Below are 72,089 nucleotides of genomic sequence, written 5' to 3'. Positions count from 1 at the left end.
GAAAGAGTGCAAAGTTCTATCAGGACTCAGCAGAGGTTAATGAACCCTGCATCATTACCTGGATCTCTTGCAGCCAGTCCAGGAGAGCTTCGTTCGATTCTAGGAGGTCCTTGAACCGGAACGTCTGCAGTCGCTCGGATGTCATCACGTCAGATCCCCACAAGTTCAGTTTGCTATCCGACACAGGGTCCGCCTCCGATTGGTCGAACCGGTTGCAGCGCAGCCAGTTGCTTGGCATATTGGTCACGTGCCCGTCACTCCAAGTGACGGTAACAGTGTGACTGTCCTCGCTGATAGTCGCCTCCCTGGCTGTGACATCAAGGTCCAGGTGCTAAATGAAACAATGAGGAATCTCATTAACCCCATCAAGGCCACTAATCTTAATTACATTAACGTAACTTGCCACTCGTACAGACATTATCAGTTATACCCTCGTTCCACAGAGATTTTTTTTTTTCTCATCGGTCATTTGTCGGAAGAAAAGTTTGTTACTTCCAGCCACCAACCGTTGTGCATAGGATTGTAGTCTGATGAATCCGACTTACATTAAGTCAGTGTCAGACATGTCGCCCGTGATCCTCATCGGACTATCTTGCCCCATCGGATCACTCGATCCCAACATGTATGGTACTGACCTGATAGCCGACCTACATAAGTCGGATCAATCGTACTGCGATTCAACACACTTCAGTCGGTGACCGGAAGCCCCAAACTTTGCTTCCGACGAGTGACCGATGGCAAAGAAAAAAAAATATCTGTGGAATTGGGGTATTACTTGGCTCGGGCTCAATTCTGGCATTGGCATCATCCTTGGTGAGCCTTGGTGCCAATCTATGGAGCCTGTTGGATCAGATTTCATCGAAACCCATCGGAACGCCGAAATTTTACTTTTTAGGGATCAGATGAGCCTCCAATGGTCGGTGGAATGTATAGGTTTAATCAGTTGTTAAAAAAAAAAAAGATAGGGTATAAGGGGAATGGGGATACTTTTCGAATCCCTGTAAAAAAAAAAATGCCAAAAAGCCTTACAACTATACAAAGTCCTTACGATGGGAACTTAATGACATGTTTTCACCATCAAAGGTTCAGGTAAGTAATATGTATCACCTAACATCCACTGCAGGGAAGTTCGGTGACGGTATAAGTAGATTGCATTTCTATACCCTTTCTGACAATATTCTTAAATCGGATCTATGGAATAACTCCGGCAAATCTCCAGAAAAACCCATTACAGATACTCCTCACCTGCATATATTTCAGCTTCCCGTGGGCGTGCGTGCTGTAACAGTCGTCACAGTGGCAATTACACCGCAGCCACACACATGGGTACTGCTGGCTGTCGCCATCTTCCCAGCGGACGATCACCGTCTTGGCATCTCCGTCGATGCCCACCTCGACCACGGGGATGGACCTGACCCAGTCGTACTGTGAGAAAAAGAGGGCGTGGTCTTCGAAGGGGGAGCTCTTCGAAGAGCCCACCTCTGCAGAGCTGGAAAACCTGCGAACTGAAAATGAAGATAGGTACACGGCAAACTGATTACTCACAGTGCGTCAAATCAACATTCAAATTTTCAACATGAATACCTTTGTAGGAAGGTTGTTCCTTGCATTCGATAAGTACCAATTCGATGTACCAATAATAAATTCCTTGGATTCAAGATATTGAAATTCATCTAGTAGATACCGGTAGGTAAAACAGACTTTTGCTCTGAGAAGAGAACATACATTTTGCCACCGCCCAGCTCAAGACAAAAAAAAAAAAAAAAAAAAAAAAAAAAAACCGTCAAAGTGGCAATTTCCACTTTTCAACGTAGTTTAAAAGAGCAAGCTCTAAGCTTAGAAATGATAGATAACTTGTTAAAATTGGACTATGCGCGCCTTACAATTAATTTGCCTTATCCTGCTCAAAAGGTGATTGAATTATGAGAGAGTTAGGAGATGAATTTTCATAGAAAAGAGAGATAAAACTATTAAAGATTGGGGTCACTCTTGATCGTGCTGTGCATAAGCATCAAGAAAAGCATGTATTTCCCAGTGAAAGAAGCGGCCTCAAAAAAAAAAAAAAAAAATGGGTCCAGTAGAACTGCTAAAATTACCAGATTACAATTTCAGTTTTGCTTTAAAACTGTTTACGCCACCAAATTTTGACAGTATAGGTAGAGAAAAGACAACTTCCCAAAGTATTAAGGAAAAAATTACAATGTATGAAAATGTCAGTCCAATGATCATTACTTTGGTCATTTACAGAAAATCCTACTCTCCAACTCTTCATGGGTTTCGACCTTGGCGGTCACAGTTTAAGACACCACAAAGCCGGCCCATCGAAATAAAATGATATTAGAGGATTTGTATTTTGTAATATACAGTGTCATCATTATCTTTATACTCTGACTTCCATTTAGAGACGTTTGTCATCATCTCCATTACTACTCAAACCTTTATCGCCCTCCCCCCCCCCCTCCCCAGTCCAAGCAAATACCCTGTGATGGATAACGCCGAAATACCCTATAAATAGTCCATGGGCCAAGACCCGAAAAATGGGTTATTGGTACCACCTGAGGTGGCAAAACCTTTTTGGTGTCATTTTGTTTGTTGGGCATAGATATGCTTATCAATCTATGATAGCATTTCCAATGAGTAGCTTAGTCATAACAAATGAATTTTTAACCAATTTAGTCTCGTTTTTATATCCCTATACTTCTGAATCGAAACTAACCGCTATACAAAGGAGAGCTCTGTCTTCTGTATGTCCACAGGTGTTCTGTTGTAAACGCGGTGCTCTTGGTCTTAAGTAAGATGTTCTTACTCTTTTTGATGCGTATATATTAATATGTCCACACTGCAGATGGCTGTTTTCTCAGTCACAGAATGATACGGTTTGATACTGGATGTGACTATTAAATACAGATTTAATAATTGATACATCATGAACATGATTTGAAAAGAAAAAAATGGTTATACGTTCTTCTCATGATCTCCCTCCCTCTTCTACCTTTTCCTCTTCTCCCACTTGATGCCATAATTAACAACGATTGTATCTGCTGATACATTAACTTCTAGGCGTTTGTGTGTGTGTGTGTGTGTGTGTGTGTGTGTGTGTGTGTGTGTGTGTGTGTGTCTGTGTGTGTGTCTGTGTCTGTGTGTGTGTATATATATGTGACTTGCAATCATACAAGATTTGTATAATGCATTTCTTGTTTCTTTTTATGTATAAGCTCTTACAGGTGGAGTATGAGTTATATTATATGATCCAATAAATTTAAGGGATATATGTTTGGCAAATCTGTTAATATTTTCTCGTGAAGAAATACCAGTGGGATTGATTGATAATTAAGTTATTCACGTTGGAAAGAGATCATTTGCAGTATTAATTGAAAAATGGATTGTTTGTGCTTTGAATTGTAATACTTGTATTGTTTTTTTGTTCATGTTACACCCAGATTGGGTTAATTCATGAATGATTTGAATGGAATCAATAAATATCAAGAAAAGAAGAATTGTGCCAAAACTAGATCTAAGCTTTGGATTGTCGGGGGAAAAAAAAATCAACTTCATGGCAATTTTACATCACATGGGATGCAATGGGCAAAAATGGGGACAGAATTTGACGTCCAAAGTCGCCTAGATTGAACATAATGCACCTAATTCTACTATATTATTTTCTCTTCTCCATTATTCACCCTTTATTCTTCATCTGCAGTTTTGCATGATACCTAGCTTATTTCACTCCCCCTCCTATTTTCCCCTTTCAGCCTGGTTGTATAACATCCGTGGTCTCATGCAAAAGGGTGTGTACAGTTCTGGTCGGGGTGAGGATTTAGCTTTTAACGTTTTGCGAGATACTCAGAAACCACTCTATGAGATGTCAAAGAGCATGCAATTCTAAGGGGTATCAAAAGTTTATTTGATGAAAATCGGTTTTGAAATGACTGAGATATCCAAAAACAAGGTGAAACAAAGAGATCCTAATAAAAGTGTGGCCTGTCGCCTTTTATCATTATCATTTTGTTTGGACATCTCAGCCATTTGAAAACCAATTTTCATCAAATAAACGTTGAATCCTTCTTAAAATTACATGCGCTTTCATATTTCATAAGAGGTTTCTCATTATCTCACCTAGGAATGTTCAAAACATGAATCCTGACCTCAACCAGTACTGTACAGTCCCTTTAAATCAGCCTGCCATTGGTAGAACCTCCGCTTTCTTGGTAATATCATGGACCTACAACATGGTAATATATAGTTATCGGGTTTTTTGTTCTTGTTTTGTTATGTATTTTCGGTAGTTAAGAACCATTTGCCACAAGGCTGTTCAACGTGCAGAACATGAACATCTCTTTAAAATATTGCGATATGATCATTGATATTGGATTTGGTAAATGCATGCGTCCGCATTAAAGGACCTAGAAATGCTTGTATTACAATAAGCGATCATGGGACAGAGTCATTTTTGTCCCATCTGAAAGGACGTGGGAATAAGGACAAAGTTCCTCGACCAGGGCGGCCGGGGGAGTAGACCCAGGGCAGTCGATCCACTGTGCTGCCTAATCATCCGTGGAGTCGCAACAGATCCCTAAATCCTCGATAACACATTTCTTCTTCTTCTTCTTCTTTTCCTCCAAGTATTCTTGATAGATATCGAGACAGTTTCTCTTGATTTTTTTTTCTCTCTCTTGTTGATAATTTAACCTAAAGTCTTGAGATAATCATCCCCCAAAGGTCACACAATTCAAACATTTTGATAACGTGGCTGCGATGCACTGAATGACGTGATTGTCGACAAATAAAGAATAAAAAAACTGCACCTCTCTTGTAATCAACAATAAGATTACCCCTCATTGAGATGGCTCGTGATGGCCTTTAATGACGAGCATGTTATGTTTAAATGTTTTTACTTCTGAAGTAGATTTAAAAGAAATTCCTACATTATTGCAGAATTAGCTATATTCTGTATGCTCTAAGTTCAAGTTTTTCTTCTTAAAAGAAATGTAATCGTTTATTGTCTTTAAATTCAATCTACTCTCCATACCTTGGTGATACGCATTCTGTGCCTCGCGTGCGTTGGTTTTGACCCTGTGACTCCTCTTCCGTCGCCTTTCCCCCAGTCCACTTCCATACTTCCACATTTATTCATTTTTTTTTTCACAAGAGAGCTGCCTCATGTTTGATTATTTGTGTGAGTGCGTGTGTGCGTTTCTTTTTGCCCTTCTTTTCTTTTTAAGGGTAAATTGCCTAGTTTTGCTTGTTCAGTAACTGATTATTGTCTATGAGGAGACTGAAAACTACAAACTCTACTTTTTTAGCAGATCCCTCCATTTCCAACAATTTTGATTCGGTATTTGCATAATATACATAACATTTATTGCATTTTAGTTCACACTCACAGTATTCTCCTTGATTACATTGTTGTACTGGATTTGTATCAGTATGTGTATTCACATGTTTTATTACAATTGCATATTTTGTTAAAGAAGTAGTAAACGAAATTAAATTAATGAAACGAAACGAGTCCAAAGTTTACCTATAAACCCTCAATACCCTGAGTTTGAAATTCAGGGTATGAATACCCTGAAATTTCCCACACCATGTTCAAGAAGGGTTTGATGAATAGAGCTAAATCAAACGAACAAACGGATAGAAGGCTCTTCAAAATCAGACCCAAGTCAAAGAATACGATTAAGATACCATATTTTTGCGGAGTGGATAGATGAAGAGGTCCTTAGTGCCAGGATATTTAGTTCATCGCTCTGAGTAATATGTCAGTAGCAACGTGCAATAAAAAAGAGATTTGTACCAGCAGTGAAAGCATTAGGTATTTCGTGATATCAGATATTTCAAGCCAAGCTTCAAGCTTAAATCGCGCAGTTGCGCTTTAGATCGTCACTATACATCCATCAGACTGCACTCTAAACAGTTCATGTTGTTATTACGCAATTATGTGAAATGTTCCATTGTTTAATGGTAATGTGCTTTGTCAGCAAAATCCGCTTTGCATGCATTTAATTGTGTGAGCTTATGTATTGAAGAAAATTCGTCTCCCCCATCCCCCCCCCCCAAAGAAAAGGAAAGAAAAACAAAACAGAATCAAACAAAAAGCGCACTGTCCGGGCTCAAAGTCTAGTTTTGATGTTTAGTCATAATGTTAAAGGGCTGGTACAGTTTTGGTTGAGATGGAGTTTGAGGTTTCCAACGTTTTTTAATAATGATTTTTTTTTTTCAGATAATGAGAAACATCTTTTGAAATATGAAAGAACATATATTGTAAGAGGAATTCAAACTTTATTCGATGAAAACTAGTTTTGAAATGACTTAGATATTGAAAACAACTTAGTGATCCTATTAAAGGTGGAACCAACCTTTTATTTGGATCACTTTGTTTTACTTTGTTTTGTTGGGTTTTTTTGATATATCGGCTATTTCAAAACCAATTTTCATCAAATAAACTTTGAATTCCTTTTAAAACAGTAGGCTTCTCAATATTTAATAAAGTGGTTTATAAATTTCGCTAAAAAAGTTAAAAGCTAAATTCTGACCTCAACCAATACTATACCCTCCCTTTAATGTTAGGCTGGTCTTATTTTAGTGCCTCGGAAAATAACACAGATCGTGGATCACGTTTCAAGGTAATAAACTTCCTTATGCTCCGATCAACCATGGCAAATCGATCTGCCAATTCAAACACCAATCATGTGACATGGCAGTTGATGACTCCTGCTCAAACAAATTTTAGACCAATATCAGCCACAGCTTTAAGAGTGTGAGACTGCCTTCACTTTATCGTCTGCCACTTGACAAGCAATATCACAAACGAATAGCCACACGAAAGACAGGCATATTGATTTGCATAAACTGCAAAAATTTTCCACATTCATGCAAATGAACGAAAATAAGCTAAAGATGCGAGTGGAGAGGATGGTATGTCAGATTTTTTTCTTCCCAACTAATGTTGACTAACGCGAAAATTCAATATTGAACAAAATTACCAACAAGTTTGAAATGCACAGGCACTTTGACAGGTAGAATGATTGTCACTTTTTTTTACCTGTCTCTTTGGTTGTTGGTGGCTGTGAACATTGTAAACACACACACAAATACACACAGAACGAAATAAAAGGTGTAGTAACTTTAGTTTAGCTGATCTTCGCGTATCATTAAGAATGATCATAATAAGATATCGATCAAGATAACTAAACTGGTGTCATCCATTTTCATGATAAAACATTAACTATTAAGCTACTTCCAAAATCCACAATGTATGGAGGAAAAGGGGCAATTTCAGCGCTAAACAGTAGAATCTTAGCATCCTAACCTGACCTTTGACCCTATGACCTCAAAATGCCCAAGAAAAGCATTGTCAGGCAGTACATGCATGTACCAAATTTCGTGATAATACCTTGCGCCCTTTCCGAGATATGGAAAAAAGTTAATTGTATCACTTTCACTTGACCTTTGACCTCTAACCCCATGGTCCAAACTTTCCAAATAAAATCTTTAATACATGTATACACAACGTTAAAAAAAAATACCTGCAGCCATTTCATGGATATGAGAGAAATAGTGAAATTTTGAGCATTTGACCTTGACCTTTGACCTCCATGACCCAAAAAGACCCCCCAAAATCACTGACATGCAGTACATACATATTTAACAGGTTTCATGAAGATTCCTTGAGCCATTTCCGAGATTTATATGGAGAAAAAAGTAAGATTCTAGCATTTCACTTCACCTTTGACCTTTGACCCCATGGCCCTAAACTTTCCCCCGAGAATTTTATTGGGTAATTTATGTATATACTATACGTTTCAAAAAAATACCTTCAGGCATTGCACAGAATTATATGGGGAATGCCGGAAATAATAATATTTTGAGAATGTGACCTTGACTTTGACCATTGACCTTGACCATATGCACCCAAAGGTTGATAGGCACAACGTTCTCCACTCATACTTGCACATACCAAATTTCATTAGGATACCTTAAACGGTTTGTAATGTTTTCCTTAAAATTGATTACAGACGGAAGGACGCAAGGACGACGGACAACCCGAAGACATTATGCCTCCGGCGACACTTCGTGGCAGAGGCATTAAAAAAAAAAATAATGACACATTTTGAACACTAATGCAAGCAGACATGGTAATAAACAAAACAAAAAATAAATCAATGCAATCCTACTTTGTGCGCTCTCTCTGTGCCCCTTCCTCGCATCGTTTGCCTTTCCTGTGGCCGAAGGGTCCCGCTGCATGTCTCGAGACGACAGATACCGAGCGGAGCTACGCGGCAGGGTCGCGCTCCTCGAGAGGAGAGCCAGTTTTCGCAGGACTTCAACAGACCTCATCATCTTCGCTGGTCAACCAGTCTTCGGAGAAAGCGTCAAAGGCACCACAGATCACTTTAGTCCAGCAAAGGAGGCCGCCGAGAATTGTGGTTGACGATTATCTTCCGCAAGGGAGGCCGACGGATGTTTCCAGGGATGTGCGTGTTGCCTTTCTTTCGCTTGTTCAGAGGTAATGGTCTATTCAGCTCGCCAGTATAGAGACAATTTCGCACAGTAACTTAGCGAATCAGTATTTACATATCAAAGCCTCACGCCCTCACTGTTTATGATTTTAGGGTGTTATGAACCTTGACATGACTTTATTCAGTTTCCGTATCTGCGTGTAAGCACTGTGGTATAACTATATACGGTGCTATCAATCAAAGACAGCAATCAGCATGCCTGCACGTGGTATTCAACTATATAGATGCTCACAATAGGATTGGGTGTGTAAGAGATTAGTCCAATCATAGATGATGCATTGTGAATGCTATTTTTTTTTCAGATGCTGCAGATTTCGACATGCCTTTTACGTCAGAACGTTCATTATTCAATAAAACAATCTTAATCTTGAAGACGAAACAGAGTGACGATTTCAAAATATTACAGATTGAGAATTAGGTATTAAAAAAGTATTGAACAGTGAAATAGTACCATGATCTGAATCGTTTTGTTGATTACTGTTTTTTTTTTTTTACATCTACCACATTTACAAAATCAGATGCAAGTTCAATGTGCGTGGGAAATTACGGAGAGAAGAAATAGAGAAAAAAGAGTGAGAGAGAGAGAGAAGTAGGGGAGAAAGATGTTGTGGAGATGAGGAAGAGAGATATATAGGGAGAGAGATGAAGAACCCAAGTTGTTTGATTTATGAAAATGTAAATGAAACAATTATTAGTAATGACAGGCAACTATAAAGATTTATTGTATCTATTGGACAAACCACGTGACACCCTTTTGGATTATTCCAGTATACTTACGCTCGAACATTTACAATTAAAATGGACCATTCCAGGTCCATTGCTTTCGTAGAAAGAACCCCTTGCAAATTTAAGGACTGATGAAGTAAAATGATGTTTTAAAAAGAAAAAGAAGAGAAAGGAAAATGGGAACCTATAAAGAAAAGGATTGCCCCAGACAAAACTGACATAAAATCAGCCCATGTAATAAATCTTTAACAAATCAAATATTATTATTAGACATGCAATATTTCCACGAGGGATCTCATAAAAAGAAAATGTCTCTACGAGGGAGCTCATAATAAATGCCTCAACGAGGGAACTCATAGTAAATGTCTCCACGAGGGAGCTCATAATGAATATCTCTACAAAAGAATTTTAAGCAAATTTTAAGGAAAATGGATTGCTTGGATAGATAAACCATGAAATTAATGTTTTGATACTGTGCACATTTTATAGAATTTTCAAAAGTTTCTTTTCGTCCTTCTACGTAGAGTTCAGTACCTCAAAAGCACTGTTCCTGGCTTGTGTTGCCATCTACGCAGCCAGGAATCGAGCATCAAATTCCCTGAAAGTAGGTGGCGCTATTCAGATACGCGAAACTGCCATCAAATAGTTTTGAGAGTAGGCTGACGACGGGAGGTTTTTAACAGAAGGTCGCTATGTCTAGTGGACTGAGGCTGAAGTGAATGGCAGCTCAATGGTCAATCCATGTCGAATTCTGTCGCCCAGAAGTGTAGAAATCATATTTTCCTGAAACATTAGATAACAAAAATAATACCTTGTTTTAACTTCTGGAAACTTGTTACTTCAATCGTGGCGCGCAATTCGTTACCAATTCGTGTGGAAGTTTTCAGTCATTTTTACGTCACGAGTCGTGTGCGACTGTATTGTTCTTTTGTGCTGGTTTTTTTTTTTTCTGGGTAAACGTGTACAAAGGTGTGAGTTGACCAATAGCGGGGTCAAAGTAATGAGGCGGTTACACCATCGTCTTATCTACTTTTGAATATCACGGTGACCATGGCTGATATCACTTCAGATAATAGTGAAGTGCAATTTTAGAACTTTATCTCTGATATCACTCTCCACATGCCATACTCCTAAGATAAGATGGTCATAATGGTAGGGTTGTCTACCTTTAGTACCAGTAACGAGCAACCATTTAAACCACACAGACCTGCTAAAATCACAGACCAAGCAAAGCAACACACACACACACACACACACACACACACACACACACACACACACACACACACACACACACACACACACACACACACACAAATGTAGATTTTGAATGCAAAATCAGATAAGCGCTATTTTTATAGTTCAGTAAGTTCCATGATATTGTATTCGGTACATAGCAAAAAATTTTTATGGAGTTATTATTAAAATCATCCCATATTTCAATTATTTCCTTGTTTTTTCAGCAGATTAATTCTCAAATATCTCAGATTGATAAGACCAGTATGGATATATCTAGGTTTTGTTTTGTTTTTCTTTTTTGTTTGTCTAAAAACATTTCTGAAAGTAAGTTTGGTTCGACCAATTGTTGAGTATGCTTCCACAGTTTGGGACCCATCTTCCAAGAACCTGATTCACAAAGTGAAAATGGTCCAGAGAAGAGCTGCGAGATTCACTTTAAATCGCTACCATAACACTTCAAGTGTCACCAAAATGCTGCAAGAACTTGATTGGACCACTCTGGAACAACGCAGAGAAAATGACAGACCAATAATGATGTACAAAATACACAATACTTACTCCTCTTTCAGCACAGGACTATAGTATCAAACAGGTTACTCAGTTGACGAGAGCCTCGCAACCACACTCCTATCAGGTACTATACTCGAGAACTGAATCGCATCGCCATTCGTTCTTTCCAAGAACTGTAAGGAACTGGAATTCCCTGTCGTCAGAAATTGTTTCAGCGCCATCTGTGGGATCATTCCGAAACCGTCTAACGGTTGATCACAGTGGCTGGTTATTTTCGTCAAATTTTCTATGTGCTTGTAAATGTCTGTAAATAAACTGTATTATAATGTAAATAGCACAGTCTGCAAGAATCTTCAGCCTATTGAAGGAGGCAGACTTAATCAGAAGAAGAAGAAGAAGAAGAAGAAGAAGAAGAAGAAGAAGAAGAAGAAGTAACATGATTATCAATAGACAGTGTTCTGTTCACCCTCTATCATCTCGAAGTTCCTATAGCTAAGTGCGAGACGTAGTGATTTCTAATATCCTAGGGTATCTCCCTGTAACCATGGTAATAAATTTGTAACAGCATATCGAATTGTGATTATAAAGTATATTGATTCTTTGTAGGCCATATTGCTTCCTTTGTTGTTGTTTCTCTCTCCCTCTCTCTCTCTCTTTCTGTATCTGTTCATGACGCACAATCATTAGCATCTGGCTGTCGCATACGTTTGATATCAGTAGTAGTAGTTGTATATATGATTGTAATAATGATAATTTATCAGTGTAAAATGTCTCCTTCACTTGGTCAACTTGCAGCTCTACTTGTAGGATGCCAACTGCTTTTATTGGGAGTCGGCCAAAGAGATTTTCCTTCTAGTATAATAGGCCTACTATAAGTGATCATTTGGCATGTTTTGTGGAGAACACAGAGAGAACAATAAGAGGCCCCGCCCTCTACGGTCATTTTTATGAAGACGGCCTGCATCATCGAAAATTAGACGTTGTTTCATCGTTGATCATCTGTGAACGTGCAAAAGAACATGGCGATAATCATAGAAGAGGGATAACCGAGTCACGTCATAGGTATAACGTAAGTAAGCCGTGATCATGTTGATGTTCAAATGATGTTTATATAATCGTGCTAGGTATGACTAGAACACAAGTTTACGGCTCTTGACTCTTCACAGTTAATATTTTTAGTTGGGCCCGTTCCCCTTGCATTGAACACTGAGTTTATACGGTACACGTACAATTGTACGTGTACGTGCGCTAGGAGGCGAGGTAATAGTCTGGCTCTGCGTACCATATAGCAAACCCATTGCATTGGCATGCCATGATGGCAGTATAAACGACCGTGCCAGTATGATTATGTGAAATCTTGTCTTGTCTTGCTGAAGATGCCCACAATTATCATGGCATTAGGGATGCAGACCAAGCCTGATCAGTCCTGCCTTGACCATCGAGGCTGCTATAGTATTTACACTGTACAAATTCTTTTTTCTTTTTCCCTTATTAAAAAAAACAACAAAACAATACTAGCCAGCATGCAGCTAACTATACACAGCCCAGTCGCTGTACATGGTACGTCGCGACAGGGCTGTACGAGTGCGACCACCAACCACTAGGAGAGCGACATAATCGTATCACGATAGCTTTGACTTTTGATACTTACGATCATTTTTGTCACCTCAAACTCATCGAGTATACTCTTCAATATTACTCTAACGTTACATCTGATGCTATCAGTAGTCAAATGTACGTAATGAAACTTACCGAAATTGATCATCATATCCAGCATGTCCACACCGTACACAATCTTTCACGCCAGGCCAAGTTTAGATACCGGGTGGTCACGTGATGTGAATGCCCTTTCAAAAGGTCACGCTGTCGACCGTGCTGCTACACTCAAGCAGCGTACGCGCGGTTACTAGTATAGAGCTATAAACTGTACTGGGCTTGGCGGCGGCTGGCGTCTGGTCGGGCGAGGAACATTGAGCTCCATACCACGGTTATTGTGTAGCAGACGCCAAGGTTTGTTCGACACTTTCAACGCACACGCGCTCGCTCTGGAGCACATCCGGTCACGCATGCGCATAAGTCAAGGCGCCATTTTGAATCCTGCAACGACGAAGCCCGACGGTCAGGAATTGCGCCAGAAAGTGTCATTTATTTGTTCCACGGACTTATCGCAAGTGGTCTCCGTGGACCCAGTGTGGCGAACTATTCTTTTGTAATAGAAACATGCATTTAACGTGAGTAAAGTATTCTGTTTAAAGGAGAAAAGTATACATGTTCCTTAGTTTTGTAGTTGTGTTGAGGTTCCTCACTTCGAGGCTGCATGCCTTGCTCGTCAGACGCTGTTTTCGCATAGCGTAACAGTGTCTGGTCGGGCTAGCATGCAGCATGCAGCAGATGGCATGTGATCAAGATGATGCCTTCATAGTAATATTCATGATGATGCCTGAGTGATGGTTTGTTACTAGACCCTACTTGCTGACCCTTGACATGAATGTGTCAAGGGTTGGAGCAGCCACTACTTCCTCTGGGAGGCTCTTCTAATTCTAGTCCTTTTATATGGTTCTCGGTAGGAAAGATGACCCCCTGTAATGGCTGTATTGTGTTCTGCAGGTGACAAGCTAGCTGGATCTGAACTGTTTGCTGTTAGCCCGACCAGACGCTGTAGTACGCTGTGTGAATACAGCGTCTGACCAACAAGGCATGCACCTTTAAAGTGGGGAACCACAACACGACTACAAAACTTATTAAAATTTATATACGTTACTCACGTTAAAGGTAGGGAATCCCATTTGCATGCCTTAAATCAAGAGTTGTATAAATACAGTGGTATGTTGAAGAGAGTATCATTTTAGAAACTCCCATAAAGTATTGAAAGTGGAAGCTAACATTTAGTACACTTTTATTGACCGTTAGATTTTGAATTGAATTTTTTTCGGAGCTCACCGTAAATTCCAGTACATTACTAGTACTAGGCTACCTTTGCAGACCCATGCACTGCATGTGTGTCCATCATGTATATTTTGTGAAGAAAGTTCATCAAAACTTACAAACATTTCTATATACATTCTTGCCACACACTCTATATGTTATTACATCAGCTCTTATACTTTTAGATAAAATTGTGTTTATAGATAAAATATACAGAAAACTGCAACAAAAATGCTTAAATGTGGCTGACACACAGAACTATTGAGTAGTTGAGTTTTGTGCATTATTCAAATTGTAGATAACTGTTGACTTCCAAATTTCTCAGCAGTGGCCTAAACAAGTCCCCTGAGGTTCATATTTAATGTTTTGCTGCATTTTGGGAGGTCTGTAAAAGGTATCCCCTACCTTTAAAGGGGAAGACTAGTAACTGATCAGTGGGAATCAGTGGAAATGCTGGGAGATGATTGTTCCAATCCTTATGGGATTCATTCAAGAGTTCATTGTATATCTATTGTTGTGTGAAAATGATTTGCTTCAGAATGGTCTCATATTCAAGTAATGTGCAGTTTAATGCTTCCAGGTTAGCGTCCCTGGTCAGTGACGGAGCATTAATCTGCACATTACTTGAATATGAGACCGTTCTGAAGCAAATCATTTTCACACAACAATAGATACTGTCACTGTATACAATGAACTCTTGAATGAATGCCACAAGGATTGGAACAATCATCTCCCAGCATTTCCACTGATTCCCACTGATCAGTTACTAGCCTTTAAGTGCTAGCCCCGGAGACCGCGCCTTGCGGCGTGGTCCTGGCGGCTACCCCGCAGTTAAGCTGAAGTTAAAAATCACGAATAACTCCCTATTGCCACATACGGCAACTTCACAAATAAAGCATGGCTAAATTTCTATCATAAACACAATGACAATAGAAAATGAAATATACATTACCCCATTGCCTTGGTTCTTCTTACCAATTTATCTGGAAACTGCAAAATTTTCCACATTTTTTAGGAGTAAGCGGCCTGCACTAGTGGAGAGCTTTGCTGCTATTTTGAACGTGTATATCCATTAGTACGCATCTACGCATGCGTGAACAATGACGTCAACGTTACGGATGCTCAAGGATATGAAAAATGCATCATCGCACGGTGCATATAAGGTGAAATGAATATGCATCATGTAGCGAGCAATACAGCTGTCAATGCACTGCGCTGAATGCATGCTGTGTGCATGTGCAAGTGATTGTGAGTTTTAGTGAGCATCGGTGAGCTGAAGATATTTGCCTTATAAGACAACATTTTCTGCATCATAAGCAATGAAATGCATCAAACAGTCGCCGATGTGAATCATTTAGGTTTAATCGACCCATGTAAGTATTCCTAGTAGTTTTTGTTGAAAAATTAAGGAAATATAGTGCCGGAACAGCACCCATTTTGTACAACATTAAGATCTGAATGCGAAAACGGCGCAGCCCCAACGCTGCACGTTGGGGCTGGTCGCAGTTAGTTAAGTGCATGTTTGTATTACAGTAACTATACACAGCCCAGTCGCTGTACGTAGATACGTAGCGACAGGGCTGTACAGGCGGGACCACCAACCATGAAGAGAGCTCGGCGATCATATTCCGATCGCTTTGAATTTTGATACTTAAAGGGAAGATAAACCCCAAGAACAATGTGGATTGAGTGAAAGCAGCAACATTAGTAGAACACATCAGTGAAAGTTTGAAGAAAATCGGACAATCGATGCAAAAGTTATGAATTTTTTAAGTTTTGGTGTTGGAACCGCTGGATTAGGAGACTACTAGAGGTTATGACGTATGAGTGGACTACAATATCAAGAAAATATAAAGAAAATACTACAAAAATCCATTTTTCATGAAAATTACAAATTCCATGAACTTGATATTGACATATGTTAAGGGTAGCAATTATTCCTCCTGCTTTCTGAAAGCGGTTGGTCCACTGCTCTTTCATAATTCTAGAAAAGTGAATTTTTGTTGAATATCCTTTATATTTTCTTTGTATTGTTGTCCACTCATACGTCATATCCTCTAGTAGTCTCCTCATCCAGCGGTTCCAACACCAAAACTTTAAAAATTCATAACTTTTGCATCGATTGTCCGATTTTTCTCAAACTTTCACTGATGTGTTCTACTAATGATGCTGCTTTCACTCAATCCACATTGCTCTTTGGGTTTACCTTCCCTTTAAGATCATTTTTGTCACCTCAAACTCATCTAATACAATCTTCAATAATGAGACTCTATATCTGTGCTATCAGTATTCAAATTTACGTTATGAAACTTACCGAAATTGATGATTATATCCAGCATGTCCAAACAGTTCATCATCTTTCATGCCAGGCCAATTTTAATATCGGGAGGTCACGTGATGTGAATGCCCTTTCAAAAGGTCGCGCTGTCGACCATGCTGCTACACTCAAGCAGCGCACGCACGCATAAGATCTCTCCGCAGCAGACGACGTTGGGCAGTACGCCATACGATATAGGTTCTGTAATACGTTCTCAACGCACACGCCGCGCTTGCTGAAGGCGCCATTTTGAATTCTGCAACGATGAACCCCGACGGTCAAGAATTGCGCCAGAAATTGTCATTTTTTTGTTCCACAGACTTATCACAATGCTTCTGTAATACAAGCATGCATTTAATGTGAGTAACGTATTCTGTTTTTAGAAGAAAAGTATACATTTTCATAAGTTTTGTAGTTGTGTTGAGGTTCCCCACTTTGAAGCTGCATGCCTCGCCTGTCAGATGCTGTTTTCGCACAGCGTAATAACAGCGTCTGGTCGGGCTAGTATTACAGAAGGTTCATACATCTTGTAAGTCCATAGAGAGCCCTCACGATAAGTCCATTGAACAGAAAAATAGCACTTTCTAGCGCAGTAGGACAGCGAAGGAGTCCCCGACCATCGGGGTTCATCGTTGCAGAATTTAAAAATGGCGATTGACTACTCAGCAAATTATGCGTGGGCGTCCGTGGCTGGAAGTGCAGCAATCTATTGCGTGCGTGCGCTCTATGGTAGCAGCACGCATGGTCGACAGATCGAGTGAACTGCCGATTATCAGACGTACAGTTTGCAAATGCTGCATATTAAATCATCATTTTCAGTAAAGTAACTTAGTTGTAAAATGTAAATTTCAATATTGATAGCATAGATATGAAGTCTCATATTATTTTGTTCGTGAGATGAGTTTGAGGTTACAAAAAATGATCTAAAGCATCAAAATTCAATCCGATCGCATGGCGATCGCTGACCTCTCTTCGTGTTTGTTGCTTCACTGGTACAGCCCCGTCGCACTACTTACAAAATTGTACAGCGACTGGGCTGTGTATAGTTAGTTTGCTGTGAGAGCGCCGTTGGCGAGGGCCGAGGGGGTAGTGGAAAAAGTTGTGATTTGATTGTAGCATGGGCAATGGGCAAGGTAATTGTTGCATGTTGATCCTAAAGAGCAATAGATTTAATGAATGTGATATGCATGTGTTGTGACAGTACACCAGAATTTGCTTGCTTATGATAAGTCATGAACTTGAAGTGTCCGGATTTTGAAGGCTGGCCAAAAACTGAGGGTACAGGGTTTTACTCTAACATTGTTAGACAGCTCTAACATTAGTGTAGTTACAGTAATCAGACAGAACGTTGTAAAACTTGTAACATTTAATAGTTGTAATGGTGACAGTCGGTCGGTCTTGCCTGTCATTCATTGCGACTGGATGCTGCTATAGACTAGCACTAGACAGTTCTATTAACTTTAGTTAGACCATAGCTAGGCCCTACGACTTCATAGACGCTACGTAATTTTACAGAAACAGTAGTTTCTGTAGTTTCTACAGAGACAGTACGTTTGTACCACTCCAGTAGCAGCAGTGGGTAGGGTCTACTCTTGACCGAAAGATTGGTCTGTAGAACCCTATCTGGTCGTCAGGAATATGTTACGTGGAGACTGCGTCTGGCTTCACTGATCCCCTCCTGTACAGACCAAAGGCTATAATGCTGGCTCCTGTAGGATTGTTTTGCCAGCGGTCGTGCACAGGTCTACCAAACGTTACGATAAACCCATTTTCATACAGCTTTCTTACACTCAAACAAATTTGACAATATTTGGTGTCACTTTCTCACATTGTGCAATCAAAATACAGTAACTAGATTAGATCGCAGAAATTTGTATCCATATTGCAACATCGCTGGTTGCTAGCAGTAAGTCGCCATTTTGAATCTGTAGCCAATCACGTGCGAGGTACGTGTTTTAATATAAAACACATAGAAATCTACCTCGCATGTGATTGGCTAACGGATTCATATGTTGAAGAGCTGTTACGACCGTACCACAGCGGCGGGCTGGTAGTTGCGTTTGTTTTCATGAAAATTCTACCAAAATGTTGGATTATTCATTAATCTGGTTAGTGCAATGCATTCTTGAAATGTTGATTTTGCTATACACAGTTTAAATTTACTGATCTAAGACTGTGAATTAGACGCAATTGAGAACGGTGAGGTACCTTCTCCATAGAGACAGTGGTTAGAGCTTCCACACAGCGATGTATAGTACCAGCTTCCGTCTGTCTACGGAGGAGAGCGATAACGTCAAAAAAATAAAAGACTCCTCCGGACGGGTCTAGGGCAATTACCCCCTGGGCAATTACCCCGAACCCTTCCCCTGGCCTTAATCCTAATCCTAATCCTGTACCTAATCTTAACCCTAACCCAAACTCCTAACCCTAATCTTTAGTCTAACCTTACCACTAACCTGTATTTAGCCGGGGGGGGTAATTGCCCTGTGGGGGTAATTGCCCGGATACGCCTCCGGACAGACGGATCTTTCTGTCCAGGTCTACTCTAACGTTCATAGTACTAGGCCTACACTGTACCACACTGGTAATTATAGGACGAACATTCATGCATGAGACGACGCGCAGTGGTTTTGCATTCATCACTGGGGATGTGAAGATGTCCAAATATTACAGAAAAACCTAATAATAAACAAGATCAACAGCAAATCAATGATGCTGTAGATTAAAAATACACATAGGAAAAGCATTAACCTACATGCATTTCACATTTATTGTCAATAGAGGGTAGGAGTGTTGGTTTCAAAACACAGCACAACTGAGTGCATCAAACAACCCATGACTTCAGAGCAATTATCTTGGAGCATGTACCGCAAATCACATTTTTAATGCACACTTGTGAATTCAGAGTATTTCAGAGATAACAAGTTAAAAAAAAATTTATGAGTGAGGTTTTCGTGCAAGCGAGGGAGCGATTGAAGCGACAGAGCGGGAGGAGGGTGTGGGCGGGGGGTGTCCCCCCTCCCACAGTAGGGAGCTTTTTCAATTTTAAGCTCGTAATGGTGCGATCTGGTGCATACTAAAGTGACTATTATTTACTTATTTTGAAAGACAACAAAAATAATACCTTCAATTGCAATTAACTCTTTAATCCTTTGAGCTACAGTATGCTCCTTATTATAGGCCCAAGTTGCAGACTTCGCCCGATGCGTGAGAAAAATGAGTGCCATGCGTTAGATCATGAGACTGACCCTAAATGCGTGAGTCTCATGCAGAATGCTTGAGACTTGGTAGCTCCATGGTATTTTCTCAACATGTGAATAAAATTTCAGGCAAATTGTGAGAGATTTTAAGTTTCTATTGATAGAAAAACATTAGGGTGTCGATATGTTGGACACCCAACCTTAATCCTTCGTAGCTGCAGTACAACTAATCTGGAGTGATTGCATTTTCTTCGAACCATGCTTGCCACGTGGGCTGCCCTGGCTGACAATCGCGATGCATGCTTTCCGCTCCCCACAGTTTACTGGGGCTATGCTTGCGATTAGGGGCTACGGTAGGTACGTATGACCCTGCATACATTGTAGGGCACTCGTAGACTTCTGCCGATCAAATGTAAACAAAAAATTAGTAGCAAGCACGTGCATACACTCACAGTGCACAGAGTATGACAACACAAGGGGGAGTGGCTTCTGCACTAGCTACTGCTTCACTGTGGAGACAATTTTTGTTTAAAATTTGTTTTATGTACAACCTCTATGGCAACCAAGTGCAGGATGTGCAGTATTTACCAGCATGACATTGTGAAAAGTTTGCCAACAGTAATTGCTTTAGGGCATGAGTTTTTTTCAATTTGTCTCCCTCTGTACAATTTGTCTCCCTCTTGCCTGTATACAGAGTAAATGAAAATTGAATTTGTAATCTCTGGCTTTCATTTAATGATCACTTTCTTTTCAAATATTTTGTTTCTTGCACAGACCTTTGGATAGATTAGTGCATCTTCGCAGGAGGTGAGGATTTCAAAAGGAATCTGAGAGGGGGACAAAACCCCCGAAGAAGCCAGAAGTCTGAGGAGGGTGTGGCGTGCTCTGCTCGGAAGGCATTCACCTGCTAGGTCTTTTCCCGCGCTCTGTCTGAAAACTGACGTCCGACTTGCATGGCAGAAGGCTATCCCACAGACCACCGGTGTGTCACGTCCAGTGAGGGTGGGCGGCTCGACACATCTGATGGTAGTTGGAGGAACATTCCGTGGCATCCAGGCCGGAGGCAAGTACAATGTGCTGAACATAACCAGAAATGAACCCACTATTTAGATTTTGAAGTTCCCTTACATTCTAAACAAAACAAACCCTGTTCCATTGGGCAATGGACGAAGATCAACAAAGAACTTGAAGGTACTAACAACCTGCTTGTGTCCCAGCATTGATAATTTTGAGGGTATGTAAGAAGAGAACAAGGAAGACAAAATTTCTGTTTGATGGACCATTCTTTGTGATACAAAAGTTGTTTGTACATGTATTTCTGATTTTTATTTTTCCCCCTGGACACGAATATAGGGAAAAAGACACTAGTGTTTACATGTAGATATTAGAAAGATATTTTCCACCTCAAAATGAACATTACAGATGTATGTAGGCCCTACAGTGCCATTTTAACCTATTGAGGACAAGTCCCGAGTACACATATACTCGGGCTAGTGTCTACGGGAAATGTGTGCTGTAGCAAAATCGGCCTGTCCTCAATGAGTTAGATATTTCAAGTTTCTGGTGTTAAGGGTAAGGCTGGACGTTACACTTCTTGCGGCTTGATACAATATGAATTCTGCGTGATCATGACACATTTTCTTTCGTTGAAAGCCTATTTTAAAAAAACGCACATGTCTTGAATCTGTATCAGCAATGAAGCTGTACTTCTACATGTTGGTACACGGACAGGCACACACTCACGCACACTTGGAACACACACAATACAACATACATTGTATACAATAAAGATGCAAACAACTTTGTATGGCACAATGATGAAATAGAAATCAAAGGAATGAGTACATTTAAATACCTAAAAAACAGGTCCAGAGGAGAGGGGACAAGTACAGCTGTACATACCAAGACTTTTCAAGTGATAGCATGTACAAATGGTTGTAACACTGCCAAAAGTTGTTTAGATTATAGAATCTAGAGACATAGCATGTGCCTTTCCAGGGAATAATTTTCCAACTCAAATTTGATTAGCAATTTCAGCTGATGAACAATATTTCACATGGTATCCTGTATATTTCTATGGAAGAAAACTGCTACACAAAAGATAGTTTGTGTAGCAGTAGTGTAAAAGTGCGTACCAAATTGCGATGCGATGCCAGGAAAATCATTCCCTGCTTTCCTGTTAGAAAATGACACAATGTTCAAGAATTCTTCACCACTGTATAGTCTTGGTAATTTATAAGAAAGAATTATGTTTGGTAAGAGGTGTAATGTTTGTGTTTGTATGTGCAGTCTTTATGCTTGTCTTTGGAGATGCAATTTGATGGGTTTTTTTTTTTTTTTTTTGGGGGGGGGAGTTGCAGAAAAGCTAATAAGGTCTGTTGTTTAATACAAGTAACTAGTATTTTCACTTCCTTAAGCATGACAAATTATTATTTATAAGTAATTTATTTATGGTATCATTTCTTTTCGAGACAGACTGTGAGAGGAAACTGATTAGATTCAGCACACATTGCTCATGAACCTTGTAGCTGTACATGTTATTAGCTGATGTATCCTGGCACCAGTAGTCCGGGGGGGAGATGACATTTTATATTTATTATACAATAGTCTCCCACACAACTGTTGAATAAATAACTTTCAAGTATTTATTCAAGCAGAAATTGATGAACAAAATTTTCAAAAGTAATACTTGGATTTTTGGATTCAATGATTATAGCAGTGGTAATGAATGATGAAATGCAGAACCTCTCGAACACATGTTATACAGATGTATCACATGGATGTGTGTGTGTGGGAGTGGACACATACATGTAATTATTCTTTTAAATGAAAAAAAAAAAATTAAAAACTGTGTTTCAGTGCAGGATGAGAATATATGTCGGTATTTCTTAACAGGTAGTCAGTAGCCACGATCACACTGGCAAAAGATCGTAGAGTTTAGATTGCCATCCTAAAGATCTCAAAGTTTTTCCAGTGTGATGGCAAACTTCCCGCAAAACTTCTTGTGAAACTTCCCGCTCAAACAAGGGGTATATTTCCCCCACCCAAGCCAAACTTCTTGATCTTTTACTGATGTGAACGATAGAAACTGAAACCTTACAAAGTTTATCACGACCAGTCCACCACCTTTTTGTGAGCTGTACCTCTGTAGCGCATGGTCATTGTGATGAATAGGAGTTTATTGCTACATCACAATCACCAGTTGTCAGACAGCGTACTCTTCTTCTTTCTTGCGCACACGCACTAGCGACATCTTAAACTTCTCGACTCAAAGATCAAGAAGTTTGGCTGCCAGTGTGAACAGACAACAAAAGATCACGAAGACATTGCAATCTTAAACTTTGCGAATCTTTAGCCAGCTGGCCAAAGCTAATATGTTTATTCCCTTTCATAAAACATTGTACTCTTGCTGTATCACAGACTATTTTTGTTCAGACTATTATTGTGGGTCTGACCATGGTCTGACAAGATGGGGTTTAATGAGAAAGAGAGAGAGAGAGAGAGACAGAGAGAGAAGAAAAGTTTGTGACACACATGGCAGACAGACAGTTTACAGGCAAGGGAAGAGGAAAAAAGACTGATCACACATTGTTTGCAGAAAAAGAACAAAAATCCTTAATCCCCCATAGATATTCTATTGCTTAGCGACGGGCAGATGGGAGATTAAATAATTAGTCCATGGAGACAGGTGGATTGCACCCACATTAGAATGAGAATAGTAGGGCAATTAGTATTCATTACTTACACTTCCTGACAGTGCTTCTGTGTGTGTGTGTATGTGTAAAACAACCACACTAACTTTCACCTCTGGTGCATGTACATTTGTACTACTTGTATGCAACATTGCTTGTGCAAGGACTACAGTTAACTGTACACTTGTAATGTGCAAAGGCAGGGCTGCACACTAACCCATTTTTTCTGCCGGTCCGACATGTCTCTGTCGGACCGGTAGATGCCCCATTTTACCATTTTTTACCGGTCCGAACAGAAAACTTACCGGTCAACAACGGCAACCTAAAAAAAACCCATTAAACTACTTGCAAACTTATTTTCTTGTTTTTATGGACGTACCCCCCCCCCATGTACATTTTACTGATTAATGTCTTTTTAAACTTGAATTATTTATTGCACAAGAAATAAAAAAAAATGAGAAAAAAAATAGAATGTTTGTTCGTGAATTACAGTGTAAAATGATAATGAAAAAAAAATCAGATTGTATCATGCGTTTGTGACTTTTTCTAAACATCGGCGCACGAACTTGCTGCATAACCGTGATTTAATGAATTATCTTAGCTGTGATATTTTCTGATGCACGAGCTACAAGGGGTTCTTTATTTTTCTTTCGACACCCTCTTCGCATTTGTGCATGCGTTCTGAAAGGTACACGACATGCAGGGCCGAATTCGCAATCCTCTTTGCGCCCATTTCTACCTCAAATATTAGCGGGATTGTGACGATTTCATGAATTACTTCGGCTGTAATCTTTTATGATTCATGCGCCAAAAGGGGTTGAAAATGTGTCCTTTATTTTTTCCCGATAAACTCTTCGAATTTCGTAAGTGCATTCTTAAAAGATGTTCCACACCGCCGAATTCATGATACTTTTTGCGCCTATATTTCTACCTCAAATATCAGCGGGATTGTGACGATTTCATGAATTACTTCGGCTGTAATCTTTTATGATTCACGCGCCAAAAGGGGTTGAAAATGTGTCCTTTTATTTTTTCCCGATAAACTCTTCGAATTTCGTAAGTGCGTTCTTAAAAGATGTTCCACACCGCCGAATTCATGATACTTTTTGCGCCTATATTTCTACCTCAAATATCAGCGGGATTGTGACGATTTCATGAATTACTTCGGCTGTAATCTTTTATGATTCACGCGCCAAAAGGGGTTGAAAATGTGTCCTTTTATTTTTTCCCGATAAACTCTTCGAATTTCGTAAGTGCGTTCTTAAAAGATGTTCCACACCGCCGAATTCATGATACTTTTTGCGCCTATTTCTACCTCAAACAAATTATCAGCGGAATCGTGGCAAATTCATGAATTACTTCGGGTGTAACTGTTTGTGATCTCATGCACGCACCAGCTAAAATGGTTGAAAATGCGTTCTTTATTTTTCTCCCCACAATCTCTTCGCAATTCGTACAAAAATATATAAGACACGGCCGAATTCACGATCCTTTTTGCGCCTATTTCTACCTCAAAATATCAGCGGGATTGCGATGATTTCATGAATAACTTCGGCTGTATTCTTTCATGATGAACGCGCCAATAGGGGTTGAAAATGTGTCCTTTATTTTTTCCCGATAAACTGTTCGAATTTCGTAAGTGCGTTCTTAAAAGATGTATGTGTACCACACAGCCGAATTCATGATACTTTTTGCGCCTATTTTTACCTCAAATATCAGCGGGATTGTGACGATTTCATGAATTACTTCGGCTGTAATCTTTTATGATTCACGCGCCAAAAGGGGTTGAAAATGTGTCCTTTTATTTTTTCCCGATAAACTCTTCGAATTCGTAAGTGCGTTCTTAAAAGATGTTCCACACCGCCGAATTCATGATACTTTTTGCGCCTATTTCTACCTCAAATATCAGCGGAATTGTGACGATTTCATGAATTACTTCGGGTGTAATCTTTTGTGATCCACGCACCAGCTAGAATGGTTGAAAATGCGTTCTTTATTTTTCTCCCCATAATCTCTTCGCGTTTCGTATACATAAAGGTATACGACACGGCCGAATTCACGATCCTTTTTGCGTCTATTTCTACCTCAGATATCAGCGGGATTGCGATGATTTCATGAATTACTTCGGCTGTAATCTTTTATGATGAACGCGCCAATATGGGTTGAAAATGTGTCCTTTATTTTTTTTTCTCTTCGCATTTCGTAAATGCGTTCTTAAAAGATATACGCCACGACCAAAAATCATAATTCTTTTTTGCGCCTATTGTCTCCTCAAACTTCAACGGGATTGCGATGATTTTATGAATTATTATTCGGCTATAATCTTTATGATGCACGTGCCAAAACGGGTTGAAAATGTGTCCTGTATTTTTCTCCCAATAATCTCTTCACATATCGTATACATGCGTTCTTAAAAGGTAGGCCTATACGACACGGCCGAATTCACGGTCCTTTTAGCGCCTATTTCTACATCAAATATCAGCGGGATTGCGATATTTCATTTATTATTTCGGCTGTAATCTTTTGTGATACACGCGACAGAAGGGTTGAAAATAAGTTCTTTATTTTTCTCCCGATAATCTTCTTCACATTTGTGAATGCGTTTTCAAAATTATACACTGCACGCAGGGCCGAATTCGAGATTCTTTTGCGCCTATTATTGTTTACTCAAATTTCAACGGGATTGCGATAATTTCATGAATTACTCTTTGGCTGTAATCTATATGATGCAAGCGCCAAAAGGGGTTGAAAATGTGTACATTATTTTTATCCCGCTAATCTCCTACCATTTAGTACATGCGTTGTTAAAAGGTATACGACACGGCCGAATTCAAGATCCTTTTTGCGTCTATTTCTACCTCAAATATCAGCGGGATTGTGGCGAATTCATGAATTACTTCGGATGTAATCTTTTGTAATGCACGCACCAGAAGGGTAAAAATGTGTCCTTTATTTTTCTCCCGATAATCTCGTTGCATTTGTGCATGCGTTTTTGATAACCGACACGGCATGCAGGACTGGATTCAAGATCTTTTTTGCGCCTATTTATTTCCTCAAATTTCAACGGGTTTGCGTTGATTTCATGAATTGTTATTCGGCTGTAATCTTTTATGATGCACGCACCAAATTAATATGTCCTTATTTTTTTTTTCTCCTCTATAATCTCTTCGCATTTCGTACTTGTATGAGCTTTTGAAAGGTGTACGACGCGGCCGAATTCATGATCCTTTTTGGGACGATTTCTACCTGAAATATGTAAGCGGGACTGCGATGATTTCATGATTTTTTTTTTCTCCCTTGTATTATCTTTATACATTTTTTTAAGGGCCGATTTCGTGATCCTTTTCGCGCCTATCTTCATTATGAGACCATTCTGAACGAATGAAAATATTCATTTACTGTATCGCTGAATATAGAATATGTTTTTACTTTTTCTAAAAATCGGCCCACGTAAAAAAGTTCTAACATGTCAACTGCCACGCAGCTGCGAAGCCGGGATCGGATCGATCTTGCGTTAAAAAAAAAAAAAAAAAAAAAAAAAAAAAAAATCATGAGTAAAATGACCCAGAAATGCGTGCACTTCTATCAATGCTTCTTGTCTGCCATGACCGCCAATCGCAAGCAAACGAACAAACAAAACGGGATCGGGGAAACAATCCATGCATTTCAACAGTTACATTGTACCGTACATCCTTTGCATGTATTGCATAGCATGGCAGTGCGTGAGCAGCGCCAATGCGCAAGCGAGCGCGAATAACTGGTCGACTGCTAGTGCTCAAAACTAATATACAATTGTATGTTTACTTTACAAATTGCACCGGTAGACATATTCGAAAACTTGCGTAAAACGTGTTGAACAATGCGATATCTTGCATTCTGTTTCTCCCTGATCGGGGCTGATCTTTTTCTTTCTACTGACCCCGCCAATGCTTTTTTTTTGACTGGTCATGTCGGACCGGTAACTTGTGGATTTCCTGAAAAGTTACCGGTCCGACAGTGACTTTTGCCGGTCTTGACCGTCGGACCGGCGCCAGTGTGCAGCCCTGGCAAAGGTCTGGTAAGTGAATGTCGAACATACTGGGGTCGTGTGTATGTGTGACTGTTTGTGTTTCAGCCCCTAGATTGGAACAATTTACATCTGATCAGATTTCCGTCCATAGTGAGGGCGCCTCAGTATGCAGTCCCCTGTAGATCCCTCCTCGATCCAGCGCGCCCCCTCAAGTTTTCTCCCTCCTCTGCATGCACGTCGCAGCTGTCTTGCCCCCCTGCTCCCAATCCACCGCATTTCCTGAGCACGTTCCCTTGTGCGTCGACTTCCTAATCTTCTCAGTAAAAAGGTTGTTATTCAGTTCAGATGGAAAGCGCGTGATCACAGCCGTTTTGGCAGACACAGGGAGTGTTCAGGTGTAGGTTGTGTGGACAAATTGTTCCTCATTCACTGGCTTGAGGAGGAAACAAGACTTCTTTTGCCCAATAGGTGGTTCAATATTCTGTACTTGTTCAGGCAAAGTGGCTGTATCATCGGCAGCAGAATGTAAGTGACTTCAGCATGCAGGGTGATGATAGTGATCATTTCATTATCATTCCTGTACCTCTTTTTTTGTGGCTGTGTGATGACTGAGTTCTGTCAAACTACATAAATCTGGATGTTGCTAACAAGCTCAGTCAAGGCCACTATTGCTCTTCTTTCATGTTTTTCTTCATACATGTATTTGTTGACTACTTTTAAAGGCTTCCAGAATCAGGATGATGTACATGTACATGCCTACTGCTTAACTATAAACCATGCCAGCATTCTGCATTTCTCATAAAAGGCATTCATCAAACTTTGTATCATGCTGTAGAAAGGACGAGAGATTCATGTTTCTAAGACATTTTAAGTTAACCTGGAATATTGTCTGTATAGTTCACGTACGAATGTTATGTAACTACACTTGTGTAGTAGGCCCTCCTGTACATTCACGCTCGGCCAGGTGAAGTGAATTTTGTGTCTTTTTAATTCCGCAGAATCCAAAAATGAACCAGTACATGATAAATGGGAAGCAAAAATTTTCGCTTTCTTGTATTGTCACACTAAAAGCACATTGCAATAAACGAGAGAAAATTTCCACATATGGTGAAAACGTCCGCTTTCCACTTTTCATATTTTGATTTAATTATCGTGGTGTATGATTGTCTTAGGTCTCTGTTGAATGTATTTCTGTACAGTACATGTACTGTATGTCATACCTTTTTTTATTAAGAAAGGATTACAAACTCATTTATCATACAACCATTATGCACTTGAATGCCTTTCAGGTTTAATACCAGTTTTGTTATTTGTTGGTTTTTTGTTGTTTTTTTTTTTTGGGGGGGGGGAGAATGGTAAAATTCATGTTAGATATCACATCAAAATTAGAACCAAGTAAAATTATGTCAATTTTGTCCACTTTGAACTCTAGATCTGAATGTTATTTAAAAGCACATGTTTGTGGTTTAGGACCAAGTGGGAAAAAATATTTACCAACATCTTCTTTTATAATTCTGAATATGATATATGCAGTGTTTTATGTGCATTGAACTTTGATTTACAGTACAACGCTATTAAATGCATCTTTTCATTTTTCATGAACGCCTTTTGCCCATTTGCACTGAACTGCTGAATATCCATGCTCTGTACTAGCTTTAGGTTCCTTCAAGCAGTGGGTTAAAAAGAAAGGTTGATCTTGCCAACCTGCTGAGTTCTTAGATTGTTTAGGGTGCAGAATTGTAAGATTGTGTTAAAGTTCATTGACATTAGAAGTACACAATGTAGGAATGTATCAAACTATCAAAAAACCAACAAGCACACATACTACATACTGCTTTACTTGTATTGGATATCTTTTTCCTTCATGTACGGATGTATATTTGTATCTGGGTGAGCTGTACATTATGTACATTGTACAACTTGAAAGTACACCTAATTTCTACATAGAATTACACTTTCCATCAAAGTACAGAATTTTTAACTTGTCTAATATAAAGGATGATTGTAATTGTCAGCAGAGTGAGAATTAAGATCGCATTGAAGAATGTTGATGGGCTCTATGGTTGGTTTTAAATGCTCAGTTACAATATGTAATAGATGACAACAAATGACCTTTCGAATGGAATTGTTCTATGATATGTCACTCCAAAAATCTTCCCAGTCATTTTGAAATTGCCAGCGATACACTGACGAAGAGTTCACTTTGATATCAGTTGTGTGCTTAGACCCCGTTTACAGTGCGGGGCCGGGCTCGGCCGCGGCTCGGCCGCGGCCGAGTCCGGCCTCAATTGCGCGGCCGAGCCTTGCAATTTTGTCCGTTTACACTGCTGGGCTCGGCCGCGCTTTTGATTCAAACCTTTCAATATTTTGTCGTAGTGGCGCTCTGCTTGTAAACAAACGCAATTTGGTATTGTCTGGTTTTCAGACCCTTTGCCAAATGAATTCCGTGGCGACGAAGTCGCCGTTCGGGCAAAGGCCTTTGCCGAAGGAAAAAAATCCTTTGCAGGACAAAACCACCTTCAACTATACTAGTTTTCGACGTTGAGGGGGTTAATGTCCTGAATAGTGAAAGATACAGGCAGAGGGTTTGGAAGCCAGACTAAAATTGGCCGCGCAATTGGCCGCGCATTTGGCCCAGTTTGCGTTTACACCAAGAAGAGGCAGGGCTCGGCCGCGGCTCATCGCGGCTCGGCCGCGGCCGAGCCTCGCACTGTAAACGGGGTCTAAGAGTTCAGAAAGAGGATAAGGGGGCAGAGACGCATGAGAGTAGTACTGTACCAGATCAAAGCTTTACACGTGGGCAATTTCAATTATGCCTTAAACATTCTAATGATTCCAAAGTCTGGAGTTATATGAGATGGCTTTGTGCAACACAATCTTCATTTGCAAGTCATTGTTTGCAGAGTGTGGTTGCGCAATGTGCCAAAACATTCATGGGCTGTATAAGAATGAGAGAGACTCTATGCATGAATGAACTTGTGTAAGAATGAAGGCATTTTGTTTGTTTATAATGTACACTTTGTATGTGCACCTTCGCCAAGAAGGTTAAATTTTTTTTTGTGGGTATCAATTGGTTTGTTTGCAAAATGATAAGTCAAACAGTTATGAACAGATTTTGATGAAATTTTCAGGAAAAAGTTAATTATGACACAAGGAACAGATAACTAGATCATGACAGATATCTGGATCACCATCTGGATCATGGTATTATTTGTGTGTGTGTGTGTATTTTTGGAGTCGGAATTGTAGTATGGGTGGAAATGAGCGGCTTCCCAGAGGTCTGTGTTCTTCAGTTTATGCTTTTCTTGTTACTTTTGTTTTCTTTTGTACAGTTTTGGCATATTGGTGGGATTATTTGTTTTTTGTATTGCCTCCGCCACGAAGTGGTGCCGGAGGCATTATGTTTTCGGGTTGTCCGTCCGTCCGTCCGTCCGTCCGTCCGTCCGTCCGTCCGTCCTTCCGTCCGTCCGTAATGAATTTTGTGGACAAGGTAACTATTAAAACCCGTTGAGGTATCCTAATGAAACTTGGCATGTATGTGTATTAGGGGGTGAAGTTGTGCCTATCAACTTTTGGGTGCACATGCTCAAGGTCAAAGGTCAAAAGGTCAAGGTCAAATACATAAAATTTCACTATTTCCACCGTATTTATTGAATGCCTGAAGATATTTTCTTGAAACTTAGTGTATACATGTATTACCCAATTAAGATTCTCTGGTGAAAGTTTGGGTCATGAGGTCAAAGGTCAAAGGTCAAAAGGTCAGGGTCAAATACATAAAATTTCACTATTTCCACCATATCTATTGAATGCCTGAAGATATTTTCTTGAAACTTAGTGTATACATGTATTACCCAATTAAGATTCTCTGGTGAAAGTTTGGGTCATGAGGTCAAAGGTCAAAGGTCAAAGGTCAAACGGTCAGTAAAATATTAAAACTTTTTTTTTTCTCCATACCTTGGAAAATTGTTCAAGGTATCTTCATGGAACATAGTATATACATATACTGACTGGAAGTGATTATCTAGAGAATGTAGGGTTCATGGGGTCAAAGGTCAAGTGCAACACTTCAAAATTTTACTATTTCCCTCCTATCATGCAATGCCAGCAGGGTTATTTTTTTTTTACACTTGGTGTATGCATACATGTGTAACCTAGTAGAAATTCTCTGGAAAGTTTTTTTTTTCTTCTTTTTTTGCCTCAAAGGTCAAAAGGTCAAAGATCAAGTGAAAGTGCTGAACTAACTTTTTCCTCCATATCTCGGAAGTGGCTCAAGTTATCTTGAAACTTAGTACATATTATGCATGTTCTACCTGAAAGTGATTATCTTATGAATTTTAGGGTCAAGGGCCAGATGAAAATGGTAACAATTTACTATTCAATTCAGAAATTGCACTTTTTCTCCACACCTGTACCTTGAAAATTACTCAATGCCTGAATGTATGAATGGGTCAAAGTCGAGTTAAAGTCCTTAAATCCCTAGATACATGCTCTCCTATTCATCCAATTAAACCTAGGTCAAGGAAGGTGAACATTCAACACATTTGTGACACTTGTCATTTCAATATTTTGCCAATTTTGTGAAAATGTAATCACACATTGTCCACATGTACTATCTAGACCTATTGGGAAAATCATGCATTATGGCGGAGGCATACCAGTCGCCAAAGCGACATTTCTAGTTTGTTTGTTTGTTTTTGCATCAGAAGCAACAGTTTTGCAGAATATGTGCAACTAAAGATTGATTTTCTTAGATTAAACATTTGAATTGCCCTCGTATTTGGATAATAAGCATTCTTCTCACTCATCCATTTGGCTGTTGGTTGCTTCTGCCTGAAGTGAGAAGGCCCATGATTGAAATAGATTGTAGCCTTCAAACTGAAAAGGGGAAAGTAACAAGCATGATTTAAAATGCTGACTCTAGATAAAACTTTCCTTGATACCTAGTGGAAACATTCACTTAAAAAATTAGGTACTTTATCGGATTATGATATTGGTGAAGAGTTAGGACTTTAAAAAAAAAATAACTGTTTAGTATCTACATGTAGTATCAGCAGAGGCAAGATAGAAATGGGCAGAAAATCAATTTCTTCTGAGTGATAACCCTTTGTAAACCATGCTGTTTCATAGAATTACACTTTTATGAATTTGAAACAGCTGCAATTATTTTCAAACCCCTGGTGGTTGGTTTGTTTGTTTACATTTGTCTAATGTGCAAAATATTGCTTTTTATAACACTTGGGAATGTGTAGGATGAATGAACAGAGAATGAATCTGTGCTGGAGTTATGTTGCAAAGCAGAGTCTTTCAACTTCTGACAGATTTCAAATCTGTAGATCTGATAGTGCTAACAACAACAACAGCAGCAGCAACAATAACAGCAACAACAACAACAGTGATAATATGGCCTTTTTCTTTATCCAGGGTAGCTTCTGCAGTGTTGCCATTGTTCAATAAGAGGCCCTTCCATTATTATAACCCCAGCATTGCTACAATGTACACTGTTGTATACACTTTGGTCGAGAGGAACTGGTCAGTAAGAATATCTTGTCGAGAAACGTAAGGACTGGACGGGATTCAAATTCAGGCCCTCTGATTGAAAGTCAGGAGTTGTATCCACTATGTGACAGTGTTCCCCGTATATGTACTGAACACTCAGGGCTACCATGGGCACTGCCGCTTTTGCTGGCTCGGCCTGACATACAAAACGCATGTGCATGGCAGTCATGGTAATACAATTATTTTTGTCTGTGAGTCTGTGGGAGATGGTGAATAACATGTCACACTCCACTGTCAGCATGTTTATGTTGCCCAGGTTGCCAGAATGCAGGTGCTTATAATCGTGTTTTCACAATCCTAACTTGATTTGCAAGTTGATGTTGTAGGCCCCGGCAGGTACTGTAATTGCATGTGGACTTCATAAGTTTACAGGATGGACAAAGGTAGATACTCTGTGTACATTCCTGATCACCACAATAGCTGTGGGAATGTGAGCCTGTACAATGTATTTGGCCTTTTTACTGAGTGTGATTGCTAAAATTCTGCTTTTTGGATTATATTTGGCCTTTTTACTGAGTGTGATTGCTAAAATTCTGCTTTTTGGATTATGATGAGTATCATTTGAGCATGTACAATGTATAGTAGCACTTAAAATAATGAGTATAAGAAATCAGGGCTGTTGTTTGTACTGTACCGATACATATTACCCATGTCAGTATTAAACTCTAAACACACTGTCACAGCTTGTTCATCAGTGTTACAGGGTGTATGACAAATGTGGGGTTCTTGTGGTGACAGGTTTGTGTGTCAGCTGAATTAATTGCATTCTGTGGTATCTCATAGTGCCGTTTCTCTTTGCTGTGTGCTGATTCATGTCAAAGTCATAATTCAGTGTAATACTTTAAGTCAACCGATTAATATTTTTTTAGAGTGTACAGGGGTAGTACTGCTGTTGACCAGCTGAACATCAATAAAAACATACAGTTATATTGCAGTATGAACAATGTAACACCATAATGCAAAGTACAGCTGTACAACGTACAGGCTGTATTAAAGTAACATTATTAAAGGAAACATGTACAATGTACTATCCTCAATCTTACATTGTGCACACTGTACAGTATGTACAAGCATTGCAATGCTATCAATAATCAGTGACTCATAACTTTTCCAAGACGCACACACATTTATATGTACACAGACACACACTCTCTCTTATGACTGTAACACCATCAATTCTGTGTCTGGCGGACATCTATTTATGTCTGCTCATCCCGAGACTTACTAATACTTGTCAATGATATTTTATGTATGATGCTGCATTGGTACCATTTGTACACCTGCCTTTCCAATGCCACCGCAAGCATCACCTAAATGGTGTCATTTTGTCTTCTCAGCTTCATCAGTACAACTGTACACCACAGCGAACCTCGGCTGTTTGGTCACAGTGGATACAGCCACAGACTCTCCATCATGCGGTATCCAGTGTTTTTTGTCTGCCATCTTCATTACCTTGTGTATTTTTGGCACTGATCTCTACAGGGAATGTCTGGATATCACATATTTGCCAATCATTTGAAGCCACTGTACCGCCATCTAGATTGCCCAACTCATCACCATACGCTTGTGTACAGAGCTCATTTAATATCACATGTTTTTGGTGACAGTCTGTGTTGGAAAATGCGTAGATGCCCTCATGAGAGTCTGCATGGTACAAGTAACATGGTGGCACGGCGGCTTCAATAGTTCGTACAGTATGAATGCACCAATGAGATATCCAGATATTTTACTGTAGAGATCAGTAGGTGGAGGGACATAGGTAAAATCATTTTTCCCGTATTTGAACGCTAGGAAGCATTTGGCAGCTTGGGGAAAAAAAAAAATCTCCGTAGCGACCATGTAACCAGCATCTAAGTTCAAATCAAATCCCTTCAAATCAAACCCCTTCAAATACAACAACAAAAATATCTTCAATTTGATTAGTGTCTATACTTTGAGAGGAATTTTCTTGTCATTTTTATGTGATATTAGGAGCTCCTACCCACAAGTAGGCCACTCGACATCGCCGTTGGCTGCAAGCATCGAATCCCGCCATTCTCCTGCCGGCCCACGGGACCCCACGGAGGGGGACACTCGAGGCGACGGCCGCGGCAGTCGGGATAACTCGCCCACCCACTCGTGCCTCAAAACGCCTTCAAACTCTTCCAGGAGGGCCCCCACTCCAGACCCCCAACCGGCGATGACCGCGGTCCCGACGGCCGCCCCAACCATCACGTCCACGGCTGCCAACGAGACCAAGAAGGTCTCAACCAACGTTGCCTCTGCGTCCATCACCATCACCACCATGAGCAACTGTGCGAATCCCCGGAATTACCGGGCGGCTGCCGACCATCATGGTAATTTTCAGGGCACCTTTTTGAGGGGCTACTGACATGGAATTTAATGAGTTAACTGATAAGATCCAGTAGTTTGCTGAATGGAGATCAGATTGTTTGAAATCATAGAAAACTTGATAGATAATGTAAGTGAACTTTAAATACTTATAATGTGGACAGATAACTTTTTGTTCATTCGAATTTACAAACAAGTTTACCTTAACCAAAAGATGTTCTGTTATCATACAAGGAGTGTCACAGGAGCAGCAGTGGCATATAGCATTCAAAGTCTGGTGACTTTGTGTGTAGCTACAGATACTAATTGCATGGTTTGTAGTTTGTAGTTAAAGATGATTTAAGATGCAGTACACAAACATATCACAGTCTGATTTGCCCCTTTGAGAATGAGTTGAATGTAGTGAGCCATTTCATTTTTATTGCTTTCAAAGCCATTAGAACAATATCTGTGTCTATAGTATAAAGTGTTGTATGATATGGAGAACAACCTCATCATCTGCATTGAATTACCTCCCGTAATTGTGGACACGATAATGTGAAAATTATCCACACTTCAGACAGAAACCATGAGTAATATTTCATTGACTGTGTTCAATTTGATAATTCTTCAAAGTAAGAGAAATAAGCAGAGGGGTGAAGGTTGAGGTGTGAATTTTCTTCAATTTGATAATTCTTCCTGTTTTCCCATAATTCAGCTGAGACTTTATACATTTGTTTTATTCAAGTGAATTTGAAGTAAAGTATTTTGTTATTGTTCAGTGAGGTTCACCTTATGTCTCACAACATACATCAATTTGAACTGTTTAATTGATTTGCAAAGGATGACAACCTCCTCACGATAAAACTGTCTTAATGCTGATTGATATGTCTCCTTGATATTCAGGCCCTGCCAGGAACCAAAACTGCTCAACAAGCTCATGCAAACTTCCAGACAGGGTTACCTTAATTGTGGAGAACACAAGATTTGTGGTAGACCCATCCAACTTCACGGCTCATCCCAACACCATGTTAGGAAGGTAAGAACTGCGAAGCTCCAAAAGGTCATACATGTGTCTGTTCATCAGTGTGTGTGCATGTGCATTATAGAGCCTCTTGGTTATCATTTTAAGCTGAAATAGATCCATCATCTGTCCATCATCATCATCATCATCATCATCATCATCATCATCATCATCATTGTAGAAAGTATTAATACTAGCAGAATTACAGGAAAGAAAAGAAAAATGTCATAAACATAATGTAATATGAACAAAAAATGCATGCATTCATTGAATTACCAGGGTCAAATCTTTTGGCTCCTTTCACATGTGACCTTTTGACTCAAACCCAGTGCATGTTAACAGTAAGAAATAAGTCACAATGAAATATAAACTCCGCTTTAATAGGTCACGTGAAAGTTGTGCATTGGACTCCCCTTTCAAACCCTGTAGGATATTTAAAGGTAAATAGGTGTCCGATAAATTATTGTTTTGATTATTGTACCATTTTGCCCAGTTGCCCAGGGGGCATTTCATGAAGCATTTTGTCAGATTTTTTTTTTTCTGACAAAAAAAGTCAGTGGTCAGGGTCAAAGGCAGCAGACTAAAAATCTCATTTTCAGCCATACATTGTATTTGAGGTAGGGTTAGGAATGTCCAAGGGTAATATTAGATTTGAAGGAGCTACAAGTGACAGAGGAGGTACTGTAGGTTACTAGAAGTACACATGAATGTACGGTCAATGGAAGGTAGGTCAAATTTCCAGTTGTTGCTGTTTCATTTCCATCAGAGAAGATGGCTGAACAGCCCATATTCAGCTGCAATAGCTGGTCTTCCATGGGGTCCAGTTGGATGTATAGAGGGTGGGACTACTTTACCGGGTTAAAGACCCTGCTCTTCATGATGAATAAGTGAAGTGGGATGTTTTGCGTGCATGAGTTGTGACTATCTCACACACAGGACCTCCATTTTATGTCCCATCCGAGGGACAGAGTGTTTTGCCTCTTACTATAGGGGACGGTATGATTGTAAACATATAACATTGCTCAGTGGGACCTGAGGATGGAACCGGGGTCCTTAGGATCGTGAGGCAGACACGCTACAGACTGAGCTATCTCACCGCCTTGTCATATCTTCCACAAGGAAAATCCAATATCAAAGTTATTCTACACATTTGTATGTACTTAATGAATGTAAAATTTGAAATTTGTACTTTGTCCAAAAGGGGTTAAAGGTCAATCTTCAAGGTCGCTGGTCAAGATCAATAAACTCCATAAAAATGTAAATCAAGGGCCACCCATTTACAATGGCAGGTACATAATAACTGTGTGAGGAGGCAAGGGTACAATGTACCCCAATCTAAGTGGAATAATTTCACACTAGCAGTTTGCATGAAATATCATGATAACATGAACAAGGATAGATAGGACTATTCATTGTTTGCATGGGATATCAAAGCAACAGCCAGAGAATTACAAAAGCTTTTCAGGCTTGCGAGATGTTGCAGTCATTTGTATCTGCTTGTAGTCAGTAACTGTGACATGTTCGAGGTGTTGCGCAATTGGGCCAAATTTGCCGAAAACACTGTCCTCCGCATTTCATGCTAAAGTGGCTGAGCAACATGGCATAATTTTTAGTAAGATATTTGTGTAGGCTTGTAGCTGTAGTTATTATGAGCAGAGACCAGTTGTGGCTCTGCTTTGCTGTGTTCTTGGATACCACAAAGCATGATCAAAAAGGCTAAAGTTTATATGTTACATATGACTGAAAGAAGGATCACCTCTGCCAGAGGCCAGACGTCATGCATTTGAGATGCTTACTTAATGGTATCATATGAAACAACAGTGTTCCCACAGAAACAGACAACAGCTGTTGTAGCTATTACTTGTCGTATAGACTCATGGTTCAGACTTTGGTTCTCATTAAAGGACAAGTTCACCTTCATATACATGTGGATTGAGTGAATGCAGCAATATTAGTAGAACACATCAGTGAGAGTTTATGGAAAATCCGACAATCCGTTCAAAAGATATGAATTTTTAAAGTTTCTGCTCAGTCATGGCTGGATGAGAAGACTACTATAGCTGGTGATGTCACATGAGTACAACGGTATAAAGAAAGAATAAAGAAAATTCACCTTATTTTCACTTTTCTCGCATAACAAAAGAACACTCGACTTCTCTCTTTCAGAAGGCAAGGGGAATAATATCCTTCACATACATCAGTAACAAGTCAAAGAAATGTGCACTTTATTCAAAATGTAAAATTTTGTGAAATTCTCTTTTTATTTTCATTATATCGTTGTATGCATGTGACATCACACACTGTAGTAGTCTTCTCATCCAGCAGTAATTGCGCAGATACTTTAAAAATTCATAAATTTTGAACGGATTGTCAGATTTTCCTCAAACTTTCACTGATGTGTTCTACTAATATTGTTGCATTCACTCAATCCACATGTACATGAAGGTGAACTTGTCCTTTAATTTGTACTGTCATGATCGTTGATACCATTTTTTATGTAATTGTTATTGATATTATTATTATTGGTAATGATTATTATATTCATATATATATTACTATTAAATAGAAAAAGTCATTATCATCATCATCATCATTATCATCAAAATTTGACTTCAACTTTCAAATTTAGTTTGCTGTCTGCATCTTGTGATAATCCTGTCACTGCAGTATCAGCTTGAGAGCTACAATGAATATAAAGTAGGTCTTCCAACACTTTTTTTAGAAAGATACTAACCCACAAAGCATTGAATGTTTTCAGTGTCAGGTAATGTTCAGGATAAGCTCCCCCCCCCCCCCCCCCTTGGGCAGTCATTACTCAAATGTTGCTTTCTTCACCGATTATGTACAGCAAACCTTGTTTCGACATCTGTGGGCTTTGTAACATGGTGGTGTCATGAATGATTTTGACTTTTTGTTTTCCAAGGGTATTATGCTGTTAGAAGATAATCTTGTAAGCACAACAGTGCCCCCCCCCACCCCCCCCCCCCCCCGTGACAGATTGCCACTCCCGCGCTCCCACCACAAACCATGCAACTACGTAAACCCTCTTTTCTCCCCCCATGCCAATTTCCATCAAAACGTAAGCATTTGTAACAATTGAGCAAGACAACATGTGACGTGAAAGTGTTTGTCTCGACATTTGAAGGTGGTACTTTCGACATTTGAAGGTGGTAACAAGTACAAACAAGACGTGTGACTCAAATGTGATTCACTTGTTTTGACAAATTATTGGAGCCATGCATTTGCTTTTGTTTCTGATCTTCCCCTTGTCCCCTACCTCTTTCGTCATGTGTTCCGAGTATTTGCACACTCACAAGTACCTGGAAAAGGGGGCAAAATAGATCAAAATGCATCCTAGTATACCTTCTTAATGCATATCCCTGTGTGCACTTGACTTGGCTTGATACAAGCAAGTGTCAGTTTCGTTCAATATATGTCAGTGTACACTTCTAAAAAATATGTTTCTTGGCATCTTGGCCAATGATTTTTATGGTAAAATACATTTTGACAGGGGGCATTACAGGATCTGTGCTTTACAATGTATTCATGAATGCATTCTACTTTCTGTTGTTCACCAAGAAAGTATAACTGCCATCCCTGTTATGCTTTGATGGGCTATGATTTATGATGAAATAGATTACGCAAAAGGTGTCATAGGATCTACATTGTAAGCCTTATTTATGCATTCTGCTTTCTTCTGTTCACCAAGAAGTATAGCTTTGCCTATCAACAGACATCATGCTAGTGTGCATACTACGTTGTATGTCCATACAATATTAATATGCAAATTGCAGCTAGGGATTTAGAACATTCTGTACTGTATAGAATGCTTGTGAGATTTCTCTTTTTAGTCAGAAAAGTTACAGGATATAGAGTATATGGCTGTGTATTTTTGTTGCATTGAGAACAGTACGCTAGTCTACTTCGTCTGACCCGTCGTGGTGAAGGTAGGGCAGGAGGAAACTGGAGAAGGTATTGAACCCTTTGAAAGGAGCCTCCCAGTGGAGGAAATGGGTTTGTGGAGCAGGAAACAGCACCACAACCCTCACCTTTTGTTTGTGGTCCTTTGCTCGACGAGCTTCCTCATGTTGGCCCTCTGTTTTTTGGTCCTCTCCCGACCGCATCAACCGATTTGACAATCCCTCTATGACTTGCATGAATCAGGCACATTTTGTGCTTGTGTAATCCTGTGGAGAACCAATTGAAGAATGAGAAAACAAAACACAAAACCACCCCATTCATTCAACATGAGTATACAAACTTGTGTCTATCTTTATCCTGTTGCAGAAAAATGGCAAACATGTCATAGAACCACTCTGGCATTTGAATACCGAGTTCTAAAATGTGAGTTAGGGATAGAAACAACCAATGTAAAAATTGTAATCATTATAATCCATGTTGTAAGTATTGTTAAATGTGCAAAATGTGAACAATAGTATGATAAATTGTTTCTAGACTTTAAACCGTATGCGGTTATTGTTTATTAAGAAATACAATGCTATCTTTATCATGATAACTTTATAGCAAAATTTTTACATGGTAGGATGTTATGTGATACAACTGACTTACACATTTGCATCAAATGTGATAACTCGAACATTTTTAAAATCACTGAGCACTGCCAGTGGTAAACAGTACTTTGAAAGTCAAATAGTCATAGCATTGTTTATCTTGTTATAGTTGCAACTTTGTGCTTTTGTATTTAAAGCTGAAATACTTTCTCCTCTTTTTTTTTTTTGGGGGGGGGATTTCCCAGCCATTTTATCAATTTGACTTTTAAGGGATTATCAGTTTGCAACATCTACGTAGCTGCATCTTGTAGGGGAAGACAAGTTTATATGAATGGTAGTGACTATAAACTGCAAAGGGGTAATTTCTGGTTTTTTGTTTTCCTTGCCCTGCCCTCCCCCTCTTCCCTGATGTTTTGAATCAGAGAGCTGTATACATGTGTATGGCAAGCACACTGTAGTCTGCAATCATAGACATTGAGCAACACATGTTTTGCTTTAAAAAGCCCTAACTTAGCAGCCATTTCACTCTTTATTGCCTCCACCTGAACAACAGTTCATTTGCCCTGGAGGATAGAGGGATTGGGTATTAAAAGGCAATTACCCTATCTCATTGCCTGACTATATATATATCAGAGTGAATAAATGTGAATCAGAGGTTTGTACATCGTAGAAGTGTGTGTTTGTATTATAAGCCTTCAACATGAACCAGAAAGTTCTGCTGATGCAAATGATTCTTAATGCAAGTGACATAACATAAGCAGAGATACGGACTTATTATTATTATTATTTTTTTTTTTTTTTTTGGGGGGGGGGTGCTATTTTGTATAGTTTTTGTTTGTTTGTTCATAGGTTTCACAGAAAATGCCTTTCTACCCCTCAGAATACTGCAGTGCTGTATACAAGGTTGGCATCCATGCATAAGTCATGAAGAAGACCAAAGAAAAAAAGAAAAAAAAAGTGTGTTCAAGAATTTGATTTCTACTTTCCACTTCATTATGGATAATTGCCTCCTCATTTGATTTTCCATCTCCTCTCTTTGTCCTCAACAGAATGTTTAGCAATGGTGTAGATCACACAATGACCAGGCCGAACGACAAAGGGGAGTATGAAGTGGCCCATGGTATCTCAGCGGAAATATTCTCCTCCATATTGGTGAGTACTTTGTCTGCGATGTACCCATCAGTTTGTTGTAGTTTGGTGCTGTGCCATTTTATTATGATATTAACTGTTCATTGATGGTACTTTATAAGATAGAGTACCTAACTGTATAGATATCCTGTCATTCAATCCCCTTGTATGGAATTGTTTCAGCAGTAAAGGTTCCAAAGTCTCTTCATTTCTAAATTTACTCTAAATCTGAAATGGGCAACAGACTTTAGAAGACAATTTCTGTAAATCTCCTTTTAATTTTGTGCAGTTTTTTTTTTTTTTTTTTTTTTTTTTGTATTTAACCAGTTCCATTTTAGCCGTCTCCAACTTCAAATGTGCATTGATATTCAGAGTTGCCAATTTAGTGATGAAAGGATGATGATTACTGCTGCAAAATTCCTTAAGGACTCAATGAGTCATTAATTTCATAAGCCAATACTGAGTTAAGAAAAATATGAGAGCAAAAAAAAAAAACAAAAAAAAATGTCCTTTTATCAGAGTAAGGATGCAGTGCAATTTGTTTAGTGCATTACATGAGGAGATTTGTAATGAATCCCAATCTCCTGCCTAGTGCAGGACTTCTGTTATTTTGTACTGTCAGAATCACTACAAATTAGACTGAGCAACTCTAAATGATGTCATTAACAAAGCTTTCTCTTTGATTTCAACAATAACAAAAAAGTACACCCTGAAATTAAAAAAAAAATAACAATTATTTCAACTCGGCAACTCAGTTGTTCGTGGCTTTCACCTGGGTCACATAAAAGTCTGTATACAGTAAACCTCGCATGAGTCGAAGCTCTCGGGACTGTCAAAAATGCGTCGACTTAAGTGAACTTCGACTCTCGCGAGAGACGATTTTTTTTCGACTCACAGTTATGTACATGTATTATAGTACATTTGCATGCATGTGTGTGTGTGTGTGTGTGTGTGCGTGCGTGTGTGTGTTTGCAGTCAAATTTGTCTGTTCTTGAAGATAATATTCTTATTTTGTTCTGAGTTGAACATGGAATTTGTATCAATACTAGTAGTTAAACGTAGTTCTGAGAATGTCTGCGCTAATGTGGCAATGTGCATGTGCTATGTCTATGGTGCAACACAGGTAGCCATCTCTGTTAACCTACCCTGAGACAAACACTCTTTCAAGCCCATCCCACCTCCAGATTGAACAAAACTATACAGCCAGCCGGGCACGCACAAACAAGCTCCGCCCACTTGGCCTGTCACTAAAATATTAAAGCAGCGATTGGTTGACCAAGGAGTTCTGGCTTGACATGGATAAAATATGGATGTGCTGTGTGTATGGATAAAGTATGGATCGATGTGCTGTGTGTATACATGTATACATGTGTATGTATTCGACATGCGTGCGGAGCGGTACGGTGAGTGTGCATGCTTACCTGCAGCAGGTCAGGGACGGGGTTCTGCGACATGCCGATTTTTTTTTCCTCGAAAATGTAATGAGAATGCCAGACAAATCTTCTTCGGCTCAAGTGATGTAAATTACGTGTATTTTGTACAAAAGGGACTGAATTTTTTACTTCGACACAGCCGAAATTCGACTCTCGTACTTCGGCTTATCCAAATATTTCTTAGAGAAAATACATATGGAAAAATCGGGACTTTTTATTTTGCTTCGAGTTAAGTGATTTTCGACTCACTCGACGTCGACTTATCCGAGGTTTACTGTACTTTCAAAGTCTTGATAGAGTCAAGGATATTTGGGCCTTGCGACCAAATTGCCTGAAAACCACAAATTGCTGGTGCGTCAAATGAGTTAATCATGTTTATCCTACTCGGAGAGTTTTCTGTATTAAGAGGGGCCAGGTAACGGATGCTGCCCTCGCTTGTTTGCTCCTGCATAGAGCCCGTAGGCACGTCTCCCAGGTTCAGTGCTGTTGCCTGAAGCTCCATGACTCTTCTCAATTGTGTCCAGATATCTGATTTGTTTGGTGGCAAGGCTTTTGATTTCACTGACTTTTTATCTCACCAGGAATTCTACAAAGTTGGCTGCATCCGTTGTCCCCCGAGCGTATCCATACAGGACTTGCGAGAGGCCTGCGACTATCTCCTCATCCCCTTTACAGAACAGACCATCAAGTGCAAAAACTTGAGTGAGTGCGAGTTATTAGACTTTACGAGAGGGAGAGGGGAAGCTTAAACTTTATGAGAGAGTACAATGATGTTATAGATTAATGGTCCAGAGACTAGACTTTGTCTCAGAGATAATATCTTGAGGATTCTCTCACTTTTTTGAGGAACAATCATAGATTCTGAAAATGAATGCTCTTTATAGATGAAAGATATTTGAAAGAAAAAGATTGATCAATTGATTACTTTTAATTTAATGTCTGCCATGAAATTTATTTGTACATTTGATATCACAACAAATTTACATAAAATACATTACACAACTACGCCCGAAGATATATCACAAGATGCAGCTGTAACTGAAACAGAAACATATCACATTATACACCAGTACACCAGGGCCCCATTTCATAAAAAAAGTTGATATGATAGCAACTCTTGCTGGAATGGCAATTGTCATAGTAACGACAATAATCCAGCTTCCTGATTGGCTGTCGCTATTGGAAGTTGTCATTCCAGCAAGATTTGCCATCCTAACATCTTTTATGAAATGGGGCCCTGAACTCTCATGCCCAACAAACTTTCATTCCACGTACTTTCTCAAATGAAATTGCACCAAAAAAAAAAGAGGGTAATAATGCTTAAACAAGTGTCTGGGAAAGGAGACGGAAGTGGGGATGTAAGGCTGTTTCCAGTGTAAATGAATCTTCTTTCTTTTTTGTGTCTCACCACAAAGGATGCCTGTTACACGAAATCTCCAACGACGGGGCACGGCAAGAGTTTGAGAAGCATCTGGAGTCCATGCTGCTCCCCCAGATGGTGGGGTGTGCCCAGGTAAGCAGTGGGAAGGGACAGGATGTGCCAGTCTGGAAGATGGGGGGGGGGGGGGGGGGGGAAACGGGGCAGGGAGGGAATGGGATGGATTAGGAGGAAAGAGTTGACAAATCAGCATAAACAGCCTGTGGCGGTGTGGCTTTCCTCCGTGTGATTTATTGAGATTGTCGAGAAAAGGGACAGTTTAAGCACACAGAGTGAAGCGGATGTGAGATAAGTTTAATATACCAGGGGGAGGGGGTGGGGGGGGGGGGAGGTGGGGTGGAGTTGGGGAGGAAGGGATGGGGGTTAATGTGAGAGGAGGGAGAAACATGGACAAAGTAACTGTGTAGCCGCAATGTCTATAAATGTGTGATATCGGCTTCAACACTCTAAAGCTGCTTTCTTAACCCTGGCTTTGTTTCTAAGTGTTATTTGTTCACAAAATCAAAGAGCATAGATACACTTCAATGTGTAGCAGATTTTGTATTTAGTCACATGTTATTTGAAGGGACTGTACAGTACTGGTTGAGGTGGGGATTCATTTTTTGAACATTCCTAAGTGAGATAATGAAAAGCCTCCTATGAAATATGAACGAGCATGTAATTTTAAGAAGGATTCAATGTTTATTTGATGAAAATTGGTTTTCAAATGGCTGAGATATCCAAAAAAGTGCTAATAATAAGAGGCTACATGCCACAACTTTATTAGGATCTCTTTGTTTCACCTTGTTGTTTTATATCTCAGCCATTTCAAAACCAATTTTCATCGAATAAACTTTTGATACCCCTTAGAACTGCATGCTCTTTGACATCTCAGAGTGATTTCTGAATATCTCGCAAAACGTTAAAGGCTAAATCCTCACCTCAACCTGAACTGTACACACCCTTTAATACATCGTACACTGCTCTCATAAAAACAAAGTTTAAGGGATTACTCTACTTCCAAGGCCATATGGTGGGTAAGGAAGTTGGGGAGGGGAGGGGTTGTGGAGATGGATCAAATTTGATGTAAATGTTTATGTCAGCAGGCATGAGTAAATAAATGTTGCGGGATTTCTGCATTCCTACAATGGCCACAGCTGTGCGCTTTGTGCCATATTATTATTTATATATATAATTATGTGTTGTCATTGGAGAATGATGCTCGCAACTTCAAATGAAAACCGCAGTCAATATACAATGCTGTGAAAGATGTCCGACAATCGCCATATTTACGTTTGATGTGCAGAAAGGGGAGCGGGAGTGCCACATCGTGATCCTCCTTGAGGATGACGTGGTGGAGTGGGATCCCGAGTACCCGCCTGCCATGGGGGAGGAGAACTTCCAGGTCATCTACAGCACCTCCCTCTACCGCTTTTTCAAGTACATCGAGAACCGCGACGTCGCCAAGATGGTGCTCAAGGACAGGGGTCTGAAGAAGATCCGACTGGGCATAGAAGGTAAATGTGGTGACTTGTTTAACAATACTGTTTTGTTGTTGTTGATAATGATAATGATAATGATATTAATGATAAATTATTATTATTAACAAGTAACAGCAACAATTATATCATTACTATGAAAAAATGTCCAATGTGATTACTGTAAATTTGTAGAGCTTACATATGTAATGTGTGCCTTTACTTAAAGAATCATTGTACACACCTGACTCTGCATGATTAATTCTTTTCTGTTTTCAGTGTATTGTATATACACTGTACTTTTGTTCATGGTAGCATATAACCAACTAGAAGCATGCATCCTTTACAATAATCCTGGGACTTTACTTTTGGTTCATAAGAGCTTTCAACTTAACTAGAAGCACCAGGGGAGCTCAGATCTCCATCGAGGCCCTGGGGTCACCAGTGCCACAGCATGAATGCATGCATCCTTTAAAACAATCTCGGATCTGGATAGCCTGTTCCTTTCATCACATTGGACCTATCCTAAAGGTCCAGTTTACCTTTGGGAGCAGTGATTTCAAAAATGTTCAAGATATCACATTTGATGCATATGTGTAGGACTGTTGTATCACAAAACATCTTACCATATAACATTTTCGCAATAAAGCCTAAAATATAAGGAGATATCAGTGTTTTTCTCAATAAACTGTAACTGTAGATGGTTTAGTCTGGAAACATTTTATTAACTATTATTAACTATTGTTCGCATTTTGTGTATTTAACAACACTTAACATTGATTATACGGATTCAAATTTTTACAGTGGTTGTTTCTATCCCTAAGTCACATTTTAGAACTATTTGAAAGCACTATTGCTAGGGTGGTTTTTTTTTCATCTGCAAATGGTAAATTATGCCTTTAAAGATTATCAAAGTCTGTCCTTGTCTTTTCCAAGTAGTAGTGCTAACCCCCCCCCCCCCGAAAAAAACATAAATATAAACAAAAACAAAAACAAATGCCAGTAAAGACAACCTCTAGGCAGAGGACACAGGTAATATTCCAGCAGCCCAACTGATTATCATGTTCATTGTTGTTCCTTTTCAGGGTATCCAACTTACATGGAGAAAATCAAGCAGAGGCCTGGTGGAAAACCTGAAGGTATTTTTTTTTTCTATATCATTTCAATCATGAATGCAAAACATTGAAGTGATAGTAGAAAGTCATACATATGTATAGGTATTTCCACTGAATAATGCAGAGAGAGAAGAGGAGTTTGATATCTATGAGTTCTCTTATGTTTATTTGCCCAACTTCTATATGAAGTGCATTTACCAGAACTTGTCCAAAATCAAGGCACACCTTACATTGTCTTTGTTCTTTGCCAGGCTTGTTCCATTTTAGAGGTCATCGTCTCAAACACTGAACATTGTCTGTAAATTGTCTTGTCCTTGTATTTGTTGGGCTGGCAGTAGCACTAGTGCTATGTAACAGGACATTATCTCTACTGCTGTGCTTTAATGTGGTAAGTAAACATGAGGGGGTGTTATCTTACATATGTTACTGTATCTTGACCCAGCCCACCAGAGCTGGCAAGCTTGACCGCCAATTTGTACCACATGTTTCACTAGCTGTAATAGAATACAGGTGATAGTTGCTTGGAACGGCTTTAACATAAAAAGCCAACTAAGCCCAAAGTGGATGTAGATTGATTAATTTCTGTGAAGGGGGGAAAAAAAGTAAAGAAACTTGACCTTTAAAGGCGACTATCAAGATTAGGTATAGGGTTTCATAAGTAAGGCCAATACACTTGAAAATTCAAAAGGCTCCAGTCTCATGCAAACTCTTGTGGAGTTTATCTTTCATGAGCAGGAATTCACTAGATCAGCAAGAGTAATCGTTTAAAAGCAGATGGATGTGAGCTCCATTGATTGATCATATCACACTTGCCCAAACCAAGACATCCTGTTTTTCTCTGTTTCACAGTAATCTACAACTATGTCCAGAGGCCTTTCTTGCGGATGTCATGGGAGAAAGAGGAGCAGAAGAGCCGGCATGTGGACTTCCAGTGCGTGCGATCGCGCTCCATCCCAAACCTGGCCCTGGCCGGGGGTGCGGAGGCGCCTGTCAACCCCGACATTGCCCTCATGGGCCCCCAGCCCGAGGGGCTGCCTATGCTGCTCCAGCATCACATGGGGGAACCAGAGCCCGAGCAAGAGGCGTAAAACGTTTGGGAGCCGTGCGGGGAGGGATATCGTCACCGCTGGTAACATGCACGTACTTCCATCAGTGGATGACAGAATTGCCTCATATGGACACTCATAGTAGGTAAATTTGTGCCTGCATCTCACTTGTCCACCAAGGTGATATTTCTGAGGTACTGGCACTCCTTTGGGTTTATTGATACCATAAACTGCCATGAGGGTGGAACGTGACTACAGGATAAAGGGCTCCAATCTCTACTGTGCGAGCATCCGTGACATCTTTTTAAGTGGCTGCAGGAAAATGTTTGGCAATGACTTCAACGATACTTTTTCTTCTTGCCGAGGAGGGAATTCCCCTACACTGGCCATTGATACTGCCTGATGGATATGCCTCTCTCCTGTTGTTTTCCCGCCACAAAGACGACGAGTCACGGAAACTGGAAGAGACATGGCACGGGTTCATCTCCTCCTTGGAATATCAATCATTCTTGTATATGCATTCTGACTATGCTGAAGACCTGTCCAAGTCAAATTTTGGTAACTTTTGGGGTCGCATTTGATGAAGCCTTAATAATGTGTTGCTGTTAACCACACTAAAAGCCTCTCTGTCGGATGTGGACAAACCTTCAGAATTTTCTAACAGCCATTTGCATCTGATCTTTAATATGTGTGGATTCAAAGATGTTAATCATTAAACCAGCATGTTTACATGTCATAGCCTGTTTAGTGATAGTTGGAAAAAAACAAACAAACAAGAAAACACTCATCCATTCATCTATATCTGTGACTGTGCTCTACATCTTTGCAACTTGACAAATGTATGCATTCCAACACTGTGGAAAAGAGGCAGCACTCACCCTTTTTGCTAAGCAAATTTCAGCTGGCATCATCACTTTGTTCTCCTTTGTGCACATTATCTTCAGGAGGAAGAATCAGCGATGTGAAAGTTACACTTTGTCACACCGAGATGACTTTTATGCCAGTGCATGTATTTTTGCTTGTCAGTGCAAAGCTGTGATTGCTGCTAGAATTGTCAAGCGTCGTATGTACGCTGTGCGGGATTCTTTTCTCGGAGATATCGACAACCGAGCAAGCAAGCATGTGATGAGTTATTCGCATTTGATCAGAGATACAGCTCAGAAGCTCATTTCTGCAATACATGTTTGATATAAAGTGCATTAATTGCTGCAAGGTAGCATAAGCATTTTCAATGGCATGTGTGGCTGTTACAGTGCAGGGTATTTGGATTTTTCTTTTTCTCTCTCTCTCTTTCTGTTCACATGGTGTCATCTCAAAATAATCTTACAAGGACATTAGAATTATTTGCACAGAAGCCATTTTGCTGTACCTGATTAGTCAGTGATAACCTAACTGACTTTTTGTGAAAAGTTGGCCTACTCTGAAAAAGTTATTTAAAGGGATTCTAATTTCGGTTGGATGCTTCTGCTCCAATGTGCTACTAATTAATCACTGAATAGGGATGAGGAGTGTATATTCTAATGCTGTCATCATTACATGTCTGCTGTTTCAATCCAAATAGGAATATTTCACACCACTGTATTCAGTAGTACTAGGACTTTCCATTTCGGAAGAAGAGAGCTTTATCAAAATATACTGCAAAACTAATGTACGAAAAGTCATATGGTATGCATTGATATCAATCATATTATACTATCAGTATTTTTCGAGATTGCAGCCTTAGTTCTAGTCAAGGCAATTAGATACATTATAGAGGAAAATTTGGCTTTCAGATACAGTATGTAAGCTCATTTAACCAAAAGTGAAATATCATAATGACTCAAAGCGCCCATGTTATCCTCATTCTAGCAAAGAGCTGTGACCATATATGGTGAAGGGCATTACATGCGTGATGACATGCATGTGTATTTACACATTACTGAGTATATAATATATACTGGTATTTCGGGTGAAGTGTTACTAGCCCAGGTTATATCATAGGGTATGAAAAAAAAATGTTAGAAAACTTTCGTACATTCACAGCTAGTAAACTTCCGAGATATTTGAGATATTTATACCAATGCTCTGATTTCTCTGCATTGTTCATATCACAAGTGCAGGTTAGGTTTACAGGGGGAGGGACTTAGCCTCCAAAATAATTTAATTTACAGATTTATTTTTAATAGTGAAGGCAAAGTAGACAATCATTTCAGTGATAAATGTCTGGAAATATTTAGATACAATGTTGGCACGAACACACTCACACACCCTCACACACACACACACACACACACACACACACACACACACACACACACACAAATGACCTACTGTTAAAAAGAAAAGAAAAAAAAGTTAAATGCCATTCATTGTTTGTGCAGAAAAGTTTTTTTTTTTTTTCAGACAGCTGATTTTTTTTCCTCTCAGGGCTTCAACGTGTAACATTCGGTGGAGTGATTTCGTCAGTGAGACGATGTGTTGTGATGAATCTTTGGTGCATTTTGCTGCTACTCTCCATGTCTTAATTTAGCTTGTGTCAAGACTTGCTGACTTAATGGAATGTATCCACAATTTCCCTTTTTATGCCTCTGCCGCGAAGTGACGCTGGAGGCATTATTTTTTTTTTCTTTTATTTATGTTTTTTTTTTTTTTTTTAAAGGGGGCGTGACCTTGCTCCACATGTGTCCCACAACACATCCATGAAGTCTTTCAGAGTAAAAGTTCCCAGCTAGGCATATGTAGATCACTTGTGTGCCAGTTTTTCCTGGGTAGCATTTTTTTTTTTTTTTTTTTTTGATAGAAGCTTCAGCCTAGACTCTTGTGTCCAAAGTTGACATGATTCATGTTAAATGTAGGCAGCGTAGGGCTATACACGTAGGAGTCACCTCTGGTTCCTAGGTGAACTACCCTTGTAGCTGCTTGTGAAAGGAAATTTCTTTACCTTCTTTGAAATCACATGATCAGTTACTACCAAGGAATACTTTGTGCACATGCCTTATGCCCCGATGCCAGAATCAAGGACCAGCTGCATTCATTTATCGTGCGTCTTCTGAAAATGCCTGCTCTCGGAGAGTTTAAGTCATCATTATAATTAAGAACATTGTCTGATCAGTGTGAGCATCTCAGTGTGCACAAGGGTAGTTTTGCTTCATGGAGTCAAAGTCATTATATTATTAGTTCTGATCCTGTATGTGCTGCTGAATTTCATGCATGCTTAGATGCACTTGCATGTTAAGACAGGAGACTGGCATTGATCACTAATCTGCCTTAAAGTCACAATGATTGTTTACCTACAATTTCGGTCTGTTCATTGTGCAGGATGGTTAACAATTTGTGATATGAGTTGTTTCGGTGGCACATTCATTAGAGTACTGCATACGGCATGCCTTGGTCATTTGAGCCATTCATTGTAGGGGTGTTGGCAAAGAAGGATCTTCACCTTTGACCCGTATTGTGTAAAGCCCTATCTTTAAAGGAAAGTAAGCTGCTGTAGTTTATACTTAAGTTGAACACAATATTTCCCAAAGCTTGGCCAGCTTCCTCCCCCCCCCCTTTTTTTTTTTGAGTGGTATCTGTACTATAATTGTAGTCATCTTACATGCTTCTACTGTAGTGCGTTTGATGATTTATCAATTTTGGTGCATATAGAAGTGAATGCTGTTGATGCCATTACAGCGTATACCCACTTTAGGTGGATTGTTGGAGAGAAGATGGATGATGGTACATTGGAAGACACCGTGTTACATGTCGTCATCAGGAATCAAGTTTGCCAAAGTGTACATTAATGCAGGGCTGAGGTTGAAACAAAGCGGTATACAATACAGATGCTGAATAGAGATGCATAACACTAAGCGAAACACTAGCAATGATATATACGTTAAGCTTTGACTACAGTCTGTGGCTTCAGACTACGCACTTTGTGTCGCTTTTTTCTCTTCTTCTTTTCTAAAAAAATGTGATGATGTACAGGGGTGAGGGAGTGTTAAAGAGGATTTATAAAAGAGTATTTATACACCTGTAGCATATATTTATGTATCATAGACTGTAGAGGATTAACATTGCATGTTAGTTGGTATGTGCAGCAAAATATTTATGATGTAGTATACACTTTAGCTGCTGTGTGCCCCCACTGGTATCATTTGATATAGCATAGTTCTCGTGATCTCTCTGTCTTGTTTGAAATGTGTTGCTTGTGAAAATCTCTTCATGGCAGAGGCGTGTCACTGATTTTGCAAGTGTATTTGCTGTTGTGATGACCTTTGCTTAGTTTGAAAGTTGTGTATTCTTTGAAGCGTGAATATCTAGCTGAAACATATGTGGAGATTGGCCAACACATCTCCAGCTCAGGATTTGCACATGTGTCATTAGAAGTTTCTACCACTGATTATTGCCTCCAAGCAGAAGACACTGAATACGATTTTCACAATTATCCCACTTGATTACTGACAGTATCCGTATGAAGTCATTGTGTTACGCAGGCATATTTTCATACGTAAAGCCCATGATATCAGTATGCATAGTTGTGGTATATGAAAGCCATAACCAGTATTCAGATGTTACCATAACTAGACTGGATATGATTCTATGGTTTAGTTTGGTTTGCCAGTTCTGTTGCCCAAGTCCAAGGAACCACATTTCTATTTTTTGATGCTGTTATTTATTTAACATTTCTTTCTTCTTCTTTTTTTGCTTGAATTGTTACTTTCCATTTCTAGTGTTTCATAAGATATATAGCACTTTTGGCAATATGCCTTTGTTTATTTATTTTTGGGGGAGATATTTATACCTAAACTTATTAAGGTAACACAATATAGATTTAAGATTTAAATTCAAATTGGTACATAATTGGATATTTTTAGATTTCATAAATTCAACCAGTTCTATCTGCCTTTTTTTCTTTTCTTTTTTTGCCAACATGAAATATGCAATCAAATTAAGAGTTGCCAATTTAGTGAGGGAAGGATGATTAAATCTGAGGCAGAATGAGTCAAGGACATGATGGGTTTAACCGGAATACAATGTAGTAGTTTTTAAGTATACTGGGTGGGAGTTGGCTTGCCAGTTTGTGCTTCTGCATGACCTCAGTTCAACCCCAATGTTCATGATTGTGCTTGGCCTGTCATCCTGAAATTCTGAACTTTTGTTTTGTTTCGTTTTGTTTTGTTTTGCTTTTTTAATTTTGCCACCAAGCGACTATAATGACTTTTCAAATACGTGTCCCTGATTTCTCAAATTGCTTGAGCTGTGAAGTGAATATCTTTTTGTGGAGGAATTAATGTTTCACTTGTAAATATTTGTTGTTTATTTGAGTGTACATTGGTTGACACTAGCTGCACGTTGTGCAGCCGCAATGTCGTTTTTACACTATATACCGGTATGCCACTCTTTGCCTCACTAACTTTTATTAATAAAACATTTTTCGTATCTACATTTTGTGGAGAAGTCTCTGTGTGTTCAGGAGAGTTTCACTGCAAAAGATCCAATGGCTGATGCAGAAAATAGCATTTCATAACTCGTGTCTACTGTATTGAGAGCATTTCATGTAGGCTTGTCATATGCTTAGCAGAACCATGCACATAAAGTGCAAGTTGTTACCTTTATATTTTGGCCATCCTACCTACGAAGGACAGGACCCACCTAATTCTGCCAGCAACTCTCCATTTCGCTCTGCCTAATTTTGGTCTGTGCTTTGAACTGCAAGTCAGAACTGCTTGAAATGTTGTATTGACCTTCGACCCCTGAAGTGTGTATTCATAGTTGTCTGTAGTATGGCAGCAGAGGTTGATCGCAAGCAATGTTGTCATGAAATCATTTTCTTCAAGATGATGTCATATGAACAATGAGACTAATTGACTGTGTGCGCAAGGAACACGTATCGGTACTCTAGAGAGCTTTATTCATCGATGCATCAAAGTATCAACAGCTCATTAGATTTACACTACATAATGTATGTATTTAACATGATGGCATACAATGCACAATTCACAGTAAAACCACGTACTGATATTTGTGATGTGCTACATTTGGCCGCTTTCCTTTGTTCAAATTGCTAGAGGAGAATACACAAGTGACCGCTGGCTACTTTGAATGAATGACCTGGGTCGTGCAGCATAAGTATAGGCAATAGAATGATTAGGATTAGAGGTGTCCACAGTCCTGCCATAAAGCTGTACTCAGTTGTCATTGGTCAGAGAGGAATACCATGTATTCTTCTGTAGTAGACTAGTTTATTTGCTGTGGGGGGTAGATAAAGTGAGACCCAGGTTGAGTATGAGGCATCTGTTCTGAATTATCATTGTCTGTCATCATCATGCAACATCTTTTCTTCTCATTTTTTTTTTCCAGTCATAATGAAATGTTTAGCTGTGGATTTGTTATGGTTGACGCAAATGAAAGCCCATAAATACACTTTTCCACCATTCATTGCATGTTGAGTTTAATTTTCACTGAGTGATTAGTTCAAAATTTCTTTCTGAGGAAGGAAAATCGAGAAACACAGGTCATTTTTTTTTTCAATGAATTAGATCGGTGGACTTTGTTTGCCTTGTCTTAGTGATCAGAAGTTATCATTTTAGTGATTGAAGCTATTCTGCAGTGAACACAGGCTCTTGCTTGTTTTGGTAGTGTAAAGGTGTACATCTCCATAGTTTGTACAATGGCTGGAAGTGGTACAGTGGTAGATTATAGTGATAGTGAACTGCTGTCATACAATGCATGTATGGATTGTGTAACAATGCACAACATTGCAGATGAACGATGAACTGACATCTCAGCTTGAAATGCATTTGTTTTTTTCTTCCAGATGAATTTTTGTTTCCTTTGATCGACTTTAGCACCTGAAGTATTCTGTCAGGTCATCTATGATTTTGTTCCACTTTTTTCATTCATGTGTTATACCTGTGAGTGTTTGTGCCAGTAGAGAGATGTTGTACATTTTACTTATATCTCTCTTGTGATATTGAATATGTTTCAGATGCCATTTGAGTGTGAGCATCAATTGAATATCTGATTTTTGTCACTGTTTTGTACAAAACATAAATATACAAATTTTTGTCAATGTGTAACTCTGACTCATAGCTGCTGCTGGAAGCTGGTGAAACAGAAGTATACACACATCAAAATGTACGCTCTTATTTGCAAAGTCAGGACTCGACATTCATTGGTTGTCTGTCCAGGTTCACGGCAAGGTCAAGGCAGAAAAAACAAAACAAAACAGAAGAGTCGTGGGGATTATAAGACACTGCCCTGTTGCACCCCGAAAGACTCTATGGTGGGTGGTACCTTCCAAGCACCACACCCGATGCTCACTTTGCATTACGAGTCTGAAATTTCCATCCGCTCTTCACAAGATGCACAAAGATCTTCCTAAAGTGTGAGTCATGCACAGTATATGAACATGACACGAGATGGGCTCTTCTGGTCATTAATAATTTCCTGATAATGTATGTTGTATTATGGCTGTAAAAGTTATTTTGTTCTGATGTTATAAATAATGGCATCTAGCTTGTGTAGGTTACTGGTGTCGGTGTGATATTTTGGTGCTGTCAAACACTGACATTGGAAAATATGAAGGTCTGAATTTTCATGTATCAGGGTTCTGAGACTCCCAAGACCCTCCCCTTGGGATGATTTAAGGAGGAAATTAATAACGGATCCCACTCGGGAATCTAGAGCAATGTCAAATGCAGACTGATCGATGTAAACTTATAAAGAACAAGAACTTGGCATAAGGGAATTTTACTGTCCACCTTTGCTTGACTTTACTACATTGATTTCGTTACACTATGGAGTGTATTGATCGTTCTCAGATAGCCTGGTTTACAGACAGTGAACAGAATGTATTATCCAGATATTTTTGTCTGCAGCAAAAAGAAAGAATGAAATGAAGGTGAAATAACAAATTATTACAAGATTTGCGTACACTTTTGAAGTATTGGATCATTTTTTTGTAAAAAAAAAAAAGTTGTTAGTTCACTGCACTCGCGTGGATTTTGTTAGATGTGTTCATGTTCTGACATGCTTCAAGCAACTCCTCAGTGTCCGAAAGTCCATCTAAGTATGTATGTTTGTTTGTATGTTTGTCTTTAATGGATACACCTTTATTCATTCATGATGTATCATGGTTCATGTTTCCTGAATGTGTATTTCAAAGAGGCCTTGGATTATAATAAATGTTGCTTTCATTTGCATATTGTGTGTTTTTTTGTCCATCTGTGAGATAGGAAGAGATGTGGTATAAAAATAGTTTCAGGATTGAGGGTGAGAGTGATATTTTACACAAACGAGTCATTACGATTTAGATGTAACTCAGTACATTAAAAGTAGAGATGGCAAGGGATGTGGTTACTGTTTCATCACAAAATCCCAATTTGTGTTCATTCATGTTAGAGATTAATCCAACAGGCAAAGTAAAGGTTCAGCAAAATGGATACAAAATTGAATTGAATTGAATTGCAAAAAATGATTGTTGAATATAGAAGTTTGTGATGTTTGAAGAAGAACAGTGGTATTATACAATGTAACGACAAATGTAGAATTGATGAAGTAATGTCATCACCTCACAGCTCTGTCAGTGGCACGTACAGTACATTTACAAAAATATTAACCATAAAAGCATAATTATTTCAGGTCAATAACATAGGGCACCTGTTACCCTTTCCTAAAAATCCTAGCAGAATGATCACTACCAAACAATAATTTCATTTTAATTTTATCAAAGTATGAAAGTGAAAATTTATTTGCAAGGTGATACATCACACAACAAAATCCCTATGTTAAATTTTGATAAAACTGTTACTGCACCCCCCCCCCTCTCTCTTTCTCTTAAAGACAAATCTGAACATGGAATGGAATTGCACAGAAAAAACAAACAAACAGAGGTTTGGGCTGTTACACTGGGAAGGTGATTAGAAATTCACTAAGTGTTAGCTACTGGTATAAGACCTAAGGCACCCAGAATGTACATTATGTCTCGTTGCACGTACAAATACAAATACTATATATATATATATATATATATATATATATATATATATATATATATATATATATATATATATATATATATATATTATATATCTTTCAAAAGGAAAACTTACATTTGTTAACAAATACGCGTGTGTGAGTAAATTACACATTTTAAATTCAGTGTCATCACTGTGGTACAATGTATACATTTTGTGTTACACCTGTACCAAGTGGAAATGTATGTGTATTTATAGCTACACTAACTTCACATGCTCAAATTTGAATCATGTGAAAAGCAGAGTAATTCTGAAAACTACTGGATTGTTCAGCGTCATTTAAACAAGCGCATTAAAGAAGTCAACTTCACTTTTCTGATGACACAGCATTGTAATTACTGTCCACGTCAGTGGTAAGGACACAAATGAAATCATTTTTCTATGTGAAATCACGCTCAGCACTGTGTCTACGCAAGTACTCCATATTCATTAAGACAAACAATGTAACACGGATATCAACTTGGCAAGTAAAAGTGCGGCTTTAATAAATTATGAAAAAGTGGTGTCTATAATGATTCACAGATGAGAATAATGAAGATTGTGAATATCACAGTTTGATTTGAGTGAAACTGCGCCGACACAGAAGATGTACTAGGTATGTTGCATTCTTGATACTTCCACGTGTTATGCAAGTGACAACTATACTTATAACAGGGGCGGATCCAGGAATTCTGTAAAGGGGGGCGTTACTAATATTTCTGGTGCCACGTCCGAGTTTCATTTCATTTTTTTTCTTTTTATTTCTTTTGTTTTTAACAAAAAATAAGGGGGGGGGGGGGCGTGCGCCGGTTGCGCCCCCCTCTGGATCCGCCACTGTATAAGGTATAGTAGTATAGAGACAAACTTCTTCAGGTGCTCTCAAGAATTATGCGTGAAATAAAGGCATGTATGATGAGATGCTACACACACACTGGCCCTTTGAATCAGGCATTTTTATTATTCTACACAGAATACATGAGTAATAAATTTCAGTTGGAGGACCAGCTAGTGCAGCTGAATATGGGCTATCCAGTCATCTTCTCAGATGGAAATGAGAATAAACAAACAAACAAAAGCTTATTTGATACGTTTGTGCAACACTGCAAAACAGGCCCTACACGGTGCATTTCTGCTCATTTGTGTTTCGTTTTTCTTACATCCCCGGAAGTTAAATAAATAAGTTATAAAGGGATGCGCTGCTTTCCTAATTGCACATAGTCTTCAGAACATCGAAATGTCTATGATGATATTCCAGTTGGTATGCAGTTTGCAGTTTTGACTTTCAGACTTGATTAATGCAGTCCACTCGTCGTTCCATCGAAGGAATGTTCCCCCTTACCATTTCTGAGGTGTTATCATCGAGTTTACATCATCATGAGTTTGTGGATAATTATTGCACAACTTTTAATAATATATTTATTTTTACGAACAAAATATACAAGCTGTGCATTTGCTTTGTTCTGCAATGTAATTCGTGTACTTGTTTTGTCATGCAGAATCAAACTGCGTAAGTCCAATCTGACTATAAAATCAAAGAAAATACTTGATTTAAACTTAGGCTGAATTTAATTTGCAAGGTACTTCAAAAGTAAACATACTTGTTCATTGTTGTTGTTGTTGTTTTTTTCAGCGCCTTCCAATCACGTTATGCTGATCCCAGTGTGTTCATATTGAAATAAACTTATTCGATACGGAATACTTAACCAAGTCCGCCGTTAACTGGAACTCAAAATTCACCCACTTATGCAAGCTACGTGTACGCATGACTGCCTACATCACTTTTCTAGCAACACTGTATTAAGTTGTCCAGGAAAATGCCGTCCGAATGCAATGAAAACAAAAGAGGCAGACTAATCGACGAAAGTGACAAGTGCAATTAGTGAGTATTCTTAACATTTTGCACGTGAGTTGAAAATAAATTAATTTATACAATTGAGATGGTGATTATAAACTAGATGATTCAACTACATACAGTATTGTCATTTGGGGGTTGTCAGTCAAATGCGGAAGGTGAAAAAAGTTTTTTTTTTTTCCCCTCATTTTGTTTAGTAGAAGTCATTCTGTTCAATGGTGTTTTCTGCCTTGTCAACAAGCATTCTATTTTCAATCTCTCCAAACCATGCTTATTCACCCTTCCAGTCGTGTTGACGATAAAACGAAGCAAAAACAAAAGCTTTCCTACTTATTTTGCCCCTTTCATTTAATTAAGTTTATTCACCTCAAAGCCATCATGCTACTCGGTAAGGTGCAAAGTTTCATACATACTTCATTTTTCACCACAGACTTCTTCAACATTATGCTTTTTCACTCATGAACGCACAGACGAACATCTAACTCTGCTTTATTTGTCTCTCTTTTCTTTTCCCTTTTGGATTTCACTCTAGTGGAAGTTACTTTCTTCTAATGCATCGTCCATCTCATCGAGGTACATCCCGTTCTTAATCTCCAGCTCAAGTTTGCGCTTTTTGAGGCGGAGGATCTCCTTGTTCAGCCGGAAGTTCTCCATCTTCGCTAGATGCTCGCGCCGTTTGATCTGCATGATTTGCTGGGTGGGAGAGAGGGAGGGGGAAGAGGAAAACCAATACACAAACCAGAATTTTCATTCAAATTTGGCAATTAAAAAAAAAAAAGTTTTGGAATACCATCGTGGTGACCTCTTCACATATCAAGCGATAGACGAGGAGCACCAATCACTAACACTCACATTTTGCTCCGCAGAGTGGAGTGATGCTTTAAGTATACATGTATTCTCATCCTTATCTCTCACGCGTATTACTGTTACTTTGGCACTGACAGACGACATGTTAAAACCATAATAAATTATGACTACCTTTTTGTTGGGTAGGTTTGTCTGGGTATTTTTTTTCAAATTCAGCAGAAAATAGTTCAGCCTTTGATGCCGAAAGTAGAAATGATATTTACAGAAAATAAGTACATGCCCCCCATCCCACCAAAAAAAAAAAAAAAAAAAAAAAAAATGGCTTCTAAAATAACAAGCATTACGTCATTGACAGATTTTACCATGGTCATGGACAGCGTTTTCACCAACCTGCGTTATTCATTAAAAAGTTAGAAATATGCAATCGTGTAGCGAGAGCCCGGGCTATATATCACACAAGACTTGGCAAAACCTTTGGTGTCATGTTATAAAATAGATTAATAAAATAACGTTCCTGGTACTCACTTTCCTCTTCATTAGCATAGATGCCATCTTCGTGTCGTGCTCTTTCTTGGCCATTTCAATCATCTGAGAATGGTACTCCACGCAACCGTGCAATCTGCATTCACACGCCCCATTCCCATGTCCCAGTGTTCCTTCCGGGGCATCCAGAAGCACTAATGGCGGCTGGCCTGACAACGTGTCAACCTCCGACATGGCAACATCGCCGATCTCTTCCGGAGATACCCGACCAGGGTCTTCGTGGGGGTTCGGCTGGAAGCTGGTGGCGAAATCGTTCTGCTCTGCTGTAGTTTTTCTACTTGTTAGTCGCCGGCGGCGCTGTCCGATGAGAATGTGGTTGTGTAGATTATTCTGCAGGACGGGTCCCACCGTTGACGCCTGCTGGTATGGCTCTGTAGCCCCCGACAACGACTCATCGTTCGGGTCCGTTTGCTGATCAACCTCCGCCAGTTCTTGCCATTCGTCATTATTTTCCTATCAAGCAAAAGCGAAACTAGGTAACTTAATAGAAACACAACGGATGCAAATTTCCAAACTATCGATTCTGACATACGCCTAGTGCACGATTGTTTGCACCTTGTAATCATTTACGATGGTGATTCTCGAAAGCATAATGTGAAAAATTGCCCACAGAATAGCCGATACCAAAAGAGCCTTTTGTTTAGAAGAGGTGTGATTTAGCTTATCGATGTCACTTCACAAAGCAGTTTATCAGCATGATTTGGCTTACAGTTACCATTTTTCAGTTTCGTGTCTCACCTGCTCAGCAGCTGCTTCTTCTTTTATAGTGTGGCCATCCGAGACATCACCGACATTCTTTCAAAATAATGAAGGAAATAAAAGTTATCATCTCTTAACTCAGTGACATCATGACAGATTACAGTGTCTTCCCTATCTACACCCAGTAGTACATTGTATCATCAGAGAATGTGTTCGCTCAGTCACATAATGATTTTCATTGTTAGCAAGAGTTAACGATGAATTCGGACAAACAGGGAAAATATAAACACCATATAAACAACTTGTTTCGTTGACGTGATTTACCGTCAGGATAGTTATCATTTTTCATAATATTATGTTATGTTTTTGTGTTTATTTTTATTATTATTATTTTTTTTTTTTTTGGGGGGGGAGGGAAGTATTTTGGGATCAAAAGTGTAAAATGATTTAGATCGGAGTACCCGACGTTTATTCCTGAAGCGACCTCCCTATTCAGTGTAGTGGGAAGGTAGAACGTATCAAAACGTGATGGTGGCCGGCGTACTTCTTTGCCAATTATTTCACATTTTCATCGTTATCCAACTTCAATCGTACCAGCACAGCCTTATTTCACATATTTCTCATGCATAGGTATCCATTATAGAGAAACAAAATCGACAGTTTTTGCAGGCGTATGGAAACTATGTGTTACCTTTAAAGTCCACTCCATGATGGAGTTAACATTACTAAGAGTAAACTCATACACACAAAAACTTCAAATGGGCTACAGTTTATTAGTAATCAAAACTTTAACATAAAAAAGAAAAATAAAGAATGCTGAAGGGTTACATGTTTAACAGTTATAGTAATATCGGTATAACATAGCAGCCGCAATCGTCACAGCAGAAGGTATTTTTTCTTCAGTGAGTTCTCTATTCTCTTGAGTGTACAAAATTTTCTAAGAATTTCTTTCCATATGAATTTCGGAAGAAGACACTGTATCTTTCACAGCAGATTTCCCTGGCGTTGCAATGACTGTGAAATAATGACTTTAGAAAAGGAATGGTGGGTATAACAGGTGCTGCAATTTGGGAATCAGTATATTCATAAAGTTCTAATGTACGATCCACTGGTACATTTGTATTGGAAGAGCATGGTTCATCGGCTTTATTTCGTGACATTTGGCGTGATCCCGAGTAAAACGTACATCTTCTATGACTATCTATTTTTCCTCTCTTTTTTTTTTTCTCTTTTTTGTTTTTTTTTTTTGGGGGGGGGGGGGGATTTTAAATTTCATCTTAACTGCACTTTTTGTGTATCTTTCATTTAGCTGTACATGAACTTCCTTTTCAGTCTAATCAGTGACAAACAAATGATTTTGATTTGTATCTTACCTCTTCCTCAGCCACTTCGCTCTTTATCAAAAAGTCATCTGAAATATCGCTGGAACCCTACAAAGAAATAAACAATATCAATAGACTTTCTGGCATAAACACAGACACATACAAACACACACACACATATGGATATTTTATATATATATATATATATATTTGAATATAAAGAGAGAGAATGTGACTCAACGAAAACAAAAATACTACGGTATGAGTGGTATTACTGATATTACGTCAAATGTTTTCATCAGATTCCATGTATGTGATCAACTACAGGTTGCTGTTTTTTTTTATTAAAGGCTTAAATCATTTTATTTGTTTTCTTTTGTTCGCCTTCAGTGCAGACGGCGTTGTGACTTGCAAGAACAAAGCACAATATACATTCAAAATTCTTAAAATTGTCTTTTCTTTTTAATCTTAGTTTACACTACACTCATAGAATGTGAGATAGCAATAACTCGAAGAGTTAATGTAATCGACAAACATAAGCTTTTAACTTGGTAAAGTAATAGGAACTACGTTCACATAAAATTATGAAAAGTTTGATTGTAAAATGAGTTAACTCTATGTTTCTATGTTTTTGTTATCATTTCACGGCCTTGCTGAAAAACAGCTTTTAGCTGATAGCAAGCTTTTTACCGTGGTAAAATAAATAAACTCAAACTCAAACTCAAACTCCATAAACCATTCTCGCAAAAAACTTGAGATAATTACGATTAAACCTCATAAATAACAAAGAAAACAATATGAAAATATGGGATATTTTTCATAACTGAAACAACGTTCTTATTATGCAACAAGTGAGGTATCATTGAAAAGGTTTTTTTTTTTTTTTTTTTGCTTTGTCTGATAATGAACTTCCTTTTAAATGTATAAAAATGGCGCTTAACTCGTTCTGCTATGAAACTCTTTATAATGATCCTGTACATCTTTGCCAGAATAATTGCAATGTACCTGTACTTTCAGAATTAAGTGGGCTCTTATATCAATCGCTACCGAGATAATGTTACTTATAATATTGTTTCTCTCCCAACAAAAAAAAAAAAAAAAAATAAGAGAGAGAGAGAGAGAAAAAAAAGTCCTACCTGGACAGCTATAACGTCATCATTGGTCACGCTGCTGATCGCGTCAGGTTTAACTGCAGAGGGCGCCTTCCTAGGCACAGTTTTCTTGCGTCGCTTCGTCGCTGCGGCTGCTGCAGCACCGGCACGCTCGGCGTCGACGGTGGAACACATCTCTGGTACCGCTCCATAATGTGTTTGAGGATTCGGAACTGTCGCGACGGAGATCTTGCTCTCATGTTGACCAGGCATATATTGCTCGTCCGGAATGAGAATGGGAGGTGGACTGTTCAGCTCGACGCTGTTCTGAGTAAAGTTCTGCGTGGAAATGGCGGAGGAGGTCGCAATCTGCTCTTTTTGGGGTCTCATTGTGTTATGCATATGCGAGGTCGAATCACCGACCTGAGTTGATGGTGCCATGCTGTAAGTTCGTGCGATCTGAAGCTGACTCGTTCTGGCTTTCTCTACGCGGACTACTGCCCTAGAAGCCAAAGCCGTCGTTGGGAGCCCACTCGACGAGCAAGCTGATGGTAAGGCTCTGGCGGCTGACGGCGCGGCCCTGGCGGTTGACGGAGCGGCCCTGGCGGCAGTCAGAGCCTTGGCGACAGTGAGATGTCCGTATCCAGGCCTCGGCGCCATTTGCCGCGGTTTCGGGCTATCGTCAGAGATGTCCATACCTATCATCATGTTCATCTTGCGCAGTAACGGGTCCTGGATCTGACTCCCGGGAACGCGATATTTCGCCGCGTTCAGGCGAAACTCTCGCTTGGATCTCGCCTTCAAGTTCTTCCAGAGCAGCCGGAGCTGCTTCTCGGACCGTTCGCTGACTCCCTGCTGCCGGTTGTACTCCGTGTGGATGACTCGCCAGATTCGCGTCCTGCGAAAGAACGACAACGTGTCGTTCTCCTCGATCAATTCCTTTCCGTGCTCGTTGATCAAGTCGAGGAGCAAGAGCTTCTCATAGAAACTGAAGTTATGCCCCTTGGGCTCCAGCGGCAGACTTCTTAAGCGTTTCATTTCCGCATCGCCTTATAAACTCCCCTGCAAACAACACAGAAAATTATTTGAGTTCAATGATACATGTCAAAGCGTTAAAGTACATCAAAATGATTTGAGTTCATTGATATATGTCAAAGCGTTAAATTACATCACAACAGAAACAAACAAAAACTTACAGGATCCACACGATAAATTATTGGCAAAAAAGTTTGCTATAGGCTCTGTCGCATACAGTGCGTATTAAAAAAAATAGCGGTAATCCAAATTTGGAGAGCTTCCATTTCCTATCATCAGGTATATGGAGAGCACAATGTTGGTTGTAAGGAAAGGGGAACTCTTCCTCTTTCCATTGATACCAATATTGTTTACATATGTCTCGCATGACTGAGCATATGAACTTTAAAGACAGCAACGTCAAATTGCACTTTTTCCAAGTTTGAGTGTCGCATGAAGTAACAATGTCTCATTGAATGGATGAGATCTGTCAATGAAAATGGCTAAATATTAAAACAGGCCAGCATGTACGAATGCAGTGTTTTGTTTTGTTCTGTTTTGTTGGTTGTTTTTTTTTTTTGGAAAAGGGGTTTGGGTTGAGTGTTTCTTCTAACATTATGATACATTATGATCCATAACCTTTAACATGACCACCTGTCCAATAACTTGGTCACTCCCACAAAGGCCAACCCACACAGTCCATTTTCTCTGTTCAAGTTCAACACATAGCTCGCAGCGACAAACCATGGCTTGAATGCGAAGAGAGAATGGATAATGGGATAGCATTTGTGGGAGTGACCAAGTTATCGACAACGTGGCCATATTGAAGGTTATGGGCCATAAAAGGTTAGAAGAAACCCTAAACACAAACCTGCATTCGAGCAGGCTGGCTTATTAATTTGATCACTTTCATTGACAGATCTCATCCATTCAGTGAGTCATTCATTGTTCCTTCATGTGACACTCAAACTTGGAAAAAGTCCATTTGCCATTGCTGTCTTTAAAGTTCATGTGCTCAGTCATGCGTGACATTATTTGTCAACGTAATTAGGTATCAATGGAAAGAGGAAGAATTCCCTCACAACCGACATTGCGCTCTCCATAGCTGACGATTGTGACTTAGTAGCCCTTCAAAGTTGGATTTCCTTCTTTTCTTCTTCTTCTTCTTCTTCTTCTTCTTCTTCTTCTTCTTCTTCTTCTTTTTTTTTTTGATACTCACTGTGTACATCAAAAATAGCTCTCAAGTATTCATTAGGCATCGGACAATCTGTTCAAAAGTTATGAATTTTTAAGTTTCTGGGGCCGCGATCCCTTGATTTAAAGATTTTTTTTCATGAAAAGGACACATTCCCTCGACTTAATTTCTATTGGTTTGCTTTCTAAAAGAAGTCAAGTACACTTTCATTACGCTGGAAAAGAGAAAATAATAATCTACCATTTTTCATACGTGACGTCATGAACTGTAGTAGCCTCTCATTCGGGGAAGGCAGCACCAAAGTTTTACAAATTCAACTTGGAACTTTTGAACAGAATGTCCAATTTTCCTCAAACTTCACTGATGTGCTCTATTAATACTGTCACACGCGGTCAATCCACATGACGTGTAGATCCTATTTTGGTTTGTGAACACTAGCATGTTAAAAACAACTTTCGGACTATAGGGACAGTTCGAGTCGCATCTGTGCATGGGCTACACCTTGCTTTTTATACGTTGATTGACTAGTAATAGATGAAAGATGGCCTACTCTTTTAATGACCTGAACATAATTTGTATAGTATTATCAACATTATAATGATAGGGTATACGGCAAGGTGGTAATGCTGCATTTGTAAAATTTAGCAAAATCCGATAAAATTACTGGATCAGTCTTCCATCAAACGCCTTATCCATGCATTTGTGTCTTCTAATCTTGATTTTATTATTAATATCCTTCTCGCTGGCCTCAGTGCATATTGCCCCGCAACAGTAAAAATACAGCTGCTGGCCTATAGACTTGTGAGCCTACAAGGGCTCAGATTGGATGAGATGAGGATTCATTGGGGTTTTTTTTCTCCAAGACTCTTAGAAACTATACTTTATTAAATGTTAAAGAGCATACAATTCTATGAGGAATTCAACATTTGTCTGATGAAAATCGGTTTTGAAATGACTGATATATCAATTAAAAAAAAAAGTTTTTGAAAAGCGATCATAAAAAAGGTGGGTCCCAACTTTGATCACTTATATCGCTTCGATCGTTTTGGATATCTCAGGCACTTCAAAACCAATTCTTAACGAACAACCTTTGAATTCCCCTTATAATTAGGCCTATATACGATCTTTTTTATTTCAGAAGATGTTTCTCATCATCTCAAATAATGATCTTAAAAAAAAAAAAAAAAAAAAAACACGCTTCAAAGCTGAGGTCTTATCCGGCCATCCGAAACTATACATTCCTTTAATACAAAAAGGTATTAGCACATTACTCCAATTCTCCGATCCCTTCATTTGGCTCCCCATACATGCATCAACTTAGTTATCACCTTATTTTTCTTCTAATGGATTTTGATTATCAGAATATTGATAACGTTGACCCTGCAGGCCTACAACACTACGGTACGTATATAATTATATATGCTTAGGTCTTGTATCTCAAAGACTTGATTTCTCTCCGCTCCAGCCACTTCAGCCTGATCTCCCCATTCTTCCTCCACTCTGCCCACCCTGTTTACTATATGGTCCTCGATCGCACCTGTACCCATTAATACTGTTATATATTCTTTCATTGCTTCAGATCTTTGGAACAAACTTCCCTTTCACATTCAAAACGCTCATACAGTTAAAATAGATTCTCAAAACTCACTCATATAATGTACATATATGTATATATATATATATATATATATATACACATATATATAGTGTGATGATGCTGATATTCCTGTTTGATAATTTTTATTGTATGATATGTTTGTATGCTACATATACTCACTATACACTCATTTACAGTTATACATTGTTGAATGTGTTGCAAAGTGCCAAAAAATATTGCCAAGTATGTCATGTAACTATTATCTCATGCTCAACTTATATTCAATATATTGTGTTTATGACTTCAGATTTGTTATGCTCAAAAACATATATTTCGTTTCACAAACAGATATTAAAGCTGGGGAAGACCACGGTCGAAAGCTTCACAACACTGCCGGTTTCATGCGACATCTTCTGTTATCTACATTGTCTCAACTATACATATATATATATATATATATACATATATATATATATATATATATATATATATATATATATACATATATGTATATATATATATATATATATATATATATATATATATATATATATATATATATTGTTTGTTCGTAATTAGAGTAGGGCCTATACATTATATATTCTGTATTTCAATTATCTATTCTTTAATTGTCAATGCGCTTATATCGCGGCGCCATAATGTTTATTATCATCATTATTAGAAACTCGAATAAGATACATGAGATAACGAGAACTACGAAATATTGTTGGTTGAATGTGAGGTAACAATTTCTCTTTTGCGACAAGGTGAAGACGCATGCATATGTACCTAGCACTGCAAAATAATTCCTGTCTGAAAATGAGACTACTAGGCAGAGGTCGGATTGGCATTTTGTTGTTGTTGTGGGGGTTTTCCGCTTTGTGTGCCTCGTGTTCGGTGTTTTGTTCAGAGCAGCCGAGCCAACGACGACTTTGGCCGCCGATAACATACACACAGAGCTCTCCATGTGTTTCGCATGCAAACGCACAAAAAGCTGACTCGCGATAGCGAACGTCGGTTGCTCCACCATGATCCCAGTCCGCTGCTTGTACTACCGCCTGTGTGTACGTGCATGAAGCTGTGTGATCCACTGCATTCACACACCCGCATGGGAAGGATCGCAGCATCGTCTGCGCTGCCTGCCTGATCGCCTCTCTTACCATAATTGGCCATGTATAATTTGTTAAAAACAGACAGTTGCGGCAAATCAGATTCATTACACGACTCACCTGAGATGTAGAAGTCTTTCAATGATGTAAAATCAGCGTTTCCACGACAATTTTTGCAATATTTCTTCTGTAAATGTGCTATAAATGGCAGTACACTTTCAGATTCGGCAAGCAGCTCACGATTGTTTTTGCCGATGTGTATACTGTACTTCCTGGCCAGGCTCAGTCTGTCGTACTTGCCGCATCCTAACATGAATGCGGATCAAGCTAGCGTAGACCTAATCCGAGCATAGTCTGCATAAAGCAGACTCATTTTGGGGGTTGAATTTGCTGATCTACTGGAGACGACCGCTCAGCATTGGCATTTACTAGTATCCCCTTACAACTACCCGCTTCGTCCAATGATTACCTGCTCATAAGATTCTCACGATGACAATGTAAGATAATGATCATGTTTTAAAAAGTACAAAAAGTATGCCGGATCTGGCGTTGTTCCAATTATTACACTATAGGCACATATCCCTTCGAACATTCGTAGGTGGAATTGTATGAGGGAATCCCTTAAAAGGCGCGGATTGTATAGTTGTGGTTGTGTCCTATATAACGATGGGCGTAATCCCGAGGGGGGGGGGGGGGATGGGGATGCATCCACCCCCCCCCCCCCCCGAAATGGAGGACGGGGGGATGGCCTGGTACAATCATATCCCCCCCCCCCCCTGAAATTTGAAAAAAAAAAATGGAAGAAGCAGAAATGTGATTGTATCTACAATCTATTTTGAAAAGATGTTATCATCTATCTTCTGTTTATATTTTACTGTGAACTGGCTGATTGCTGTCCCTCATAATACGCTAAAATACCTACTCATCCTGTACGTTAGGATAAGACTACATGCCCGGTGACGTTACGTTTAAGGAGAAGTGTCCCTAAATATGCACGTATATTGAGTGAATGCAGCAATAATTATTAGAACTCATTGGAGAAGTTTACCGAAAATCGGACTAGAAGTATATTTATATCCTTTTAAAGTTTTCAAAGTCTGGTTAGGCCATCACTGCATGAGAAGACTGTAACAGCTCTCAGCAGTTCATGACGGCACTGCTACAATATAAACCAAATAGGCCTACATACAGTATTAAAAAAAGAATCTCATTTTCGTGAAACAAAAAAAAAAACTTTCCTTTGACTTGTTGCTGACATACAGATACGTGCAATAGATGATGTATTCCTACATGTCTTCCACCAGAGGTAAGGCAATTGTATATGCTACATCACTGATTTTTTTTTTTTTAACGGAATCATCTGTTGTTTTCCCTTTATATCGTTGTTTTTCCGTGACGTCGTAAACTGTTGTACTCTTCTTATACGTGAAGCTTAAAGCACGTTGTACATTGCTGTATTCACTCAATCACTGTGTATTATGTACTCGGGGAAAGCCCCTTTGGAAAAAAAAAAAATATGTTGCCAAGTTTGATAGCAGACTAACTAACACACAGATGACAACCTTATTTATTTTGTTGACGAAAGAAATTTTGATACTCTTTTATTACAATCATATTGAACTTTTGATGGTGAAATGACAATGATGCATTTTTATTTCAGCCATTGAGAGGAGCGAGTACATAAAGTAAAAGAATATACATTTTGCTCTAATTGAGAAACTAAATCATACACCGTACAGTTGTACTGACACTGAAAACATGAACATTGAATACAAGGTACCTGCACAGCAAAATCTGTTGTCACAAAAACTTTCTATTCACTTTTCTGGCCGACTGAAATCAATACTTTGTTCCTGTAGTAGATACATTGAAACAAGAAATGTCGGCGACTGCCATGCTAATCTCGTATTATTCATCGCATTATTCTCCCAGTCACTGTATGTCTATATTGCCAAAGATAGACGGCAAGTTCACATGATTGACGAATAATTATCTGGTCATTATATTGCTTGACAATACTTTGAGTCATACGTTCAAAATATGAAACTTTAAGGTGAAATGTTTGCATTTCTCTTGACTTTTAACTCTATGTGGCCCAAAAACCTATTTCCTGCACAATCACTGTGTGGTAATGTACAATGGTAGGTCCTATACATTTTGTATTTTACTAAACACTACTGGGAGTATACATGCAATCAATTTGCGGGATATGGTGAAAACAGTATAATTTCAGAATCAAATAGTTTTATTTCATCATTTTAACCTGACATTTGACCCTTGACTTCTAACCCCCAAAATTGAAGAGAAACCATGTCAGGTATCGTCTCCATGTATAAATGTTAAATTTCATGAAGATACAGTGAGGCGTTTCCGAGATAAAGAAGGGGGAAAAGGGAACTTTAGTATTCTAACTTGACCATTGACCTTGACCTTACGTCCCAATACCTTCTGTAGAAAACCTCAATCTGTAATATATACACGTACACTGTATACACTTAAAGTTACATGAAAATGATTTTGAAGAGATATAATCATAGGGGGAAATCGTGATTTTTTTTTAGCATTCGACCTTGACCAATGTATGACCATTGACCTTTGTCCAGTCAGAATACATGTGCCAAGACATGCTGAAAGTTTGATGGCACAACGCCAAATATGTGTTTCAGTGTATACCTTCCTTGAACGTGATTTCATTTGTTTAGCTAATTGATTCAGAGAGCAAGTATTCTTGAATTGTACCAGTTTTACTTGATCTTTGCCCCTTGACCCGATGGTCCAGATCTTTCTTCAAATAATGGACTAAATGATAATATCTAAGGAAGGACGGACAATCCGTAAACAATGCGTCCGATGACACTTCATGGCGGAAGCATAAAGTATCGCATTTGCTATCATCAAAATCTGTCAAAATACTCCGCTGTACAGTGTACACACAAAAAAGCAAAACCACGAGAGACGATTTACATTAGCCTGCATCATAAAAAGCAACTAAAACAAAAACAAAAACACAACACGATCGTGCGAGCGTAACCACTGATTTAACTAATGAAGATGAACTGCATTGTTCGTTTTGTTTTGTTTGGTTTGGTTTTAACATTTTCCTTTCAGCACGAAGTACTGTATTAAGCTTTGTCACGTCAACCCCGAGCCTATATGGAATCATAGACGTTTATCTAGCAAAGTTATCTACCATCCTTTCCCTTCCTTAAAATGCAAAATCTCGTGGCGATGTCTGGCGTCAGACTGCCTAAAAAAACCATGTAGCAGTGCCGACACTTGAACGGACAGTTAATAGGAATGGATCATCGTGTGACGGTACACCAGCATCCTGCTGCAGCCATAAAAAAAAAATGAAACTACAGTCGGCAATGTACTAACTCAAAGTATTAACTTAGCCCTATTACTTTCGGTTCTAGCGAAGACGATTTTTACAGATTTTTTTTTTTTTTTGGGGGGGGGGTGTGGGTTTGCCCCCCCCCCCCCCCACGTGGAGCATGGTGCCCATTTGAACAAATTGAGATCCTATTCCACTAGGAAGCTAATTGCTAAGTTTGGTGAAGATCGGTTATTGGGTTTTCAAAAAGAAAATGTAAGTGATAAAAAGTTTACGCACGACGCACGACGGACAACGCACGACAGACGCCGGACGAAGAGCGCATGTAACATGAAGCGACAACCTTCTGAATCTGGATGAAAAGTAGTCAAAGATAGAATAGGAGGATAA

General features: G+C 39.1%; 3 protein-coding genes across 3 annotated transcripts in view; 1 reads left to right on the top strand and 2 right to left on the bottom strand.

Moving 5' to 3' along the window:
- Positions 1 to 8,511, bottom strand: part of LOC140229055 (gamma-butyrobetaine dioxygenase-like) — a 19,355-nt gene extending 10,844 nt beyond the window's left edge. The window contains exons 1-3 of the mRNA XM_072309315.1: positions 8,175 to 8,511; positions 1,246 to 1,505; positions 59 to 331 (exon numbers count right to left, since the gene is read on the bottom strand). Of these exons, the coding sequence (XP_072165416.1) occupies positions 59 to 331; positions 1,246 to 1,505; positions 8,175 to 8,340 (699 nt within the window). The 5' untranslated portion in view covers positions 8,341 to 8,511. The remainder of the gene's footprint in view (positions 1 to 58; positions 332 to 1,245; positions 1,506 to 8,174) is intronic.
- Positions 8,512 to 20,340: 11,829 nt separating this feature from the next.
- Positions 20,341 to 48,975, top strand: LOC140229054 (BTB/POZ domain-containing protein KCTD20-like). The gene is made up of 9 exons (XM_072309314.1): positions 20,341 to 20,499; positions 34,665 to 35,029; positions 35,910 to 36,042; positions 41,588 to 41,690; positions 43,681 to 43,801; positions 44,515 to 44,612; positions 45,823 to 46,033; positions 47,080 to 47,133; positions 47,959 to 48,975. Exons 1-9 carry the CDS (start codon positions 20,390 to 20,392, stop codon positions 48,195 to 48,197), a joined length of 1,434 nt encoding a protein of 477 aa, XP_072165415.1. The 5' UTR covers positions 20,341 to 20,389; the 3' UTR covers positions 48,198 to 48,975.
- A 9,791-nt stretch (positions 48,976 to 58,766) lies between these two features.
- Positions 58,767 to 64,488, bottom strand: LOC140228481 (uncharacterized). Its single transcript, XM_072308694.1, has 6 exons — positions 64,149 to 64,488; positions 64,069 to 64,099; positions 63,496 to 64,030; positions 62,411 to 62,467; positions 60,321 to 60,791; positions 58,767 to 59,681 (listed from the first exon to the last, which is right to left on the bottom strand). Exons 1-6 carry the CDS (start codon positions 64,486 to 64,488, stop codon positions 59,517 to 59,519), a joined length of 1,599 nt encoding a protein of 532 aa, XP_072164795.1. The 3' UTR covers positions 58,767 to 59,516.
- Between the last annotated feature and the right edge of the window lie 7,601 nt (positions 64,489 to 72,089).

The sequence above is a fragment of the Diadema setosum genome, chromosome 5, assembly GCF_964275005.1.
Source record: "Diadema setosum chromosome 5, eeDiaSeto1, whole genome shotgun sequence".
Lineage (NCBI taxonomy): Eukaryota > Metazoa > Echinodermata > Echinoidea > Diadematoida > Diadematidae > Diadema > Diadema setosum.
This window is presented reverse-complemented; position numbering and strand designations above follow the sequence as displayed.

Bases quoted from the DNA above. Each gene is read 5' to 3' on its own strand.
- LOC140228481 (XM_072308694.1), bottom strand. From the start codon at position 64,488: ATGAAACGCTTAAGAAGTCTGCCGCTGGAGCCCAAGGGGCATAACTTC. The intron at 64,100-64,148 runs GTATGGACATCT...AATGGCGCCGAG, and splicing joins CAAGATGAACATGATGATAG to GCCTGGATACGGACATCTCA. The intron at 59,682-60,320 runs GTGAGTACCAGG...TCTCCCACCCAG, and splicing joins CTATGCTAATGAAGAGGAAA to CAAATCATGCAGATCAAACG.
- LOC140229054 (XM_072309314.1), top strand. From the start codon at position 20,390: ATGGCAGAAGGCTATCCCACAGACCACCGGTGTGTCACGTCCAGTGAG. The intron at 41,691-43,680 runs GTGAGTACTTTG...TTATCTCACCAG, and splicing joins AAATATTCTCCTCCATATTG to GAATTCTACAAAGTTGGCTG. The intron at 43,802-44,514 runs GTGAGTGCGAGT...CTCACCACAAAG, and splicing joins CATCAAGTGCAAAAACTTGA to GATGCCTGTTACACGAAATC.